Source organism: Silene latifolia, chromosome Y (genome assembly GCF_048544455.1).
Source record: "Silene latifolia isolate original U9 population chromosome Y, ASM4854445v1, whole genome shotgun sequence".
In the NCBI taxonomy this organism is placed as follows: domain Eukaryota; kingdom Viridiplantae; phylum Streptophyta; class Magnoliopsida; order Caryophyllales; family Caryophyllaceae; genus Silene; species Silene latifolia.
Genome location: NC_133538.1, coordinates 294,861,613 through 294,933,701, shown reverse-complemented (window position 1 = coordinate 294,933,701; position 72,089 = coordinate 294,861,613). Strand labels below are relative to the sequence as shown.

The 72,089-nt window shown below is 38.3% G+C and overlaps 2 long non-coding RNA genes across 2 annotated transcripts; both read right to left on the bottom strand.

Moving 5' to 3' along the window:
* Positions 1-30,974: 30,974 nt before the first annotated feature.
* LOC141633623 (uncharacterized) lies at positions 30,975-31,647 on the bottom strand. Its single transcript, XR_012538409.1, has 2 exons — positions 31,587-31,647; positions 30,975-31,163 (listed from the first exon to the last, which is right to left on the bottom strand). It is a non-coding gene; the product is annotated as an uncharacterized LOC141633623 (long non-coding RNA).
* A 15,861-nt stretch (positions 31,648-47,508) lies between these two features.
* Positions 47,509-49,206, bottom strand: LOC141626476 (uncharacterized). Its single transcript, XR_012536060.1, has 3 exons — positions 49,067-49,206; positions 48,351-48,412; positions 47,509-47,689 (listed from the first exon to the last, which is right to left on the bottom strand). It is a non-coding gene; the product is annotated as an uncharacterized LOC141626476 (long non-coding RNA).
* Positions 49,207-72,089: the final 22,883 nt, after the last annotated feature.

Genomic DNA, 72,089 nt, shown 5'->3' with positions numbered 1-72,089 from the left:
CCTCTCGCTAAAAATAAACAATTGAGACATAGCGTTACCAAAAGTAGAAACCATGAAAACCTATTTCGCGAGGGAGTGCACTCGGCTATCCCGGGGTACAAACCTTGTTACGTAGAGGAAGTGGGTGATAAATGTCTATCCACCGAATTCGTGTTGATGAGGGTTTCATCGGCCATCCCGTGCCCAAGTTAATGTGAATTTGGATCATGGACACATTTATTCGATATTTGGATTGACCTCAACGGAAGTATTCGTGACCGTAGTCGCATGTGTTCCGGGCTATAGATAAACATTAGAGTAATTTTATCGACCAAGAGTTCTCAAAGTAGAATCGATTAAACGTTAATCCACCGAGTTATATTAATTAGGGTTTCATCGGCTATCCCGTGCCTAAGTTGATATGAATTTGGGTCTTGGAATCATTTATAATAGTTGGGTAGAGGTCACTATATAAATGCTCATATCTTGTTAATCTATTTACAAGTATGATTCAAAAAGACAAATGTTAATATTTCCTTTTCCTCCATACTTGTAGTGCATTACAATGAATCCATCAAACGCTACCGCACCGATAACTATTGAGTCATACCACAATGTTTTTGACGACATTTGCTCCAACAATGATTTCGACACTACTAGAGAACTTCATTTTGGAATAGGATCGGATGGAAACCTTAACTTCATCACTTCTACTAGACCACCTACTACTACTAGATCTCGTGTGAGCCGGTCTCGGGAAGACCGCCTCATAAAATCTATAGGATCTTTGTCTCTGGAAGATAAAGATGCCAAAACTAGTGGGAGCTCAAGCAATCAAGTTCTTGCTTCAAAGGGCAAAAAGTTCAAGAATAAGGGAAAGAAAGTGAGAAACTTCAATCAAGTTGATGATGAGTGCCATTATTGTTATGGCATGGGACATTGGCTTAGGAATTTCCCGTATATTTGCGAAATATAAGGGAAGGAATCATCGTTCCAAAAGGTAAAATTCCTAAGGAAATTTATGTTATTGATATAAATTATACTTCCACTACGACATGGGTACTGGATACCGGTTGTGGTTTTCACCTTTGTAATCATTTACAGGGTTTAAGAGACGTGAAGAGGCCTAGCAAAGGAGATGTGGATCTACGCCTTCGAAATGGAGCTCGAGTAGCGGCCGAATCCAAAGGAACTTATGTATTAGCTTTGCCTAATGGATTTGAGTTGTATTTACATAATTGTTTTTATGTGCCTACACTCTCTAAAAACATTATTTCTATCGCTATGCTAGACATGGATAGATTTTTTTTTGTCATTAAGAACAATCGTTGTACTATTTGAAGGAATGATTTGGTTATAGGCCAAGCTTCTTCCATCAATGGCATTTACATTTTAGAGACCTCAAATCCGACTAATGATATCTATAACATTCAATCAAAGAAACTCAAATCAAGTGACCCAAGTGAAGCGTTCATTTGGCATTGTCGATTAGGTCAGATAAACGAGAATCGCATCAAAAGATTAATATCAACTAATGTGATTACACCATTTGATTTTCAATCATATGGAATATGCGAATATTGCCTTCTTGGCAAAATGACTCGTAGTCCTTTTAGTGGTAAAGGGACACGAGCTAGTGAACTATTGGGACTCATACATACCGATGTATGTGGACCAATGAGTATCACCGCTCGTGGAAATTATGACTACTTCATAACCTTCACCGACGACTTGAGTAGACATGGGTATGTCTATTTAATGAAACATAAGAGTGAAGCGTTTGATAAATTCAAGGAATTTCAAAACAAAGTAGAGAACCAATTGGACAAAAAGATAAAAGCACTACGTTCTGATCGTGGTGGAGAATATCTTAGCCTTGAATTCGATTCACACTTGAAAGGTTGTGGTATTATATCACAACTTTCTCCACCTGAAACACCACAACTCAATGGTGTTGCCGAAAGGAGAAATCGAACCCTACTCGATATGGTTCGATCCATGATGAGTCAAACCGAGTTACCAAACTCGTTTTGGGGATTTGCAATCCAAACTTCAATTATATCTTTGAATAATAGTCCCACTAAGGCCACCGGTAATACTCCAATTGAGATGTGGAAAGGAAGAGTTCCTAATCTATCCTACATGAAAATTTGGGGATGTGATGCTTACGTCAAAACAAAGAATGACAACAAGCTTGCCCCAAGATCCGAAAAATGCATCTTTGTAGGTTACCCCTCGAATACTCGAGGATACTACTTCTACAAACCTCAAGATAACAAAGTGTTTGTGTCTTGCGAGGCTGTCTTCTTAGAAAGAGACTTTATTTCTAAAAGACAGAGTGGGAGAAATATTGAACTTGATGAAGTTCAAGAGCCACAAACCGAGGTAGAGACGCAAGAAGATGTTCCTTCGTCGACTAACGCGATTGTCCCTCCTCCACTAAGAAGAACGAGTCGAGTTATTCGCCATCCTGATCGATATGTGGGACTTATCGAAGAAGATGGAACACTCGATGTGTTTCTTTTAGAAAGTGACGAGCCCGCTACCTACAAGGCAGCAATCTCTAGTCCTAATTCCTCCTTATGGCTTGAAGCCATGATGTCCAAAATGGATTCTATGCACGAAAACCAAGTTTGGGACTTGGTAGATTTGCCTAAAGGGGCAAGACCTCTTCAATGCAAATGGATCTTCAAAGTCAAGAATGGCATAGAAGGACATGATGATGTCTACAAAGCTAGGCTAGTGGCAAAAGGATTTACTCAAGTCCAAGGTCTCCATTATGATGAGACCTTCGCCCCCGTAGCCATGCTAAGATCCATACAGATATGGTTGGCGATTGCCGCATTTCATGATTATGAAATATGGTAAATGGATGTCAAAACCGCTTTTCTAAATGGGCATTTAGAAGAGGAGGTGTACATGATACAACCCGAAGGTTTTGTTGATTTTAAGAATCCTAACAAAGTGTGCAAGCTTAAGAGATCCATTTATGGTCTTAAGCAAGCATCTAGAAGTAGGAATCATCGATTCAATCATGTTATAAAGGAGAATGGTTTCACACAAAGTGTTGAGGAACCATGTTTATACATGAAATTTAGTGGGAGCAATGTTGTGTTCCTAATCTTGTATGTCGATGACATACTACTCATTGGAAATGATATTCCAATGTTGTCTTCTGTTAAGAAGTGGTTAGGTAACCACTTCCAAATGAAGGATTTAGGAGAGGCACAACGCATATTAGGTATCCGGATCCATAGAGATAGATCCAAGAGGATATTGGCACTAAGTCAAGAATCTCATGTTGATAATATTCTTCGACAGTTCAGCATGGACAAATCAAAAAGGGGTTTGGTACCTATGGTAACTGGGACAATACTGAGCAAGACTCAATCTCCCTCTGAACCCCATGATGTTGAACGCATGAAGATGATCCCTTATGCTTCCGCTGTTGGATCAATCATGTACGCCATGATATGCACACGTCCTGATGTCTCATATGCCTTGAGCATGACGAGTAGATATCAAGGAAATCCAGGTGAGAGTCATTGGCTAGCCGTCAAGAACATCCTTAAGTACTTGAGAAGAACTAAGGATTGTATATTAGTTTTTGGAGGAGACACCGAACTTCGTGTTAATGGTTACACGGACTCAAGTTTCCAAACGGATAGAGATGACATGAAATCACAAGCTGGTTTCGTTTTCATGCTCAATGGTGGTGCCGTTAGCTGGAGAAGCTTCAAGGAAGTCAGAATCATGATTCAACAACGGAGGTGAGTACATTGCAAAGATCGAAGCGCCAAGGAAGCCGTGTGGATCAGGCAATTCATGGAAGGTCTAAGAGTAGTACCTACCGCCAATGATCCCATCACTCTCTATTGTGATAATAGTGGGACGATCTTCCAAGCTAAGGAGCCAAAGTCTAGTAATAGATCTAGACATGTACTTAGAAAATATCATGTAATAAGAGATTTCATTGAAAGAAAGGAAATTGCGATTTGTAAGGTTGGGACGGATGACAACATAGCCGATCCGCTCACCAAGTCTTTATCGCAGGCCAAGCATGATGGACATGTTACATCCATGGGACTTAAACATGTACCAAGTTTATGTTAGATTTTGAAATGAAATAAAAGTGTTATTTTTGTTTATGTTCATAATCGAATTTGTCTTTTATCTTTTCTTTATACCTTGTTACATCCAAACAGGTTGTAGAGACAATTGAACCCCGTTAAAGTGAACGCGGATTAGCATTGTATTCGCTCATAGTTACTTACATGAGGTGACGTCTCGAAGTGACTAGAGTGTGATGCGATTGATGGCAAGTTCAAGTGCCATAGAGTCATGTGAGATGACTAGTCGATCACATAGGCAGACTGTTAGGAACAGTTTGTTGGGCCTTATGACCGCTTATAGAGTTCTGGCAAATTTATATAGCCTGGTCGTGGCGAGAGCTAGTATAGTATTCTAATGAGTCGATTCTTTTGACTAAAGACTGTTCACCTAAGATGGCACAGTTTCAGATTAACTTTGATTTGTGTTACTACGACCTTTGTAAATGGGGTCGAATGGGCATATTTTGGGTTATGATGGCTGTGGCTAGTCGAAGGGAGTGAGTGCGATAGGAATTGTCCACCCCTAGTCAGGGTTATAACAATATCTCAGGGCCACTCGAGGAGTAATGAACTGGAAATGCGTGGCCACGCTCGGAAGATATATATGGTAGATGAATCCGGTCAATTAGTTATTCTCCAGATCGAGGAAACCACTCTTGATATGATCACTTGCAAATACGACCTGAAAGACACCTTGCATTGAGTGGGAGATAGTAATAGGACAAGAGAATTGGTGACGCACACTTGTCGAGGACAAGTGGGAGATTGTTAGAATATGTGTCCTCCGACAATAATGTGATCACAACTGTTGATCATGATGATCACATGTTTAAGTCTCATTTTAAAGAATACAATTGGGAAGTAATATTTTACTGTCAACTGGTCCACACATATCGGTAATGATTGGCTGACTAGAGTTTGACATTACTGTCGTGCGACGGTGGTGATCAGTTGATCCTCTTAGGTCATACCTAAAGGATAATACTCTTAATTGATCATTTAATTGATCGTATGACGATACGGGTTAATTAAATTACTTAAAATTGACAGATGATTTTGGAAGTAATATTTACGTATCTCATTATAATCTGATACGGTCTAAGTGATCGAATTGTTTTATTACTTATATGAAATTATTGTTTAAGGAAACAATTGCATTTGAATAAATAATTAATTATAAATACAAGATGTTGTGATTTATAATTGGTAAAATATTTTGGTACAAGTAATTGTGAATTACTAAGTCAATTTTGTATATGACGTATTTTTATTAATGCGTTGATTTTTAAAACGTTAAAAATACATAACAATTTTATGTGACATATGACATGTGACAAATTGACAAAAATAAAATGGAATCTATTTTATCTATTTGGACCGAAATAATGGGTTAGTATTAGCAATATATTATGTTAATTGAGTTAGTGGAAAACATGATCAAATTAGCCTAATACTAGCCATGCATACCTACACAATCTTGTGAAGACCACCTTGTGCATGCATTGGCCATTCTCTCCCACCCATACCCGGTTTTTCCACCCTCCATGCAAAGAGTTTTTGTCTTATTTTTGCATATAGATTACTCTTGGAAAAACATTATTCATTCATTCATTTTTACATCTAAAATAAGAGTTTTAGTAAGATAAAAATCTTCCTCTATTCTTCCTCCTCTTAACCGAAAATAAGAGAACAAAATAAATATTTTGGGTCAATTATATTTAAAAATTAATATTGTTCTAGTAATAATAATATTCATTTGTTAAGAGTATTTCTTGGGTATTATTCCTTGGGAGGGATTCTATACTTGAATCCTTTGTTCATCCATTTAAGGAGAGCTCAAGAACAAGAGAGTAGGAGAACTCTCTTGTGCCCTTTGATCCGAAAAATCAATGTAAGAATGAAGATTTCTTCCTTATTTTACTTATTGTTTGCATGCATAAGATAACCTTTTAATTTTATGACTAAATTAAAATAAAACATATTTGAATATGTTGAGTAAAGAGATCTAGATTTCTAACATGGGATGAATTTGAGCAAGTCTCAGTCACCCAAGACACCTGAAGGGATCGAACGCATGAGTCGTGTTCCTTATGCATCAGCTATAGGATCAATCATGTATGCTATGATATGCACACGTCCAGACGTGGCATATGCATTGAGTATGACGAGTCGGTACCAAGGTAATCCAGGTGAAACGCACTGGATAGGTGTTAAAAACATGCTTAAGTACCTACGGAGGACTAAGGATTGGGTATTGACTTATGTAGGAGGTACTAAGCTATGTGCAATCGGTTACGCAGATGCTAGCTTCCAAACAGATCGAGATGATTCGAAATCTCAGTTAGGATTCGTCTTCACTCTTAATGGTGCTGCGGTCAGCTGGAAGAGTTCCAAACAGAATGTTGTAGCAGATTCTACTACTGAATCCGAGTACTATGCCGCTTCAGAAGCAACATAGGAAGCTATATGGATGCGTCAATTCTTACAAAGACTAACCATAGTTCCTAGTTCGAATGACCCAATCACTATCTATTGTGACAATAGAGGTGCCATCTTCTAGGCTAAGGAGCCTAAGTCTAGCAACAAGTCTAGACATGTACATCGGAAGGCTCACCTGATCCGTGATTACGTGGAGCAAGAGGAGAGAGTGATTAACAAGATTGCTTCGGATGACAACATCGCGGACCCTCTAACTAAACCATTGAAATATGATAAGCATGAAGGGCACATTATTTCCATGGGAATTAAACGTGTTCCTGAGTTGTACTAGTTGCTAATGAATTCGATACATTTTCTTTTTCCATATGCTATTTATAACTTCATCGTATTATTTCATATTTTGTTTTTCATGTGGATTGTACCACAACATTGAACGCCACAAAGTGAACTAAATTACATTATATTTGTTTTGGTCCATAATCGCCTACATGAGCTGTTAACTCTGGCTATTATATTGTGAAGTTGATTGATGGTGGGTTCAACGAGCCATAAGTCAAACAGTTGGCTGATCGATCACAGATGCGAGTTATAATGATACCTCGTAGGACAAATTGTGACAACGTAATGGAGTCCTAAATGTTTAAAAACATTCGGTGCCAGGTCGTGTGTTCCTAGAGTCGATTCTTTTGACTATCGACTGTCTCTTGAGATTAAGGCAGTTTTTGGGTGACTTTGGTTTCTTTCTCATGGTTGACCGTAACAGGAGGCTAAGCAGATTTTCACTGGGTCATTTCATACTGTGCTTATATCTGCAGGATTTGAGTTGAAGAAAATATCCAACCTTTATCAGGTCTAGTTATTTCTCAGGGCCACTCGAGGAGTTGTAACTGAAATGCATGGCCATGCTCGAATGATGATTCGTTTATCAGTTAAGTTACTCTCTAGTCGGTAAAACCACTCTCTAATCGGTTATCGCACATACACTTGTGAGGACAAGTGGGAGATTGTTGGAGCTAGTGTCCTCCACAATTAGTATGATAACATATATATAAATCTCTTATAGGTTCACAAGGGTATACTTAGTATTTTATCAGTTGATTAACGTTTACTTAATAACGGTTGGCTTGCTAGAAGATTGACGTTATTATCATACTGATGGCGGTAATCAACTGGTCCCTAAAATTCACACCTAAAAGATGTGTTTGAGAGATGTGATTGTATGGAAATATAATCACATTGATGCCTTATATGACTAAAAGGTTAGTCCATGTATTTGATTAAACAGTTAGTCAATGTGATGATGAGACGATTATTTAATACAATTAAATAATATTAGCAGAGGCGGATTAACTGTTAATTCATAAATTGAATATAAACTGTTATATTTAATTAATGTATATAACGTTAGCTTAAACGAATTAAGATGTTAATTCGTAATTAAACGTAACCAATTATATTTAATTAGCGAATTATAAATATGTTATATTTATAGTTAATGTATATATATTATGCGAAATTGTCATAATAAAACGTTGACAGACTGGTATTAATAAATCGACTAGAAACTGTTGTGAATAGACTTATTAATACATGTCGACATAAATTGACAATTGAGAAAATAATACACATTTTATACATTTTGAGAACAACAAAAAATAATAAGATTTTTCTCCTTATTTTTGGTGGTTGTTGAAAACGAAAATAAGAGCAAAAAGAGGAAGAAAATATCTTCCCCTAATTACTCTCCATTTTGACGGTTTAAGAGGGGAAATAGGAGATGATTTTCTCACTTTCTTTTTGACCTAATTCTCTCATCACTCAAAATCAAAAAACCCTAAAAATAATTAATAATTTTAGGGATCTCTTTCTAGCAAGAACAAGGGCATTTCTCAAAGCATTTTGGGTGCAACAATTAGGAGAATATCGATTTCGATATTGTTCTTAGGCCAAATTGCTAAGACCAAAGGTTAATTCAAAATCTCTATTCTTTTGTTTATGCAATTCGTTTATGACTAGTAATTTCATATATCATAATTCGTTATAATCCGAATTTTTCTTGATAAAATATACCGATATTTCCCACAGTCTTATTGTAATTCGATTAAATAAGATACGGTCTAAGTAATCAAATTGTTTTATTACTTAGATAAAATCATTGTTTACGAAACATTTGAAACTGAATGAATAATTTATTATAAATACAAGACGTTGTGATTTATAATTGATAAACCGTTTTGGTACAAGTAATTATGAATTACTAAGTCGATTTTGTACATGACGTATTTTTATTAATACGTTGATTTTTAATATGTTAAAAATACATTACAATTACACATGACTAGTAACATGTGACAATTGACAAATGACAAAAAAAATAAAATGGACCTCCCATTTTATATAAGTGCCGAAAATGGAGGGAGTATTAGGTTTAAATTGTGTTAAGTATTTTTAAGTGGAAAACATGATGATTACAACCTAATATAGCCATGCATACCTAAGATTTCTTGGGTAGAAAAACTTGCTCATGCATTGGACATCCTCCTCCCCTCCAACCGGTTTTTGCATGGTAAAAGCCAAGGGTTTTTACTCTATTTTTCCTAATATACACTACAATTACTAGTGTGAGATATTCATTCTTTTTATCATCTAAGACTTATAGAAATTTTAGAGAGATAATTACTCTATTTATTCCCTTCTTTTGGCCGAATAAACAAGAGAGCAAAATAATATTTTGGGTCAATTTTTAAGCAAGATTAATAATATTACTAGTCATAGTATTGTTAATTTTTAAGAGGTTACCTTGGGTATTCACTTTTGGGAGGGATTCTAATTTGGATCCTTTGTTCATCCATATTGAGGAAGCTCAAGAACTAACAAATAGGAGAATTGTTTGGTGTCCAAAACCGAAATCCATAAGCTTGTATGATGATTTCTTCTCTACTTTTGTTCATGTTTGCATGCATAAGATCTAAGATTTATTTTATGACTAAATAAATTTGAACATATATAAATATGTATATTAAGGAGATTAATGAATTCTAACAAGCAGTATCAAGAGCCGTAGGTTGTTTGCATGCAAATCGGTTTATTGTTTTTCCGAGTTAATCTAATTAACAAACAAAACTTGTAAATTTGTGCTTATTATGATATGTCACGAAATTTATTTGCATGTTAAAGTTTCTAGTCCTAAAATGTATTTGGGATATTTTGGTTTATTTATGGATTTTATTGTTCATTTTATATAATATTGGCATTAAAATGTGATTTTTATGATAAAAATGTCATTTTTGGACGAAAAATAGCTAAACTTCAATTTTTCCAGTGTTTTTTGGATATGTTTTCACATATATTATCTACTGATGGCCTGTAAATTTTCATGATAAAATGAGTTGCTTTGATCGAAATATGGATTTTGTAAGTTAAAATCGTTTTAAATGGGTAAATAGGTTAATATGAGTTATATTTCGAATCTGGTCATGAAAATTCAGTATGTTGTCACATTCAATTTTACAAGATGTGTGTAAAATATTTGGCTACAATTAAGTCTTTATGCATGATTTATGAATTTTTGATGAAAAATCACATAAATAGTGACTATAATTAGTAATAATGCTAAAACATACTTCATGACTAAAGGAAAAACGTCACATGTTGCATTTTATCATATATTTCAGATCTAAAAGTGAAAAGTTGATAAAAATAATTTTTCTCATATTTTTATGGTCATAATTGTTAAAACCGATAAACCGCAACATTGTTTTTCTCGATAAATTTTCGAAATTTTTAACCTAAGTTTTGAACATTATGAGTGTCATGGTAATTTTTCCAGAATGTTCATGAGTTTAAATTTTAAATTTTGAATTTATTTGAAATTTTTATGATTTAATTTGAAGTTTATAGCAATTTTGTAATTTTTGGGTCCATTTATGAACAATATTAAGAAATCTAGGTTAATTATTGTCAAAATGTTGGTGGAGACTAATTTTGAGTCCTAAGATGTTTAGGGTAATTAACTTGTACATAAATATGAATTTATGTATTTATTGTGATTTTAAAAGGTTAAATCACGCAAATCCGTAAAAACCGATTAATATACGATATTGTCTCTTTAAAAGCGATTTAGCATAAAATTTAGCATGTTCATACATATTATAATGCTGAATTTTATTTATGATTGTCATATTTAAATTTTATGTAATTTTTGAATTATATAATTTTACTTAGTATGGCCTTAGTTTTAATTGGTATTACCCGAAATGTATGGGAATATTGATTCGGTTGTAGTTATTGTGATCTCGTATCACCGTTTTGTAATTTAATAGATTTATTTTTATTTTTAATTACAAATGTATAATAGGAAATTATGTAATTTATTATGTAATTTAATTATTCCGGAGTTCCTTGAAGACGGTCCCATTCGAGAAGGCGGTCCATCAAAGAAAGTGTTGCCTTGAAGTGTGTGCCAAGACCGAAGTTCAAGGGACCAAAGGAGTTGGTTTCCGAATTTGTAATAGTTTATTAGATTTACTATTTTAGGAAGGCCATACTAGGATTTTATTTTTATGTTTTGCATTTAATTTATATGTTGCATGCATCGCTAAATCGCCATAACTAAACATGCATTTTAAATCGAGTTTATCGACCGTGTCAATTACAATTATCGTAGTTCACCGCTTTAGTTCACTTAAAACGTGATAGATAATAAATTGACATGACCTCTCGCTAAAATAAACAATTGAGACTTAGCCTTACCAAAAGGTAGAAACCATGAAAACCTATTTCATGAGGGAGTGCACTCCGCCCTACCGAGGTACAAACCTTGTTACGTAGGGGAAGTGGGTGATAAATGTCTATCCACCGAATTTATGTTAATAAAGGGTATTTCGGCACACCGTGCCCTAAGTTAATATGAATTTGGATCATGGACACATTTATTCGAAATTTGGATTGAACTCAACGAAAGTATTCACGACGATTTCCGGATGTGTTTCGGGCTAGAGATAAATATTAATATAATTTTATCGACCAAGAGTTCTAAAAGTAGAATCGATTAAAGAGTTAATCCACCGAGTTATGTTAATAAAGGGTATTTCGGCACACCGTACCCCAAGTTAATATGAATTTGGGTCTTGGAATCATTTATCAAGTTGGGTAGAGGTCACTAGATAAATGCAAATAAAACTTGTTTAAATTAAAAATTCACGAGTGTTATTATTATTGTAAAGCGACAAGTGTTTTATTCCTTCTATTTTGTTTTGTAGACCACTTTTATTTCTCATAACAAATGGCCGCACCAAACACAGACGCCGCACCTCTCACTAATGTTTCATGGCTCCGATCCTTCATGGATCGTTGTAAACTTGAAAAGAATGGGTCAAATTTCTCCGATTGGGAGGCCCAAATCAAATTAGCCGCCCAAGGTACTTCGTTACCTCACCGAGGCCTCTCCACCCGAACCTAATGCTAGGTCGAGTGCCGCTACTAGGGAAGCATATGAGGCTTACCACAAAGAGTCCGCCGCTATGAAAAATGTGTTGATTTTTGCTATGGAGGCGGATCTCCAAAGGAGAGCCTTTAAAATGGGCACCGCTAATGAAATCTATTCCAAACTTGTGACAATGTTTTCACAAACACCGAAGATCGTCCAATATGAGGCGGCCTCGGCATTCTTTGATCTCGATTTAAAGGAAGGCCAAAAGGTTATCCCTCACGTGCTCAAATTGTTGGAGCTAGTCGAGACTTTGAAGATTCAAAAGGTTGAAATCCCCAAAGAGCTCATTGTAGATAGGATTCTACACTCCTCATCCAAAGTCAAAGCATATGTACAATTCCGGGTGAATTTCAATATGCAAGACAAGGACGTGTCTCTTGAAGAGTTGCACAAATTACTTGTGCAAGGCGAAAGAGACATGGGGCTAAATGTTAACCCACCTAAGGATGTGCTTAATATAAGCACTAAGAGCAAGGGGAAGTTCAAGAAGAATGGGAAAAAGGGTAAGAGGCAAGCTCCCATGTCCACCAAGGCTAAGACTTTTGAAGCTAGCACTTCCAAAACCAAGAAGGGTCCTCTTGATAAATGCCATTATTTTAATGGTGTTGGACATTGGAAGAGGAATTGTTCCAAGTATCTTGGTGACATCAAAGCTGGAAAGATCACTCTAGTAGGTAAATGACTATCCTTTCTTTTATGTTTCTAATTCAATAATGGTATTTTGATACAAAGTTGTGATAATGTATCCCCTTTTTATTGTAAATAGGGCCTCCTCCAAGCAAAGACAAGAGAAAAGAGAAGCAAGCTTGAGAAATCATGAAGGAGCTAGGAGTAGCTACCAATGAAGCTTGGCTTTTATTATTGTCTTTATTTCATTATGAATTTTAGAACTATTTTGATTTCCGTGTTCGACATGGAAATGGTTGATCCTTTCTAAACAATGGTTGTATTTTGGATTATGGTGGCTTGGCTTGCAACCCAAGTCACCCCTTTTATCGTATTTGTTTGTTCTAAAATTCGTCTTTATATGCTTGCACATAGAAACATATGATCATCTACTTAAAGTGATCCATTAGACAACTATAATGATGGGATTCATTATATGTCCACAAGCTTAAGGCTTGTGTATGATCAATCATAAAGTGGTGTTGAGTTGATGAACTCTTCTAAAGGGATGTCAATTACCAAGTCCACCCATCAAAATCTAAAAACTATTACTCAAACTATGAGATATTCCTCCTTCTACTTCAAAATCATTATTTGTGTCTCATAAGCTATCTTTAAATATCTAGTGTATTTATTTTAAAGATAGAGTGGGAGAAAAATGAAGACACAAAGAATACAAAGAATAATTTGTATGCTTGAGTAAATGTGATCTACAAAAGGAAGAATGATTTGTATACCAATATAGGGAGTATGCTTGAATAGATGAGATCTATGGTCTTGAGTAGATGAGATCTACATGACAAAAAAGACCAAGTGAAGTAATCAAAAGAACATGTTCTTAAGATAACTACACGAGGAGACCAAAAGAATGTTTTGAAATAAAATGACTAAGGAAAAGTCTCGACAAGAGATTTTGCTAGTTTATGACCTAGATATAAATAGAGTTTCAATATTGATATTTACTTAAGAGCCTAAATGAAACAAAGTTGCATCCTTGAAAATAAATGAGATTTATGATTAAAAGTTGCAAAGAAAGATATGCCGATGTCTACAAGAGCTAAGTTAATTGTTAACCACGCTAGTGTCATTACTTAACCTCATTATGAAAATGAAATGGTTAAATCTCCTTCCGAAAAGGGTATTTTGAGAAGGACGTATATTAAATGGAATTTCGCATTTAAATAATGACATTGCTACGCATCATTATAAAAATGAATGAGTTAGAGATTAAAATCTCTTTCCATAAGTTTAAGATTGAAACCTTTTCAAAATAGGTATTTTGAAAAGATATGTTGGGAACATATATGGTTTTATCTTAATAACTTGGCAAAGCAAAATGTATTTCAATTCTTGAAATGTTTCGATTGAGTAGTTAATTACGAAACATGTGGAATTGAGTGGGAGTTTGAAATTATCATGTGAAGACATGAAATTTAGTGGGAGCTATCATCTTGTAAAATTTATAACTCATTACTCATTGAGAATGACGAGCTAATACTATCTTTCACAAAGAAGTATTTGAGTTTTCAATTCTGGATGAAAATGGACTAAGATGAATCCAATCACATCATGGGATGTTGGATAGGCATTGAGACATGCACATCAAATCAACGAGAAACGTAGGTTATTCTTATCGATGAAAATGGAATTACCATAAGCAGTCATGGTCATTCATTGAACCTGAGAATGGTTGATCACATGATTTAAGATTACTAATGTTTCCGCCATTAGAATAATCATGCACATGTCCAATAATGAATCATATGCTTAAGAGCATGATGAGTCATTGGTAAGCCATAGAAGAATCGTCATGAATTCTCGAGAAGAACTATTGAGCTATTCTATTGTTTGATAGAACACTCGCTTATGTGACAAGAAGTTGCACATATTGAAGTTCGAAAACGCGTAAGAATTTATGAAAATCCTAAGCTATATAAGCTAAAAAGAGAAATAAAAGGTTTGAGAAGATACTTAGTTATAGTAAGAAGTTACTCAAAACTAGTATTTTCAAAATTGATAGGACTTATGAGAAGCGCTAGGCTAATCATCTTGACAATTGTTGCAAGATCCTACAAAACATATACCTAGTACATTATAAGTTGAAAGAACATTTGACTAGTGCAAGTTATGTCGTCCACCATAATTCGTTTGTTATGTGATAAACAACAAGAAAGTTCTCTCAAAGTAAAGAACCTGTACCTAGTTTGGGAAACTAGATATGAACTTGGTAAGATTCATGCCATGTGAGACAAACATGAAAATAGAGGAAAATGCAATTCAAGAGTTTGAACACATGGACACATGGTGTGTTAAACTCATGTTGCAAATGACTAGTGTTTACACACTTACAATATACATCACAAGGTGGTATTATGGTATTAACTACCCGAATGTTATGTCGACATTTGTCGTTTGAGTTACAATTAACTCACCTTATACTTTGTTACATCCAAACGAGTTGTAGAGACAATTGAACCCCGTTAAAGTGAACACGGATTAGCATTGTATTCGCCCATAGTCACTTACATGAGGTGACTTCTCGAAGTGACTAGAGTGTGATGCGATTGATGGCAAGTTCAAGTGCCATGGAGTCATATGAGATGACTAGTCGATCACATAGGCAGACTGTTAGGAACAGTTTGTCGGGCTAATGACCGCTTTTAGAGTTCTGGCAAATTTATATAGCCTGGTCGTGGCGAGAGCTACTATAGTATTCTAATGAGTCGATTCTTTTGACTAAAGACTGTTCGCCTAAGGTGGCATAGTTTCAAATTAACTTTGATTTATGTTACTACGACCTTCGTAAATGGGGTCAAATCGGTATATTTTGGGTTATGATGGATGTGGCTAGTCGAAGGGAACAAGTGCGATAGGAATTTTCCACCCCTTGTCAGGGTTATAACAATATCTCAGGGCCACTCGAGGAGTAATGAACTGGAAATGCGTGGCCACGCTCGGAAGGTATCTATGGTAGATAATTCCAGTCAATCAGTTATTCTCCGGATCGAGGAAACCACTCTTGATATGATCACTTGCACGTACGACCCGAAAGACACCTTGCATTGAGTGGGAGATAGTAATAGGACAAGAGAATTAGTGACGCACACTTGTCGAGGACAAGTGGGAGATTGTTAGAATATGTGTCCTCCGACAATAATGCGATCATAAATGTCGATCATGATGATCACATGTTTAAGTCTCATTTTAAGAATACATGTGGGAAGTAATATTTTACATTCAACTGATCCACAGATATCGGTAATGATTGGCTGACTAGAGTTTGACATTACTGTCGTGCGACGGTAGTGATCAGTTGATCCCCTTAGGTCATACCTAAAGGGTGACACTCTTAATTGATTATTTAATTGATCGTATGTCGATACGGGTTAATTAAATTGCTTAAAATTGAGGGCGATTTTGTGAGTATAATTGACGTGTCTTATTGTAATTCGATTAAATAAGATACGGTCTACGTAATCAAATTGTTTTATTACTTAGATAAAATCATTGTTTACGAAACAATTGAAACTGAATGAATAATTTATTATAAATACAAGACGTGATTTATAATTGATAAACCGTTTTGGTACAAGTAATTATGAATTACTAAGTCGATTTTGTACATGACGCATTTTTATTAATACGTTGATTTTTAATATGTTAAAAATACATTACAATTACACATGACTAGTAACATGTGACAATTGACAAATGACAAAAAAAAAAAAAATGGACCTCCCATTTTATATAAGTGCCGAAAATGGAGGGAGTATTAGGTTTAAATTGTGTTAATTATTTTTAAGTGGAAAACATGATGATTACAACCTAATATAGCCATGCATACCTATGATTTCTTGGGTAGAAAAACTTGCTCATGCATTGGGCATCCTCCTCCCCTCCAACCGGTTTTTGCTTGGTAAAAGCCAAGGGTTTTTACTCTATTTTTCCTAATATACACTATAATTACTAGTGTGAGATATTCATTCTTTTTATCATCTAAAACTTATAGAAATTTTAGAGAGATAATTACTCCATTTCTTCCCTTCTCTTGGCCGAATAAACAAGAGAGCAAAATAATATTTTGGGTCAATTTTTAAGCAAGATTAATAATATTACTAGTTCATAGTATTTTTAATTTTTAAGAGGTTACCTTGGGTATTCACTTTTGGGAGGGATTCTAATTTGGATCCTTTGTTCATCCATATTGAAGAAGCTCAAGAACTAACAAATAGGAGAATTTGTTGGTGCCCAAAACCGAAATCCATAAGCTTGTATGATGATTTCTTCTCTACTTTTGTTCATGTTTGCATGTATAAGATCTAGGATTTATTTTATGACTAAATAAATTTGAACATATATGAATATGTATATTAATGAGATTAATGAATCCTAACAAATTCCTACCAAATATTTTGAAAAACCACTCACACTTTATCTCAAGCAGATGAAGATAAACTTGATATTCAGTTTAAACTTCCAAAGTCATATGTTTGTGTCAATGACACTTGTATTCCTTTAAGTTTTTTACTTGTTAAAAATAAACTTTCAGTCCCAGTCATACTTGGAACACCTTTCATCAAAAAAATTTATCCTTTTCAAAGTGTTGATAAAAATAGCTTAATTGCAACTTATAAGGATAAAACTATTACATTCAATTTTATAATGAAACCTTTTGTTAAGACTATACATAAAATGTATGATCAAATATCTTTAAAAGAAAATCAACTATGCTTTTTAAAACATGAGGTTAATATTTTGACTATAGATGAAAAACTTAATAATCCTAAGTTAAAAGCAAAAATTTCTGAAATCGAAAACGAATTTTATTTAGCTATTTGCAATGATCATCCAAATGCCTTTTGGAGTCAGAAAAAACATATAGTTGACCTTCTTTATGAAGAAAATTTTATAGAAGAAAATATTCCTACCAAGGCAAGACCTTGTCAAATGAATTCAGAATATTTGTCTTTTTGTAAAAAAGAAATAAATTCTCTTATAGAGAAAAAACTTATAGGACCATCCAAATCACCATGGCCTTGTACAGCTTTTTATGTAAATAAAAATACTGAGAAGGAACGAGGAGTTACTAGATTGGTTATTAATTATAAACCTTTAAACAAAGTTTTAAAATGGATTAGGTATCCTATACCTAACAAAAAAAATTTACTTGATCGATTATACGATGCAATCATATTCTCTAAATTTGATTTAAAGTCTGGTTATTGGCAAATTCAAATTAATCCAACATATAGATACAAAACTGCTTTTAATGTTCCATTTGGACAATACGATTGGCATGTTATGCCGTTTGGATTAAAAAACACACCTTCTGAATTTCAGAAAATTATGAATGATATTTTTAATGATTACGGTAATTTTATTATTGTTTATATTGATGATATTTTAGTATTTTCCAAAACCATAGAGGATCATTTTAAACATCTTAACATTTTTAAGAAAATTGTTATTTCAAATGGTTTAGTTATATCCAAAACTAAAATGTCTTTATTTCAAACCAAAATTCGTTTCTTAGGCCATAATATTAAAAAAGGAAAATCATTCTTATAAACAGAAGTATTGAGTTTGGGTCTAAGTTTCCAGATGAAATTACTGATAAAACTCAGCTTCAAAGATTTTTAGGAAGCTTAAATTATATTTCCCTTTATTACACTGATCTAGCAAAAGATACAGCTATCATCTATGATAGATTGAAAAAGAGTCCTAATATGTGGTCTAATGATCATACTAATGTTGTTAAAAAAATTAAGAGTAAAGTTATATCTTTACGATGTCTTATGTTAGCTAATCCTTATTGGGATAAAATTATTGAGACTGATGCTTCAGACATTGGTTATGGAGGAATTCTTAAACAGGTTAATCCTTTGGATAAAAAAGAATATTTGGTCCAATTTTATTCAGGAAAGTGGAATCCAGCACAATCTAATTATGCAACTGTTGCAAAAGAAGTTCTTGCGATAGTAAGATGTGTTTTAAAATTTCAAAATGATTTATATAATCAAAAATTTATAATTAGGACAGATTGCAGTTCCGCGAAATTTATGTTCCAAAAAGATTTTAAACATGATGTTTCCAAATAGATGTTTGCAAGATGGCAAGCGCATTTAGCCCCTTTTGATTTTGAAATCTTTTATAAAAAAGGTTCTGAAAATCATCTTCCAGATTTTTTAACAAGGGAGTATTTATCTGTTTAATGTTTAATCTTTCAGGAATGTATCGTGGCAATGGCCGTGGCACTTATCTCTCTAATAGAGGGAGAGGAAGATATTTACCTAATAAAGGAAGTAATTCAGAATCAGAACCAAGTAATATCTTGATCCAGCATGGAAGTAGGAAGCTTATAGCTAAACCTTTTAGTGATGAAATCACAAAAAAAGAAGAACTCGAAGAGTTCAGACTATGGAAACAAAAGGGACAAGATAAAATCTCCCCTTCCTTTAGGAAGATAATTAAGGAATCAATTGATGAAAAAGAAAAAATGGTTAAAAACCAAGAAGAAAGGATTATACTCCTTCTTAATATGTCTGATAAAAGATGGAAAGATCAACCCTGGCTTCTATATGAGAGATATCTCATAAATAATAATTATACAATGGAGTCATATAAAAACAGAATTTTTTATGAAAACATACTTTCATCGAATGGTTGTGAAATCAATCATTTCACTACTATTGAAGCAGAAATTTATAATTTCTCAAAAATTATAATCAGAAAGGTTATATCCATTGAAGAATGGGGAGTTACCCCTCTCAAAACAAAATCCTTAATTATCAACGAATCTCGTATTGAGTACAATTATTGGGATTATATTCAAGCATTTGTTAAAACTTTTTTATATGAGAATGACAAAAGAAGTCATACTTGGTTCATAAAAATTAGCCAAGAAATTTATAACCAAACTATATCGCCTTGGTTAATAAAATGGTGGCAGTTCTATGGAACATCAGAGGAAATATTACCTCAATTATTTAGAGATCTATATAATGAATGGAAAGAGGTTATACCAAAGGCTCTAGAGAATAATATTCCAGGAATTATCCAAATGCAATTTTTTATTGAATTTTCTATTCCTTGGATTTGGAAATTTAATCCAAAAATGGGTTATACCCAAGAAAAATTATTTTGTTTAAAAAGAGAATCATATTCTCACTTCTAGGATACTATGCTCAGAGAAAATAAAGACACTAACAAACTCAATTGTAGTTCTACTCTTGATCTTATACAATAAAAGATTGATAGTTTTACTATTCTTTATCTTAGTAATGAGGATGGTCATTCAGATGGTGTTCATTCTTAATCCATGGATAATATCCAGGACAAGACAGAGGAAGAAATTGTTCAACATTATTTTGCTTTAGCTCAAAAAGCTTTGGCTCAAAAGGCCAATAATGATGATAACAAATCACAAAAAAGTGATACTTCTATGGCAATATCTATAGCATGAAGCAACAAAAACAAATTTGATATTTTACAAGACGCTCAAAATCCAGAAGAGGACAATATTTTAGCAGATGATATCAACAAAAATACCCTGATTTTTCATGACTTGGCAAATAGTTTCAAAGGTTAATAAGGACCATTGGATGTATTATTATGAGCACTAAGAAAAGGAGCACACATATGAGCACTAAGAAAAGGTGCACACATTTGGAATATTAGGGGAAAGATGCGTAAAATAATGCATGCCTATTTTTGTGTGTTTCAAAAGCACACTTGAGTAAGCCCTTGAATTTTTGTTTTGCTTTAATAAAGCACACAGTAAATCAACTGTTATGTAATTCATCTGTTTCCTGCTCCTTGCCTATAAAAGGATGCGTTTTTTTATTGTTGAAGGCAGGCTTTTTCCTGGCTCTATCTCTATCTCTCACTTATAAATCTTCTCTCTTTATAATAAAAGTTTACTAAGCGTTCCTTTGTTGAATTATGACAAGACTTGACTAAACTACCTATTTGACCATGGTTATGTTATTTTTCTAACTGGTATTATTACTTATCAACGTAATTTATGAGGGTTTAAGTGAGGGTACATATTGTGTTCAGTTTGAACTAACGACTTGTGTAGGTGTACCGCACGGTTTGTTGTATGCCGATAGAAGGCGCTGTCTTTTTTTCAGTCCCCTATAGGTTTAAACAGGTTCAAATTTAACACTTTATGGTAAAATCCTAATCACTAGTAATGTACGTACTCTTGAGTACCACCTTTTCATGTATTACATTGATAAGTCTGTAAAGGCCCGACTTTATTTGGTATCAGAGCCGGACCTTTACAGACATATCAATGTAATACATGAAAAGGTGGTACTCAAGAGTACGTACATTACTAGTTGTCAACAAGTAATATTGGTGACAATCAAGTTGATAAGTTGATTGTAGAATTGTTCATATATATATATATATATATATATATATATATATATATATATATATATATATATATATATATATATATTTTAACCTTTACGGACATATCAATGTAATACATGAAAAGGTGGTACTCAAGAGTACGTACATTACTAGTTGTCAACAAGTAATATTGGTGACATTCAAGTTGATAAGTTGATTGTAGACTTGTTCATATATATATATATATATATATATATATATATATATATATATATATATATATATATATATATATATATATATATCATCATAAAAAAAACAATAACTTAACAATAATCACAATCAAGAATAACTGACAATAAACATCATCACCAATATATAACTATTGTCAACAAGTAATATTTATTTATTTCAATTGGGTCCTTATCACTCCAACCTAAACCCTTCGATGTACGTTTCAAATCACTAGCAAACACGCACTTGTGATTTATTAATGAGGAAAAAAATTGGCAGCAATTCCCTTCTTTTCTCCAAATATAGAATTTTGAAGAAATAATTACTCCACGTATGCATTCAGAGAACATTAAAGGAATTGTCACCAAACTTTTTCCTCATTAACAAATCACAAATACATGTTTACGACCTAAGTGAGTTGAAGCGTACAAGACAATCCCAAAACGGGGACTATTCAAAAATTACTCCAAATGAGTAATTTTTGAACGGGTACTAGGTCAATATATGGACACTAATTTTAACAATACTAAAAACAAAACATACATACAACAATGACTACTATCCTAATAATGTCAATTAACAAAGACTAAGTAATATTAAGACTAATTTTTCATTTTACATAGCTAATATAATTAACATTAAGTCAAATTTTTAAAAACATTAACATTTCACAAAATTTAACAAATTACAACATTTAAACAATGGCTTCTATCCTAAGGCAACATGCATGAACACCAACAACAATTTCAACATCAATTCAACAAAAGCTTCTATCTTAAGGCAATTATCCTAATTAAACAAAAATTAAATCAAAAGAAATAAATAAATTACCTAATTAAGAAACAAATAATTAAAAGGAAGAAGGAGAAATATTGTGGTGCGGCAGTGAGGCGGCAGGCAGACGGTGGGGCGGTGCGACCGCTAAAGCAAAACAAAACAAAAAATTAAAAAACAAAAACAACAAACAAAAACCATGAAGGAAAGGAGAGTAGGAGGTGGAATTACCTGAAACAACCACGATAGGGGTGGTGAGAGCGGCGGCGGCAGTCGGAGGTGGTGGTGAAGGCGGATTTGTGTTAGGGTTTATAAAATAAATTGATTTGGGGGGAAAAATGAGTATAGAGGTGTCGGGGATGTCGCGTTTTTTTATTATGCTTAAAAAACTCCTGACTGAAATACCATCAGAATCCCGTGTTTTCAAATAGTCCTGGCGGAATTTCCGTCAGTATTTTAGAATTACTGACGGATTTTTCGTCAGATGTTTACACTCAATAATTGCCAGAATGGCATCTCTATGTAGGGGTTACTGACGGATTTTCCGTCAGGAATTACAAAATACTGACGAATTTTCCCTCAGAATTTCGTACCACTAACTAAATTTCCGTTAGAAATTCATCAACTATTATGGGGCCAAAGCCATATTTCAATGCGCCATCTATATCTGATGGGTTGTGAGGGATTTTCCGTTAGGAATTAATTCCCGACGGAATATCCGCTAGTAAACCGTCAGTTTCTTTTCTCATCTAACGACTCTATTTTTCCATTAGATTTCCCGTCACTATTGCGAGTTATCTTAGTAGTGGTAGCGCACACTTGTGTCGGTCAAGTGGGAAATTGTTGGAGCATGTGTCCTCCACAATAGTGCGTCTGCTTACTAAATCTCATTATAGGAATATGCTTGGGATATATCTTATTATACTTGTTTTAGCAAGATTTCACACGGAGATAAAGTCTTGCGAGGGGTTTAATTGTAGGTAATATAACTCAAATAATTATGCCTGACTAGTACGATTGATAAGTTAAAGAATCAACAATAAAGTAAAAGACAAATATTTGTATGTGGAAAACCCTGGGAATAAGGGAAAAAACCACGGGCACCAAGCCAGGAGGGAGTAATACTATCTTTTAGTGTATCCTGACAGGGAATGTGTATGTCAGGCTAGAGGTAGAGTATAAATGCTTAATAAATATGCTCAAGGTGATTACAATAATGAAATGAGAGTATGGATGAGTGAATAGCGGATGTCCTTTCTTCTTTCTTCGGCTTGCTATTTATATCTCGTTTGCAACGACTCTCCAACGTTTGTTTTGGACGTTCCTAGGTAATAGGCCTCGTGCCCTATTTACTCGGAGGTAGTTGTTTGACTCTACAATCCGCCTGCCGTTATCTTTGCTCAGTCCACTACTCCATACTCTTCGTATATTTTGTTGAATAAGTCTTCCCTGAAAGTAGGAACCGTTTCTCTAGGTTTTAGTTGTGCTTTAGTTGTTGTCTGACTTGTTCTAGTAGTGCCCAACATTCGGCTGGTAAGTTATTCTTTCAGGTATGGCGTGGATAGATGACCTGACCTGTCTTTCCCTCCTAGCTAGCACCTGCCTGTGTATAGTATGCTTGATATTGAGTTACTTCCGTTCAGGCTAGACTTGGTGTTTCTTTGCCTGACTTTTGTCTGATCAGGCAGGACAATTCTTGGCCCAACAATTGCCCCTTATCTCCTTATTTCCTTTCGTTCTATCTAGGTATGAGGAGATAAAAAATCGGACTAGGCAAAAAATATGAGAATCTTTACCGAAAATGAATTTGAGTCCCTTTCAACTTCCTAAGGGCTAGTGTCCATAAATGAGGTAGGTTCATCAAACCCTAGGAGAGTCATGATTGAACTCATCCACTTGCATTATCTGTTGGATTGTTTTTGTGGCTATAAAATGCTTTGAGCCGTCATTTGATTCCACATTTTCATTCTTCAATTCTTCAAACTTTCTTTCCCTCTTCTCTAATTTCTTTGTGAGACAAATTTACCTGTTTCAATAATCTTCATACTCTAATCAATAAAAATGGCCGGTGGAAGAAGAAGAGCTGTTGGACCGAAGGCTGCTGAGGCTGATCAGCCTCCGGTGGTGGTAGATGTGCAGGAAGTCATCCCTGAGGATGATGTTATGGAAATTTTTGCCCCTGCAGAAATTATGTCTATCACACATAAGGGTGTCACTTTTGGCCCTGTGAAATCATTGTCTGCTTCATTTCCAGAGGCTAACCAACTTAAACCTTCTTTTGAACATTTTTTGAAGGGCAGAAGTCTACTTCCTTCTGATGCTGAGGTCTGGGTCCCTGAGAGTGGTCCAGTCAGGGCTAACTGGTGCAGTCCTGGCTAGTTTTGTATTTTTGAATGGGCGTTAAAGGGAGGTTGCAGGCTTCCCTTTTCTCCGTTTATGGTTGAGGTTATTAGGGCCATCAAGGTTGCTCCTTTTCAACTTATGCCGATGGTTTGGAAGATTGTTCAATCTGTTGAACATCTATGTGCCAAGCACACCTTGGTGATTACTCTTGAGGATTTCAAGAATGTTTATCATTTGAAAAATAATACCACTGGACGCTTCAACTTTCAAGAATGACTCATCTAATAACTAACTTTGATTCAGGCGATGATAAGGGATGGGCCACAGCCTATATGTTCATCAGAGCAGATTATGTTGCCCCTGATCTGGATTATCTTAAATATCCGGCTGTGGAGGGTGGTAAGTTCTTTTTCCTACGTTCAATTCAAATTATGATAGTATGTAAATCAGATTTTAATGAAAACTTACTTGTGTTGTATCATAGTATATAACTGGGCTTGTGATCCTGATGCTGAGGGGTCGGCTGATCGGATTGCAGCTTTTATGGCCTTGGAAGATGAGGAGAGGGCGTGGCCTGCTTGTCTTGGTCAAGAGCCCCTGCCTCGCTTCAGGAAGGCTAAGCTGAGTACTTACAAGGCTACCAAAAGTGTCAAGGCTTCAGGGGCCTCATCATCAGGCAGTAAGTTTTTGTCTTTTCTATGTTGATTTTGATGCCTGAGCATATGTTAGTATTGCTGATATAGAATTTCGTCGTGTAGCTACTAGGGCTTCTGCAAGGGTTGCTAGTTTTGGCTTATCCCTGGTAAAGGCAAGCATTTCCCAGATTATAGGGAAAAATCCCAGAGTAGTGAGGCTACAGGGAGTGATAGTACGCTTCAAATCCAGGTCCCCGCTCATCAGGCTCAATTGGTGCCTACTCTGCAGGTTGTGGTTGATGTTGATAAGCCCAGTCAAGCTGGCAAGAGAAAAAGGTCGGATGATATTTCTGAAGGAGTTGGTGGTGAAGGTGTGACTGAGGCCAGGGAGTTCAAGGCTAGGCTTGCCGATGTTCAATTTTCCAAGGAACAAATCCAAGCTCACTCTTTTCTGGTTGATGATCCTTACTATAAGTATCAAGCTTAGGATATGTCTGCTCATGCAGTAGCTGTTGTGTACCGTTCTAGGGATTATGCTGCTAATCTTGTTACCATGCTGCAGGAGTTATAATTCTTTCTTCCTTAATTTTATTTTGCCTGTGTGTTTCTTGCTCCAGCTTGTCTAATTTGTGATCTTGTTGCAGAATGTAAATGACATGTTAAGGGGTGCCTGTGAGCTGAAATCTTCGAATGCTAAAAAAGGGACTTTGGTCTGGGAGGTGCAATGCCCGAAGAAGGACGCTGAATCTTTGAAGACTGACTTGGAAGTGTTGAAAAGGGAGAATGAGTCTTTGAAGAAGGAGAATGAGGCAGGCAAGGCAAGGTTGGTTGTTGAAACATCCAAATTGGGGTCTGCCCAAAATGTTGTGAAGTCCATCCAGGCTAAACTTGCTACAGTCCAATATGAGTTGAAGGCTGAGAAGCAGGATTTGCAGGATCTCTTGAAGGCAAATGAGGAGTTGGCTGCTAAAAGGGATGTGGTGCAGGGCAGGTATAAGGATGCTGCCTTGTATTTCTTTGGCAAGGGTCGTGTTGATGCCATGAAGGATCCTGTGGAAGTCAGGCCGTATTAGAACCCGGAGCAGGAAATGGCTTACCTCAATGCTACATACCCTGATCTTTGCAAGCTGAATGCTGATGATGAGGTTGATTCTCCTCCGACTAAAGATAAAATTGGTGAGGCTGATGAGGATGAGGATAATGAAGAGGAGGAGGCAGCTGATGAAGGCATAAGTTCTGCCACTGCCTTCAAGGCAGGTTGATGGTTTTACTTAAGATGACTTTTTTTGGCCCATCCAGGGGGGATGTTCCCTGGACAAACTTTGAATTTCGTGCTTGTTGGTATTTCTCTCATCCAGGGGCGGATGTTCTCTGGGCAAACTTTGTTCCTTGCTTTTCTTTTAGTGTAATTTAAGTTGCTTTCTTGTTTCCATTGTGTGCTTGGTCTGATTAGATAGTACCTGTTGAAGTAGTGAAATTTGGTTTATTTGTTAAGATAATGCCTGTCAGGAGGGCTTATGGCCCTCAATCCGTCCAAGGATTTTAGGGCTCTTAACCTGTCTGGAGGGCTTTTTTAGGTAAGAGGGATAGTTGCCTGTCAGGAGAGCTTATTGACCTCAACCTGTCAGGAGGGCTTAAGACAAGTAGTCTGGATTTATCTCACCATTATACCTGTCTTTTTTACTGAGCTCAGTTTTTATGCGTTTTTTAGATGTGGCAAAAATGCCAATGTTTGTGAAGCATTTCTGGGATGCTGTTCAGGTTGGGTGGAGTGGCCCTCAATCCTGAATATTTGTTTAAGCATGTAAAGATAATTATCTAATTAATTGCAGTGGAAGCGTAAAACAAGTTTTCAGGATTTAACATGGTAATTTGAGGCATATGGTGAAAATTGTAATTATGACAGGCAATTGCAACTAGCAGGAAAGCACATAGAAAGAACATAGAAGGAACATGGATCATTTTATTCAGGGGTTTACACATAGAATCATGCCAGGTAAGAGATAAGGTTGATAGTCTTACCTGGTTTAAGCATAAGATAAATGGTTTGAACATGAAAGAGTTTTAAGTGGGAGATGTTCCAGGATATGGGGATCATTTCTCCGTCCAGGGTCTGTAGCCTGTAGGCTCCCTTCCCTACTATTGAATCAATCAGGTAAGGTCCTTCCCATGCAGGAGCAAGTTTGCCAGCATTCTTGTCTTTTGTATTTGGGAAGACTTTACGTAGGACTAAGTCCCCTTCCTTGAATACTCTGATGTTCACATTTTTATTATAGCTTTTGGCTACTGTTTGTTGGTAGGAGGCTATTCTGATCATGATTGCATCTCTCAGCTCCTCAGCTAGGGTCAGGCTGTCTTTCATTAGTGGCTGGTTTTCCTCCACGGTGTTCAGGCTGCACCTGGTAGTTGGTATATGGATTTCTGTCGGGATCACTGCTTCAAAGCCATAGACCAGGGAGTAAGGGGTCTGGACTGTGGATGTTTTAGGTGTAATCCTGTCAGCCCAGAGGACTAGAGGGAGTTCTTCAGCCCATCTGCCTTTTCTTCTATTTAGTTTTTTCTTCATGCAACTGATTACCACTTTGTTGCGGGATTCGGCCTGGCCGTTGGCTTTTGGATAGCCTGGTGTGAAGGTCACCAGATTGATTTTCCATTGTGCACAGTAGGCCATTGTCCTTGATAAGATGATAATTACTCATATTTAAACCCCTTATCTTTATATTTTACATTCGTACATCTGTTTATATGAGCTAATTGTAATAAGTTTCTTAGTTACGGGATTTAATTACTGATATATTATTTTAAAGCTAATTTAGCTAACAAAAGTGTGTTTTGTATCTGCTAGATTACAACAAGAGGATATGGGCCGAGCTATGCAATTGGATCAAACAAACAAAGGAAATACTTTATGAAATTTGCCCGTGGACAAAGACAAATAAAAGACCACAAAATAAGAAGAGAATTTACGGGAAGACGATACGCGGAGCAACCAACTACAATAGAAACTCAATCTCGTACTCGGGTTCTCAAATTTGATCTTTTCCCATATTTTACTCACAAAATCAATCCCAAATACCGAATTTTGTTCAAGTATAAATACCAATGTTCTCCGTCAGAATAAAAGGAATCCGAATACCAATATATTTCATAGAAATTGAGCGAAATAGAGTGACGATTTAAGACATATTGGGTCATGAGAGCAGTAGGAGATCGTACTCGGGCGGAGTCTAAGCACACGGTCGAGTAAGGGCGAATTTGAGGCGGTTCCTGAGGTGCAACATCCGAAGTTCCGACTACAAATTCCGGGCAGTGATTAAGTTCTCTCTACCTCTCTAGTATTCATTTTATGATTTATTTTCGTTGATTAAATTTAGTATTGAAACCGTTGGTTGTTTATTGTTAATCTTTCAGTTATTTGTATCCCAATTTTTACTCGTTTTAATCGTAAGTTGCAATCTTCAGTTTATAATTTGTTGTACTAGGGTGATGATGTGATAAAACGGGTACTGTTGCTGCGCTGGGAGCCATGATCGACATTTAGACAGTGCTACTTTAGGGCTAAAACATTCAAAAAGAGTCGTACAATCATAAGAGCACTTATGTTCCGATTCTAAGCTGCTACTATGGCTGACGTTGAAGAGCTGTTTAAAAAAAAAAGGTTGTAGCATCTTGCTGAGAATGCTTCATTTGAATCCGCTAAGTGCTTTTTCCTTCTTATTTTTACTATATGCCAAATATTTTTAATCTCGTTGTCTATGCTGACATCGAGGACGATGTCGAGTTTAAGTGTGGGGGAGAGGCAAGGTCTAAAAACTGGGTTTACTTTAAAAAATTGTTGGAGTTGTGGTTTTTGTGGGCTGAAATTGGAGTCTGGCGGGTTGCCATGTATATTTTTGCTGCACTTTCAGGTTGCTTAATTTTTGGATATGTCCGTTTTTAGGGGAGTTGCTGTCAAATTTTTTTCGGAAATTGGTATTTGGCAAGTAAAAAAGACCTTATTTTTATTGGGCTAACTAGACTAGAGAGTCGACGACAAGCTCTAATCTAACATCTTTTCAAAAATACTAACTTAAAACTAATTTCACTAATATTAGTAGTAATATAAAATGCTTTGAAGTCGTGTATACATGAGTTTTTCCTCCATTTTGAACTTGGATTGATTAATTAAGTGACATACATATTTTAAGTCTCCTTTAAATTAGAATCGTAAAGCACTTTCTTTGGCTACCTTTATTACACTTTTCGTTGACTCTAGAGTGTGGGAGCGTAAGCCGGTCTTATTAACCAATTTACTTTCATAGGTGACTCCCTCTTTAATTTCTTGACCTCAATTCTATCCGGTGCCCGAGTAATTAGACCCTTAGGGGAACCCCAATCAATGTATTGGGAGAATGCCTAATGACTTGTCCGGATGTGCGGGATCCATTGGTCGAATGCTCGCTACAAGGGGCCCTAGATATATCCACGAGTACAGAAGGTGGTGATAGTGGAAAAAAGGAAAAAAAGTCAAAACAGAGAAAAAAAAAACCTGAAAAATATGAAAAAAATTGAAAAGAAAATGAATGAAGGAAAAAGACGTGAATGATGTGGTGGTGGATGTGTGTTTTGGTGGTAAATTTATTGAGGTATGACGGATACACTTGAATGCTCGGAAGAACGATCCTCGTACAATGTACAGAAAGTAAATCCCCTTTCTCTAAGACCTTAAGTTGTTAAGCCCTCCTCTTCGAGTCAATACACTTGCACATGCGCACGAAGGTAGTTGGACTGAGTGTATTGCTAATGCATTTATTTATAATTGTAATTTAGAAGCGGTTTAAAATACTTATGTTGGCTAATTAGTTGGTTGTATAGTTTTAAGTGGAGGGAAAATTTGGTATATGTTACTTTCTAATCTAACTACAAATATTTTCCGTTGACTCACTAACTCAAATAAAATGATTTCTAAAAATGTTTTAGTTTGTCGTCGATAAACTTGTTTGGTTAAGTCTAAAATCTTTGAGGTTGATAATGTTTTTATAGCTCATGTTTTGTCATTGCCGAGGGCGACAATAACTTAAGTGTGGGGGAATTTGATAAGACGATAATTACTCATATTTAAACCCCTTATCTTTATATTTTACATTCGTATATCTGTTTATATGAGCTAATTATAATAAGTTTGTTAGTTACGGGATTTAATTACTGATATATTATTTTAAAGCTAATATAGCTAACGAAAGTGTGTTTTGTATATGCTAGATTACAACAAGAGGATATGGGCCGAGCTATGCAATTGGATCAAACAAACAAAGGAAATACTTTATGGAATTTTCCCCTGGACAAAGACAAATAAAAGACCACAAAATAAGAAGAGAAGCTACGGGAAGACGATACGCGGAGCAACCAACTACAATGGAAACTCAATCTCTTACTCGGGTTCTCAAATTTGATCTTTTCCCATATTTTACTCACAAAATCAATCCCATATACCGATTTTTGTTCAAGTATAAATACCAATGTTCTCCGTCAGAATAAAAGGAAGCCGAATACCTAGATAATTCATAGAAATTGAGCGAAATAGAGTGACGATTTGAGACCTATTGGGTCGTGAGAGCAGTAGGAGATCGTACTCGGGCGGAGTCTTAGCACACGGTCGAGTAAGGGTGAATTTGAGGCGGTTCCTGAGGTGCGACATCCGAAGTTCCGACTACAAATTCCGGGCAGCGATTAAGTTCTCTCTACCTCTCTAGTATTTAATTTATGGTTTATTTTCGTTGATTAAATTTGGTATTGAAACCGTTGGTTATTTATTGTTAATCTTTCAGTTATTTGTATCCCAATTTTTACTCATTTTAATCGTAAGTGTAACACCCCCATTTATTTAAGGGCCTGAACTAGGACTCCTCAGATAAATGATGGTGTTACCATCTCGGAAACCCGAGGCAGTAGATAACAAAGGAAAGAAACACAGTACTTTATTATAATGTTTATAGTGACATTACAACTGAAATTAAAATAAGTCTCCAAATACGACCAAAAGATGAGTCTGATAAAACTACTAAAAAGACTAAGGTGGGCTAGGCACTAAGTCAGTCATCCAAGCTCTCTTCCCGGCCAGCTCCCATCAGTCTCTGAATACCTGTCAATCTGCTCCCCAATAATTGGATCATCACAGGCGTACACGAATACACGGGGTCAGCCACGAAGCTGAGTAGGTAATACAATAAACAGTAACACAACACACATACTCCTCCATCACCAACACCGCCATCACAACTCACAACCCGGACAACCCAGCCATACCGATCCCCGGTAGACTATAAATATCGACCGTAGCCGATCTGCCAGCTCGCAGCTGAGGACACCAGGGCAAGTCTGCGCAGAACCCGCTGGGCCTTATCACAATGTCATCATCACCACCTCCACCAACTCCAATGTAATAATATAATAAAACAGTTCAACAATAGTACTTAACGAAATGAAATCAGGCAATCATATTACAACATGTAAATCACCGATTTAGTCAATCCAGTCACATAGTACGATATCAAGTCCAGTGTATTCCCCTACCTCAAATAGCGGTAAAAGCTAACTGCAGATCAGAAGTACTCCACCCGAAACTCGCCACCTAGACATATACATAACATAATTAATTCAATTAACTATTCCCGTTCCCATACTCAAGAGCTACTATAAGTAGAAACTTTCCCAATTTAGAAGTTAATAAAAATATAAGTTACCCAAAATAGAAAGTTTCCTAAAATGGGAAGTTTCCCAAGTAGCAATTACCAAAAATAGCAAGTTACTAAAAATAGTAACTTTCCCGAAATAAAATCCCGACTCAAAAGCTTATAGACATTATTCCGTCACCGCTACTTAAAATTAACTTAATAATCAAACTAATAATGTAAATATTATAAGTATACACATTCCCGACTCATTAAAATAAAACCCGTAACAAAATTAATTCAAAAACAACGCACAACCCGACTCACGCGCACCCCCCTTTTCAACCCGTCACAACACGCCCCTCAACCACCAATCCTCACCGCCGACCACCAGGCCGACACTGTGTCTGGCCTGCCACCTCCCACCACCACCAACGTGGTCGACCCACGCCGGCGGTCGAGCCACCACCACCAAAACCCCCGCTGCGTTCCGGCCGCCACAAATGACACCAACCCCTTTCCCAACTCGCCTACCACCACGACACTCCCCGCCACCTTACCAACCACCACCATTGACACCACCGTCGCCGCACGGCGACTCTGACACACGTGGCACCACCGATTCGACCTCCCCCGAGTCCACGGTGGTGCCACCCCTTTTCCCTATGTCTGAAACACAAACAAAAACCCCCAACCAACCCCGACACCTAAACACCACCACTGCAAACACCACCAGCAACGACCACCACTCTAACCACCACCACCCAACTCGACTCCACACCAACAACACATCCCATAACCCCACGACAGCCACAACAGACCCTAAAAGACGCATAACACAATTCAAAACAGCGGGACAGAAATGAAAACGGAAAATCTTACCTATGACGGCCGTCGACCTGTGCTTTTCCGGCCAGTACAACCACCCTCTACCCCTAGCAAAGGCTCCCCTAGACTCACGGCAGTCCCTATTCCCTCCACACTCACCGGCGTGCGTTCGTTGGCTGCGGTTGTTGCTTGAGGCGTGAAAGAAAAGGGTTGATGATGGTGAGGTGTAGAAAATGACGGTATGAAGGGGTTGGGTTTTTAATGTTAGATTAGGGTTTCATTTTAGGGTTTTGGTAGGGTAAAAAGGTAAATGGGTAAGTGGTAGTAAGTGGGTAAATGGGCTATGACAGCTTGACCCAAAATGCCACTCAGCTATAAACCCGACTCATCTTACGATATGATACGATATGAATTAATCAATTATTTTTACGCTACCATTAAATAATAAAACTTGCCCAAACGATAATAAAATACGGGTATTACAGGTCTTCCCCCTTAAAAAGAACTTCGTCCCGAAGTTCGCTCCCATATCAAGCATGACATACGAAAATATAAAAGACATCTCGTATAACTAACACGGTCAAATACACAACTAGACTACATAAACACGAAATGTTACATTCTACCCTCCTAAAAAGAAAGTTACGTCCCGTAACTTACCTCAAGTGAACAGATGTGGATAACTCTCTCTCATCACGGCCTCGGTTTCCCGGGTAGCCTCCTCGGCTTTATGATTAGTCCACAACACTTTCACTAAAGCGCCTCTCCGTGCCTGGTCTTTCTAACCTTCCTGTCCAAGATCTCCTTAGGCGTCTCGATGTAAGTCAACTGCTCGTCCACCTCGACCACATCATGGCTCAAAATATGCGAAGGGTCACTCAAATATCTCCGCAACTGAGAAACATGGAAGACATTATGTACCCTGGCTAAAGCTGGTGGTAGAGCTAGCCGATATGCCACTTCTCCAACTCTATCCAGGATCTCATATGGCCCAATAAACTTCTGGCTCAACTTTCCCCGCTTCCCAAATCTCATCACTCCCTTCATCGGAGACACTCTAAGAAGTACTTTCTCCCCCACCTGGAAAGAAATGTCGCTTCTCCTAGCGTCGATAGCTCTTCTGCCGGTCTGGGCAGCCCGCATCTTCTCGTCGTCGAATGATCTCGCACTGTTCAACCATCTCCCGAATCATCTCTCGGTCCCAAAACTACCGCATCAGCTCGATCATCCCAACACACAGGACTCCTACACTTCCTGCCATACAGAGCCTCAAATGGAGCCATCCCAATACTAGCGTGGTAACTGTTGTTGTATGAAAACTCAATCAACCCCAGTCTATCCTCCCAAGACCCGCCAAACTCCAAAACACAAGCACTCAACATGTCCTCGAGTGTCTGAATAGTCCTCTCCGTCTGCCCATCGGTAGCTGGATGAAAAGCGGTGCTCATCTTTAACTGAGTACCCATTAGTGACTGCAACTCCTGCCAGAATTTGGATAGAAACCTGGAGTCTCTATCGGAAATGATGTCCTTGGGTACACCATGCAGCTTCACCACATACTGAACATAAGCCTTGGCCAACTCAGCTTTACTCCAAGTATCTTTCATGGGGATAAAGTGAGCCGACTTGGTTAGCCTATCCACGATCACCCAAATCATATTGTTACCTTTCTGAGTTCGAGGCAACCCAACAATGAAATCCATAGAAATGCTTTCCCACTTCCACTCTGGCACATCTAGTGGTTGAACCTTCCCTTGCGGTCTCTTATGTTCACCCTTCACTCTCTGGCATGTCAAGCATCGAGCTACGAACTCAGCAACCTCCCTCTTCATATTCGGCCACCAAAAGGTCTTCTTGAGGTCCTTGTATAACTTATCTCCCCCAGGATGAACCGAGTATGGCGTGGCATGTGCCTCAGTAAGAATCTTCCTCTTCAGCTCATCATTATCCGGAACACACCACCGTCCCCCAAACCTCAGACTACCATCAGCGTGGATAACAAACCTGGAATCAACCCCAGATTCTGCCTGTTCTACTGTGCTGCGCCACTTCTGAATTCTAGCATCGGCTTTCTGTAGCTCTCTGATCTCCTCATATAACTCCGGCTCAACGGTCAAGTCCCCAAGAGTCTCTCCTTGCCGGATCACGTGGATTCCCATCCCCCGCAGCTCATTATGCATCCTCACTCTAGATCTAGCACTGCTCAAAGCATGGATGGATTTCCTGCTCAAGGCATCGGCTACGACATTCGCTTTCCCCTCATGATAAAGTATCTCCATGTCATAGTCGCCAATCAATTCGATCCATCTCCGCTGTCTCATGTTCAACTCCTTCTGTGTGTAAATGTACTTTAAGCTCTTGTGGTCGGAAAACACTTTGAAGGTAGCCCCATAAAGATAGTGTCGCCATAGTTTGAGCGCAAACACCACAGCCCCCAACTCTAGATCATGAGTAGGGTAATTCTCCTCATAGGTCTTCAACTGTCGAGAAGCGTAAGCGATTACCTTCCCGTTTTGCATCAATACGCACCCCAGACCCTTCTTGGAAGCATCAGTATACACCTCGAAGTTATCATTCCCATCTGGTAGTGCAAGGATAGGAGCTGTAGTGAGTCGTTCCTTGAGGGTTAGAAACGCCTCCTCACAACTCTCATCCCAAACAAACCTGTTCTCCTTCCGCATTAAGGACGTCAATGGCTTGGCGATCTTTGAGAAGTCCTTGACAAACCTTCGGTAATAACCTGCTAGCCCCAAGAAGCTTCGGATCTCACCCACATTCTTAGGACTCTGCCATCTCGTCACTGCCTCAATCTTGCTAGGATCAACCGACACCCCTTCCTTGGAAATCACATGGCCCAGAAAAGCAACTTTCTTCAACCAGAACTCGCACTTGCTCAGCTTGGCATATAACTGGTTCTCCTCCAAGGTTTTCAAGACTAACCTCAAATGTTCCTCATGTTCCTTCTCATTCTTGGAGTATACTAGGATATCATCGATGAACACAACCACGAACTTGTCCAGGTAAGGACTGAACACTCGATTCATCAAGTCCATAAACACTGCTGGCGCATTAGTCAACCCGAATGGCATGACCACGAACTCATAGTGCCCATATCTTGTTCTGAAAGCGGTCTTAGGTATATCCTCGTTCTTAATTCTCAATGGTGATAACTCGACCTCAAATCGATCTTAGAGAAAACTCCGGCTCCACTCAATTGATCGAACAAATCATCGATCCTTGGCAAAGGATAACGGTTCTTGATGGTCACATTGTTCAACTCACGGTAATCCACGCAAAGTCTCAAGCTTCCATCTTTCTTCTTGACAAACAACACTGGTGCTCCCCAAGGTGAAACACTAGGCCGTATGTAACCTTTCTCTGCTAGCTCATCCAACTGCTTCTTCAATTCCTCCATCTCTTTCGGCCCCATACGATAAGGTGGTTTAGAAATCGGTCCTGTTCCTGGCTTCAGATCAATGGAAAAGTCCACTTCTCTTTTCGGGGCTAACCCCGGAATGTCCTCCGTAAATACATTCTCGAACTCCCTCACCACTGGAATCTCAGACACCTTAGGGGTCTCCGACTCACTATCCCACATCTGGCACAAGATTAACTGGTCTCCTTTCCTCGGACTCGACTTCAGGTATTAACGAGATATGAATTTGACTCTTGGCTTGACCACATACCCCTTATAAGACACCCTAGCTCCCTTAGGTCCCCTCAAAGAGATTTTCTTCGATGGCGATCGATAAAAGCTTTGTACTTCCCTAACCAGTCCATCCCCGAATCACCTCAAAACCCCCCAAGGAAACTCTATAAGGTCACAAAGAAACACAACCTCTCTCGATCCGAATTGGTACCCCAGTGTAGACTCTATCACAAGATACCGACTCCCCCGAAGGTACCACTACCGAATCAACAATTCTATCATATGACTTAAGGTTTAAGACTCGGCATGTTCCGCAGATATAAAAAGAATGTGTAGCTCCTAATCAAACAACACAAAGGTGGGTTTAGAGTTAACAGAAATGTACCATCACCACATGAGAGTCATTCTTAGTCGCCTCCTTCCCCATGGCGAAGAGCTTGCCACCGGACTTAGCCCCACTCGACTTGAAGAAGTCCGCTCCGATTGTTTGTTCCCTTCATTTGCGCTTTTGAAAGTTGGTGCTCCCACTCTGTTGGCTCTGCGATTACGGTTCTGGTAGTTGTTGTAGCTTCCTTGGTAGTCAGCACTTAGCTCCACCTCGCACCTCCCCCATAGCCGAGACATAGGTGTGCGATAACCGTTATACCCCGACCCCACCGAACGAGAGCCACCGAACCCGGACATAGGTGCCCCGTATCCACCAGGGCGATTCGCCCCGGATGATCGGCATTCAAACCTCTTGTGTCCTGTCTTTCCACAGCCAAAACAAGTAAGCCCCGCAGAACTACCTCCCCGCCGGTGCCCCCGAAGCCGCCTCCACTCGAGCTCTCATACCCCCGGGGCACCGTTAGTGGAGTACCCACCATATCTGCCCCCGAACTCGCTTCTTTGCCCCAAAGATATCGCTTGGGCCTCCACTTCCTTCTCGGCCTTGCCTTTCTTATCGGCCTTGATCTGTTCGAGAGTCTTTCAAAGAAGACCACCCTCAAGTAAATGTCCTGAATCGTAGTGGGTGGAGCCGCCGTGAGCCTCTTCTTGATGTCCATAGTGAGCCCCGCTCAAACCTCATAGCCACATAGCTTCATTCTCGCCCAAAGTCATCAATGTATGAGGATAATCGCCGAAATTTCCGATGATAAATCTCCACTGTCATATCTTCTGTCATCTTGAAGGTGTCAAACTCCTCCCGTAGTTTGGCTTTTTGGAACTCGAGCATAAACTCATTCTTCAAAAGCTCTTGGAATTCCAACCAAGATACATGTCCCGTCTCAAGATCCCTAGCAACCTCTCGTATCTCCACCTTGTTCCCGGTCCACACCACCTACCGGCTGGGCCCTAAGATAGTGGGCGCTTGATCCACCCGCAGCTCTTCCGGACATGCTAACGGTTCAAACAGGTTGGTGAATTCTCGACACCATTCCCCCAGCAACTGTGGTTCCCCCTCTCCAGTGAATATTGTGGGGTTATGCCTTGCCACAATGGTACTCATCTTTCCCGGGTCCAATCGTTTGGCCTTTAGGGCCTCATTCTCAGCTCGGAGCCTATCCAACTCCGCTTGGATGTCGTTAGCGGTATCCCTTCTTGGAGGCATGTCTATAAAAATCAAGAGAGTTAGTGATGTTCCCTGCAACACTAGAATTACTTAGTCAATTCTACCCTACATATCTAGCTAGCATGGTTCAGGGATCACATAACCGCATATCACTAGACATAACATCCATCTTAAGTTCTTAAGCATCATGTATATAAATATCTCACTTCCTTATTATCATTAACACATGCATACTTATACTAACAGTATATCACCTTGCCTAATTCTCACATCATGGAATAGTTTTTCATGTTCAATATCACACAACTTTCCTACTCTACCCTTTTTCTCTCGTATGATCTCAAGGTACCCGGGTCAAACTGAGAGGGCCAATGGTTCGGTGTGAGGGGGCCCCTTACTCATCCCTTACCTTTAGTGTGCTCCTAACAGCTCTATCCCGGGGTTCATTTTATTTGACTCTTCCTAAATTCATTGGGTTCATTGGTTTAGGCCTGAGGATCGTTCGCTCTGATACCACTTTGTAACACCCCCATTTATTTAAGGGCCTGAACTAGGACTCCTCAGATAAATGATGGTGTTACCATCTCGAAACCCGAGGCAAGATAACAAAGGAAAGAAACACAAGACTTTATTATAATGTTTATAGTGACATTACAACTGAAATTAAAATAAGTCTCCAAATACGACCAAAAGATGAGTCTGATAAAACTACTAAAAAGACTAAGGTGGGCTAGGCACTAAGTCAGTCATCCAAGCTCTCTTCCCGCCAGCTCCCATCGGTCTCGAATACCACAATCTGCTCCCCAATAATTGGATCATCACAGGCGTACACGAATACACGGGGTCAGCCACGAAGCTGAGTAGGTAATACAATAAACAGTAACACAACACACATACTCCTCCATCACCAACACCGCCATCACAACTCACAACCCGGACAACCCAGCCATACCGATCCCCGGACTATAAATATCGACCGTAGCCGATCTGCCACTCGTTGAGGACACCAGGGCAAGTCCTGCAGAACCCGCCTGGGCCTTATCACAATGTCATCATCACCACCTCCACCAACTCCAATGTAATAATATAATAAAACAGTTCAACAATAGTACTTAACGAAATGAAATCAGGCAATCATATTACAACATGTAAATCACCGATTTAGTCAATCCAGTCACATAGTACGATATCAAGTCCAGTGTATTCCCCTACCTCAAATAGCGGTAAAAGCTAACTGCAGATCAGAAGTACTCCACCCGAAACTCGCCACCTAAACATATACATAACATAATTAATTCAATTAACTATTCCCGTTCCCATACTCAAGAGCTACTATAAGTAGAAACTTTCCCAATTTAGAAGTTACTAAAAATATAAGTTACCCAAAATAGAAAGTTTCCTAAAATGGGAAGTTTCCCAAGTAGCAATTACCAAAAATAGCAAGTTACTAAAAATAGTAACTTTCCCGAAATAAAATCCCGACTCAAAAGCTTATAGACATTATTCCGTCACCGCTACTTAAAATTAACTTAATAATCAAACTAATAATGTAAATATTATAAGTATACACATTCCCGACTCATTAAAATAAAACCCGTAACAAAATTAATTCAAAAACAACGCACAACCCGACTCACGCGCACCCCCTTTTTCAACCCGTCACAACACGCCCCTCAACCACCAATCCTCACCGCCGACCACTAGGCCTCGACACTGTCCGGCCTCGGCCACCTCCCACCACCACCAACGTGGTCGACCCACGCCGGCGGTCAGAGCCACCACCACCAAAACCCCCTGCCTGCGTTCCAGCCGCCACAAATGACACCAACAGCCCCCTTTCCCAACTCGCCTACCACCACGACACTCCCCTGCCACCTTACCAACCACCACCATTGACACCACCGTCGCACGGCGACTCTGACACACGTGGCACCACCGATTCGACCTCCCCCGAGTCCACGGTGGTGCCACCCCTTTTCCCTATGTCTGAAACACAAACAAAAACCCCCAACCAACCCCGACACCTAAACACCACCACCGCAAACACCACCAAAGAACGACCACCACTCTAACCACCACCACCCGACTCGACTCCACACCAACAACACATCCCACAACCCCACGACAGCCACAATGGACCCTAAAAGACGCATAACACAATTCAAAACAATGGGACGTAAATGAAAACGGAAAATCTTACCTATGACGGCCGTCGACCCGTGCTTTTCCGGCCAAGACAACCACCCTCGACCCCTAGCAAAGGCTCCCCTAGACTCACGGCGGTCCCCTATTCCCTCCACACTCACCGGCGTGCGTTCGTTGGTCGCGGTTGTTGCTTGAGGCGTGAAAGAAAAGGGTTGATGATGGTGAGGTGTAGAAAATGACGGTATGAAGGGGTTGGGTTTTTAATGTTAGATTAGGGTTTCATTTTAGGGTTTTGGTAGGGTAAAAAGGTAAATGGGTAAGTGGTAGTAAGTGGGTAAATGGGCTATGACAGCTTGACCCAAAATGCCACTCAGCTATAAACCCGACTCATCTTACGATATGATACGATATGAATTAATCAATTATTTTTACGCTACCATTAAATAATAAAACTCGCCCAAACGATAATAAAATACGGGGTATTACAGTAAGTTGCAATCTTCAGTTTATAATTTGTTATCTTATTATGATTGGAATTGTATACTTCTGCTATTTGTGTGATTCTGGCTTAGTTCGATTTACATAATCCGAGTAGCAACTAGTTTAGATTAATCTCTGCGAATTGGGGTTAGTTTAAGTTAGGAGTAGAATTTGGTCAGTTAATCTTTAGGTAGTGACGACACTACATGATTAATTGGATTAATGACGTCTTCTTGGTTAGATAATGCTTCTAATCCGGTCTTTAGTAGGGTTCGACAAACTTACATTGGTTGGTTAGTTTAGAACTGATCTAGGCTTAGTTCAGGCCGGTCTTAATCTAAGAGAAGATAGGGAGTTCTTGTTAACTTGAGTTCCGCAGTTAATCTATAAGTATACTCGAGATTTGACGTAAATAATAACCGGTTGAAAAGCTAAAATTACTAGAAGAATCTGTGTTTTATGGGGTATTTGACTTCGCTTCTGAATATTAGACGTTAGCATTAGTAGTCTCTAATTCCTTTAGTTTAGTCTATAGCACAAATGAAACCCCCTAATCGTACATAATGTTAATAGCCGTAAATATGTAAATAAATGGTATATATGTAAGTTAGTGAATAAAAGTACTCAATAGTTAATTAATTTTCCAATCTCTCTGTGGGATTGACCCTACTTACCCTTTACTATGTTTGTTATTTTTGAGGTTAAGATAGGTTTATAAATTATTAATTTGTATGCGCAAACGACACGTATCAGTCCTTTTTCCAACAAATTGAGTGTCTTTGTCACAAACTATTTCTGAGGGGATTCCATATGTACATATGATGTTTCGCTTGATGAATGATATGACATCCTTCTCCTTGACTTGCCTGTATGAGTCAGCCTCTATCCATTTTTAAAAGTAATCAGTTATGGCTAACATGTAGACTTTTTGTCCTGGTGCTTGGGATAGCTTGCCTACGATGTCAATTCCCCACTTCATGAATGGCCATGGGACTAAAATGGAGTGTAGTAGCTCGGATGGTTGATGAATGAATGGGGAGTGAAGTTGATAGGCTTCACATTTTGAGCTGTAAGCTAGGCAGTCAGTTCTTAACGTTGGCCAAAAGTAACCTGTCCTTAGAACCTTGCTTGTCAGGCTTCTGCCTCCTTTGTGGTTTCCACAGTATCCATCGTGTATATCCTCAATAACTTGTTTGTCCTCATGCGGGTCCAGGCATCGCAGGTAGGGTCCAGCCTGAGACTTTTTAAACAAAGTGTTATTTATAATGGTATAGGTGGAAGCTTTAATTATAAGGGCCATTGCTTCATGCTTGTCTTTGGGTAGATCCCCTGTAAGAACCAATCATAATATGGTTTGGTCCAGGAGTTTGTGTCCTCGATGATGGGACAAGTTTGGTTAGGTTTTGTAATGGTTGGTTCGAGCAGGTGAACAATGGATATCTTATCAAATATAGCAGGGCTTAAATTTAATCCCAGACTGGCTAGGGTATCAGCCTGGGTGTTTAAGTCTCTTGGTATCTGATCAATGTCAAATGAACTAAACTTTTTGCAAAGATTTTTGACATAGTCTAAATAGAGAATCATTTTTGAATCCTTTGCAGCGTAGGTTCCTTTAACTTGATTGGAAATTAAAAGTGAGTCAATTTTTACCTTGAGATTTTGCACGCTAAGATCTACACACCTTGAGTCCAGCTATCAGGGTTTCATATTCAGCTTCAATGTTTGTTGCTTTAAATTCGCAATTGATAGCCTGAGCTATTAAATCCCCTTGTGGTGATTTGAGTACTAGTCATAGGCCAGTACCTCTCATATTGGTTGCTTCATCTACGTGTAAGGTCTATTCTTTGCATGATTTTTGGGTGTCTAGATGGTTGACTTCTTTTATGAGGTCTGGTTCTAGGTTGGGACTGAAATCAGCCACAAAGTCTGGTAAAGCCTGGGATTTAATTGTTGTCCTAGGTTCAAAGGTTATGTCATAAGTACTGAGTTGTACTGACCACTTTGCCATTCTGCCTGAAAGTTCAGGTTTTCTGAGGACAGATTTGATAGGCAGATTGGTCCTGGCAATTATTGGGTGACTCTCAAAGTAAGGTCTAAGTTTTGTAGAAGATACAATTAATGAAAGTACATATTTTTCAAGTAATCCATATCTTGTTTCCGCATCCAGGAGAATTTTACTTACATAGTAGATAGGATGTTGTTAGCCTTGAATTTCCTTGGTCAGGACACACTTACTGCTGTCTCAGTGACTGATAGGTAGACTGTCAAGGGTTCTCCTTTGTTAGGTTTGGCCAGTAGTGGAGGAGTGGCCAGGTAAGTTTTTAACTATTGGAAGGTTGTTTCGTGTTCAGGCATCCATTTGAATGACTCGTTCTTCCTGAGAAGGTCATAAAATGATATGCATCTTTCATATGATCTGGATATGAATCTGTTCAGGGCTGCAACTCTTCCTGTAAATCTCTGGATGTCTTTGACTGACTTAGGAGATTTCAACTCCAGGACGGCTTTTATTTGTTCTGCGTTGGCTTCAATCCCTCTTTTTGTCACCATGTATCCTAAGAATTTTCCTGATGACATTCCAAAGTGGCATTTGGAGGGGTTGAGCTTCATATTAAATTCTTCCAGGATTTTGAAGGCTACTTTCAGGTCCTTCACATGATCTCCAGCCTTCTTTGATTTGACCACCATGTCGTCTATGTAGACCTCCATTGTGTCGCCAATTTGATCTTTGAACTTCATATTAACCAGGCGTTGGTAGGTTGCCCCTATATTTTTCAGGCCAAAGAGCATTGCTGTGTAGCAATATATGCCCCTTTTCGTGATGAATGTAGTATTTTCCTGGCCAGCTGGATGCATTTTGATTTGGTTGAATCCACGTGAGGCATCCATGAACGTTAGCAGTTCATGCCCAGTTGTAGCATCTACCATTGCATCAATGTGAGGGAGTGGGAATGGGTGTTTTGGACAGGCTTTGTTGAGATCTGTGTAGTCTACACAGACTCTCCATTTGCTATTCTTCTTTTGCGCCACGAACACATTGGCCATCCATTCAGGGTACATTACTTCCTTGATCATTCCCATGTCTAGGAGTTTGTCCACCTCTTCATTAATGATTGTATTGCGTTCAGGGGAAAACTTTCTCCTTTTCTGTTGTACAGGCTTAAAGGAAGTGTCAGTATTGAGTTTATGGGTGATAATACTAGCATCTATGCCAGTCATATCAAAGTGTGACCATGCAAAACATGTAGACTTATTCTTAATAAAACTTACTAGTTCTGGTCTGACGTTATCAGGGACATCGGATCCCCCCAGTACATACCTGTCAGGGTACTCAGGGTCTAATACTACTTGCTATGTTTCCATTTAGGTTTCTACCACATAAGTGCTCCTGATGGGGTACTGTAATTGCTAAGCGAGAGACTTACCTGCCTTGGAAGGTTTTAATGATTCAGTGTAACATTCCTGGGCAGATTTTTGTTCACCTTTGATGGTTGCTACTCCCCATTCTATTGGTATTTTGACGCACTGATGATAATTTGAAGGAATGGATATGACATTATGTATCCAAGGTCTGCCTAAGATTGCATTGTATGATGAGAGGAAGTCTAGGACTCCAAATCTTTCATATGATAAGACTCCTTTGACGTAGGTTGGCAGGTAGATCTCTCCTAGAGTGTTCTTGGTTTCACCACTGAATCATACCAAGACATTTGACTTCTTTATGATCTGATTCTCATCGATCTTCATGGATTTTAGGACATCAAGCATTATTAAATTGACTGAGCTGCCACCATCTACTAGGATTCTCAGGATACGTGCAGTGCCAATTTGCATAGTAATGACTAGGCCATCATGATGGATGTCCGAGATTCCTTGCATATTAGTATCATCAAAAGTAATTTGAGTTAAGTTTCTAGGTTTAAAAGGAGATTTCATTTTGGACTCCCTGCCTATTTTCTTTGCAGCTGAGCTAGTCAGGCCACAAATCTCAGATCCTTCATTGATGAATTTGACTTCATAGATTGGTGGTGTTGGGGGCAGATCACGTTGTGGTCTTTCCTAGTCCTTTCTTGATCTGTTATCCTCCCTGTTCTTTGATGGCATTAAATCCTTCAGGCAGTCTTTCTTTAGCAGGTAAGCCATTTGTTTGCGTAGACCCATGCATTCTTCTGTGCTATGTCCTATGTCCATGTGAAATTCACACCATCTTGTTGTGTATTTCCTTGAGTTGGGATTGTCCGTCTTTTTGGGCCACTTGATAATGTCTCCCATGTTGTCAAGCCTTTTGATGAGTCATGCAGTATTAACATAGAAGTTATATTCCTGAATAGGTGGATAAGTATAAGAGTTATCTCATTGCTCATGAGCGTAGTTGACTTCTAATTTGTCAGGCCTAGTGTAGGGAGATGGTCTGGAGCTGCTTCCCCTGTGATTAGAACTATTCTTGTTAAATCTTTCATATCCTGAAACACTGTCAGTGGTTTCAGCCTTAAAGCTTTTATCTTCTTCCAGCCAGATGTAGCCAAGTGCCTTTTCCTGAACGTCTTCAAAAGTTAGGCAAGGTTTCATGGTCAGCTCATCATAGAAATCGCTATCCAGTGGTAGTCCCTGCCTGAAAGCTTCCACGACTGTTCCAACATCACATCTGGGGATTGAGACCTTCTCTTTGTTGAATCTGGTCAGGAATACTCTGATTGTCTTGCCTGGCTTTTGCTTGATTCAGTACAGGTCACTGAATCTCTTTTCGAGCTCCCTGTTACTTGTAAACTGGTGGTTGAACGAGATTATCAGATCTACAAAGGACTTGATGCTTCCATTTAGCAGGTTTATGTACCATTGAAGGGCAGGCCCGGTCAGGATTGGTCCAAAGCCTTTGCATAGACATACTTGTCGTAGCTCAGTGGGTATAGAGGCTGTCAACATTCTCTGTTTGTAGTAGGCTACATGGTTTTGAGGAGATGCAGTTCCATCATAGGTTCTCATTGATGGTACCACAAACTTTTTAGGCAGAACTATTTTAGCTATCTCATCCACGAAGGGAGAGTCATCATAGCTTTCAGGATTGGCTTCCTTAATGCTTGTAGGTATTCTAGGGATCTTCTCGAATTTCTCATGGAGTTTCTGGATCTCCTGGACAATGGCCATGATTATGGCTACATTAGTTTGATCTGGATGGTCTCTTCATTTGGGGTTTCTTCTGAGTCTGAATCAAGATCCCCTACTTTGGCTTTTGTTGGAGTTGGAGTACCAAAGTTGGAGAAATCAATATTCCTGATGATTGAAGAAAATGGTGTTCCAGGCTGAATCTTCAATTTTGAGCCTGAAGCTTTATCTCCTAGCTTTTGCTTCAGGTTGGACTCTGATTCTTTCGGTTCGGACTTGACTTGACTGGGCCGTTTTACGCCGGATTGCTCCATCTCCGAAAGTTGTTGTTTGTTTGGCGGCCATTGTTGTTCTATATTGTCTCCAATCATTTTTTGGAAACGTTTTTGTGTTGTTTGGGAGTAGGTTTTGATTATTTTTGAGCTAGATGCACCACGGTGGGCGCCAATTATTTTAGCAAGATTTAACACGGAGATAAAGTCTTGCCAGGGGTTTAATTGTAAGGTAATCTAACTCAAATAATTATGCCTGACTAGTACGATTGATAACTTAAAGAATGAACAATAAAGTAAAAGACGGAGATTTGTACATGGAAAACCCTGGGAATAAGGGAAATAACCACGGGAACCAAGCCAAGAGGGAGTAATACTATATTTTAATGTATCCTGACATAATGTGTATGTCAGGCTAGAGGTAGAGTATAAATGCTTAATAAATATGCTCAAGGTGATTACAATAATGAAATGAGAGTAAGGATGAGCGAATAGTGGATGTCCTTTCTTCTTTCTTCCGCTTGCTATTTATATCTTGTTTGCAACGGCTCTCTAACGAATGATTTGGACGTTCCTAGACAATAGGCCTCGTGCCCTATTTACCCGGAGGTAGTTGTTTAACTCTATAATCCGCCTACTGTTATCTTTGCTCAGTCAACTGCTCCACACTCTTCGTATATTTTGTTGAATAGGTCTTTCATGAAAGTAGGAACCGTTTCTCTAGGTTTTAGTTGTGCTTTAGTTGTTACCTGACTTGTTCTAGTAGTGCCCAACATTCGGCTGGTGAGTTATTCCTTCAGGTCTAGCCTGGATAGATGGCCTGACTTGTCTTTCCGTCCTGGTTGGCACCTGCCTGGGTATAGTATTCTTGAAACTGAGTTACATTCGTTCAGGCTAGACTTGTTGTTTCTTCGCCTGACTTTTGTCTGATCAGGTAGGACAATTTTTGGCCCAACAATACTCGTCAGCTGATCAACGTATATCGATAACGATCAGCCGACTACGGCGGTGTTCAGCTGATCCCTTTCGTTCACACCTATAGAAAGGATACCCAATGGAAAAACTAATTATCTTGTATATGATACAGTTTAATTAGCCTCTTGAATAATAACTGACTAAAAGTTAGTCAAGTGAGTTTTATGTATAATAATGAGTTTGGAAGTTAGGCCAAGTGGATTTATTAATTATACGATAATTGACTAGTAAATTATTTATCTTATTTTAATATGATTAAGTAAGATAAAATTTAGTAATTAAATGTTAATTGACTAAATTTTTATTAATCGCTTATATTTGATTAGTATTAATACAGTTTAGGTATATATTGTGAGGCGGAGGTAATTAGCTAATTAAAGTTACAAGGAGTTGTAAAATTAGCTAATGGGGTTTTATAAGACTTATTATATATTGATATAATGGTCAAATATCAATGAAAAGTTAAGTGTATATTATTCACTAATTTGTATCATTTAAGTGTTAAATGATCAAATTAATATTTAATTATATATGATAATTAAATATAGGACTTATAAGTATTTGTAGGACAAATGTCAAAAAGTCAAATAAGACCCAAAATTAACCATGTGGACCGGTTAACATATGTGTGTGTGTGACACACATGTGGTTAGACATTTTTGTAACACCCCCGCTTATTTGAGAGGCTTAGGCTAGTCATCTTAGATAAATGACGGTGTTACCATCTCAATTACCTGAGGTAAATAGTACAAAAACTACAAATCAAAGGTACTTTAAAATAAATAACGAATGGTAAAAGTAATCATCCGCATTGGACTTACAATGCTCGCGGCCTAAACCTGCCAATAAAATAAATAATAAACTAGTTTAAATAATTACAAGACGGCAAAATAAGTTTACTAATAAATAAATGTTTAACTAAGTGAAAGACTAAGGTGATGACTCAAATCCAGCTCACACGTCCGTCCCAGCAAACAATCAGCATATATACCTGTATTAATCTGTTCCCATGACAAGAACAGACATTTCAAGACACGCAACAACCAAACGAGTCAACCTCATAATCTAAAATAAAATAAAGGACAACATGTGAGTAATATAAAATAAACAATTAATAAATGTCAAATCACACTACACTGTCTCAATCATTTGTCACAAGTATTCTGTTGCCGAGGCTCTCAGCCAAAGCTCAACCACATCATGTGGACTAGCCACGCCAGGTCCAGGGCTAACTTCTTACATCGTGCCCTGTCTGTCCTATACATAACTTCTTACATCGTGCCCTGTCTGTCCTATACATCCAAGGTCCACAACTCCCCCACATCCCAGTGCCAATATATTAATATGAACCCACAATAAATAATCCAAACCAAAATGCCAAAGAATAATATAAATGCCAAGTATAGGCTACCTCAATGCCAAGTTCCTTTAAACTAAATGTAATATGCCAATTCATGATGAAACAAAATAAAATGGCAACTGATAAAGTAAAAATGCCAATAGAAGCTTGAACAATAACAAACAACCACCAATACGCACCCAAAAGCACACGGCCAAAAGGCCATACCCACTGAACTCAACATCCAACATGTCAATAAACAATAATGCAAAACAAACAAGCACACAATGAACCTGCAAGTAAAAGTTGAGTAGCTAGCCTACCTTTAGCAATTGCAAGCTATGTAATACAAGTATTTAAAAAGCTTCTTCAACAAATCCGTCACCTAAACATATCAATCAATACAATACGATTAGTGACTAGTCCAATTGTATAAGATGTTGTAAAAATTGCTTAATTAAAAACTCTTCTAATTAAATTATAATACGTAAATAATCAACTAAGGCCGTCTTAAATTCTACCCAAAGCCCCGACAAAACTCAGGTGAACCTATTTTGGACAGCCCCAAAACATGTCCTCAAACAGCCCTTACACACGGCTAAAACAGCCCTACACACTGCCTTACACCACCACCATACACCCTCAACACGACCCTCACAAATGTCCCAAACAACAGTAAAATAACGACAATCAGCGGCCTAACAACAAAAGTAGCAGCAACAACCCGAGCTCCCATACGCGGGGCAAGCCTTGTTGACAATTCTCTAAACACACTCCTTATCACCCACACACCCACAAATTAGTGTATAAGAAGGTCTCAAGGCAAGTTATAATATAGTGTAACAATCTAATACAACTCGTCCTAATACAATCTAGGCTAACCAAACCCCAATCCGTGGTCAGTCAACACAAATAGAACCGTCTCAACAACTATGATGAAAAACCCCCAAACTAATTTCTAGGGTTACATATATTGACATACACACTACTCTTATTAAGCTAATAATAAAATTAAAGGGTGTTAGGATGAGTTACTTACGATTTTGGATGAAAATAAGCTAAAAATCGTACCGCAAAACCCCTATTTTCCTTTTGTTGCTTCGTCGTGTTGCTGTTCTTGTCTCCCTGCTTCTTTTTTTCTTTTTGTTTTTTTTTTTTTTTTTATGATTGTGAATGTGTAAGATATGTTTCTAATTTAGAGTATATATATGTTGGGTCATTCGGGATCCTCTTACCAATCGGCCCAAACCGATTTCTAAGCCTTGTTTTTTTTTTCCTAAAACCGTCACTAATAACCCATCTCAATCATTAATGGCGACTCATAATTATATATATGTGTGTATATATATATCGGTTTTTTCCCATGGTACCCTCGAACTTTGTCACATTACACATGGTACCCCTCAAATTAACTTTCTACATATGGTACCCCTGTGTTTACCTTTTTCTTTCCCAAAATACCCTTGGCTGACATTTCGTCATCACTCCGTTACTTTACTCTGACTAATGACCCTTTTTTTGTTATTTAATACTCTAATCATCATCTTCATCTCTCATTCCGCACTCCTCCTTTCACCCACCACCATACCAGCCACCATCATCATCTTCTTAACTGTGGCCACCTGCCCCGTCCTCGTCAACCATCACCACGCCGATGCCACCATGCCGACGTCGCCAAACCAGTCCACAACCCACCACTGCCGCCTCTCTCCTCTTTCCCTCCTCTCTTATTCCGCACTCCTCCTCTTTCACCCACCACCATTCCGTACTCCTCCTCTTTCACCCACCACCGTACCGCCTCTCTCCTCTTTCTCTCCTCTCTTATTCCGCACTCCTTCGACAACACCATGACCACTAAAACCCAGAAAAACACAAAAACCCAACTAACCTAATTCATCATAAATCAACAATTACTCAAATTTGAAGCTGGAAATTTGCAGGGAAATCACGACCCATAAACCCCAATTAACCTAATCTATCATAAGTGAATAAACCCTAGAATATTCATTAAATTTGAAGCTGAAAATTTGCAACACATCATGAAACCAAACCCAGAAAACCCAACAAATTCAGACGGGGGTGGTTGCGGGTTTGGTTAAGGAGAAGACGGAGGTGCGATAAATAGTTCGTTGCCGTCGCCGTTGCCACGTCATTTTCCGTCGACGGAGGTTCGAGGTAGGTGGTTTTCAATTGATCGATTTGGAAATCGATGGTGGGTTTCTTTCTGACAGCGCTAATTCCGCCGTCGTCGGATGATGATGCAAATTGTGGCGGCGGGATCGAGGATTGTTTTGGGTGATTGATTTGCTAAACCATGATGATGGTGGTTCATATGGTGGTGGGTGAAAAAGGAGGTTTTTTTGGGTGATTTTGAAGAAGATGATTATAATGTGGTTTGTGAATTTAGAGTTTAAAGTTAGTTTATTGTATAAAATTAGGATTAGTGTATTGGATATGAGGATTAGTGTATTAAATAACAAAAAAAAAGGCCATTAGTCAAAGTATTAATCTGAGTTATGACTAGATCTGCTAAAGGGTATTTTGGGAAAGAAAAAGGTAAACACATGGGTACCATATGTAGAAACTTAAAATGAGGGGTACCATGTGTAATCTGGCAAAGTTCGAGGGTACCATGGGAAAAAACCGTATATATATATATAGAGGCGGGATCTCGTGAGTTTGGTTCTGAGTTATGAGTTTTGTGTGCTCACAAATATCAGCCATAAGATCAAGCAAAACTAATGGCTGGGATTGAATTACAAAAATAAAACAAAGCAGCAGCAACGACCATGCTGCAAATCCCGAACTCGGGGTAAAAGTCTGAGTTTAATTCCCCCGCATCTTTTCATCACCAGCCACCATTCACACACCAATTTCATTTTATCATGATCACCATCATCAATCAACCATGGCTGCTTCCCCTCAATCCAGTACAACCATCACCATCATCAATTCAACCCGCCATAGCTTCCACATCCGCAAACATCACATTCATCTCCATCAAAACCCGAGTCCGGAGCTGCTCATTCGCCCCACCACCAACTTCAATTCCATCACTGATCTCTGCCACTCACCAGTCCAACACCACCATACATCACCTCCCCTGCTACTTATCACCCCACACGCATCATCAATTTCATTCACCAATTCAGAAATCACATCTCCATCATCCTGTGCACGACAACCTGCAACAACATCACCACAACCACCATCGTCTATCAAGTGGCAGGGACAGGAGACTAAACATCTTTTTGACATTTTCAGCATTTCTGTCTGTATTTACAGTACCTATTTACCACCCTTTTTTGGTTTTATATATGTACAAATTCTCATCCGTCTTAAAAAATTTAAGACGGGTCAAATATACCCATGTAGGAAGAATAAGACAAAATCATGTCGGGGGTGTTGAACATTGTCCACCTTGGTTCGATTTTGCTGCTGTCGAGCACTATGTTTTACGACTTTTACCTAATATTTTTCGAGTGACAACTCTGCGAAACTTTATATGCATAATTGCATAAGTTTCGACAACCCTTGCGACTAATTTGAACTTAATCAAATTAAAAGGTGTACCCAAAAGGCCAAAACTCGATGTGTGAACAAAATCTAGAGCATAAGAGACTAATGCCATAAACCTGCGAGAAAGGAGTGAGCAATGAAGATGGGTTCGGGTTTCGGTTCGCAAAAATCGAAATTGAAGATGGAGATGGTGACTGACGAAATGAAGGGGGGTGATGCCGTGATGGAGGAGCTGCTGTTTGGATGAGATTGGTGGTGTTGGCGCCTTGCAACAACTCGAGTTTCGACATTCCAAACTGTAAGCTGGAAACCCTGGTGATCAACATTCATCCTGGCTAAACCGTTAGGATTAAACTGTCGGTCAGATAGAGCTACTAAGGCCAGTTTGAGTTTGGAAGCGGGTTTTATCTCAAACCTAAAGCCGGTGTTGGTTGATGATGCGTTCTTGTTGGAAGATTCAGGTTTGTCAGTTGGTGTTTCTTGAGAAATGGAGGTTGAATTCTTTTTCCCATCCATGGTTACAGAATGGAGAGAAAACAGATGTTTGTTAAAGGGTTCTTGAGAAAGATGATTATTGTTTGGCAATGCGATATTTCCTGATTTTTAAACGTATTTTTCCAGTTTTGAAGTCATTTGTAGCATTTTGCATTTGGTAAGGAAAAAAGGTAAACGAATAAATCAAATAAATATTGCATCATAGAAATTCTGAAACCAATCAGGTACATGCAAATATTACATGACTCCATATACCATAAGACCATAACCAAGGACAATCCAATGATTTTACCTTTTTAATTTACCACACAAATTAGTCCGATCCACTACTACTAATATAATAAGTGACACCGGAATAACATCACAATAACACCAGAATAATAGCACAATAACACGTGGTAAAAAAATCAAAGTAGTAAAAAAAATCAAAGTGACACCGGAATAACATCATAATAACACCAAAATAACAGCACAATAACACGTGGTAAAATATAGTAAAAAATCAAAATAATAAAAAAATCAAAGTGACACCGGAATAACAGCACAATAACAACAAAATAATACTAGAATAACAGCACAATAACAAGTGGTAAAAAAAAAGAGAGAAAAAATCAAAATAGTAAAAAAAATCAAAGTGGCACCGAAATAACATCACAATAACACCAGAATAACAGCACAATAACATGCGGTAAAAAAAAAAGAGTAAAAAAATGAAAGTAGTAAAAAATCAAAAAGACGCCGAAATAACATCACAATAACAGCAGAATAACAGTAGAATAACAGCACAATAACACGTGGTTAAAAAAGAAAAAAAATCAAAGCCGCAAAAAAAATCAAAGTAACAACATAATAACAGTAGAATAACATCACAATAACAGAGGGGATAACAATAACAGCACAATAACAGCTGCTAAAAAAAATCAAAGTCGTAAAAAAAAAAATCAAAGTAACAGCAGAATAACATCACAATAACAGCGGAATAACAATAACAACACAATAACATGTGGTAAAAAAAAAAATCAAAGTCGTAAAAAAAAAATCAACGTAAAAAAAAGCACAATAACAGCATAATAACACGAGGTAAAAAAAAAATAAGAGTAAAAAAAATTTCAAGTAAAAAAAAATCCGGTACAAAAAGAAAAAGAAAAAAAGGTAACATAATGAGTAAATTAAAGAAAAACATAAGAGAAAACAAAAATCAAAGTGATAAAAAAAGCATAATAACATGAGGTAAAAAAAAAAGAGAGAAAAAATTAAAGTAAAAAAAAAAAAGTAACATTAGAAAAAAGAGAAAATAAGTAAATGACAATGGTTTTATATGACATGTAAGATTTGATCTTGGCCACTCATCTCTAATATAATCTAGTGGCTGAGATTCCCCCAACTCACAACTCACCATAAGAACCAAAATCACCAAATCCAATCTCTCTCTCTCTCTCTCTCTCTCTCTCTCTCTATATATATATATATATATATATATATATATATATATATATATATATATATATATATATATATATATAATATATATATATAAAGTCGGGGTCAGGTGCGAACTAAAGTACGGTGCGAACTGTACGAACTACCCTAGATACACAAGTTATTACTACTAGATACACATGGTATTACTACTAGATACATGTGTATCTAGTAGTTATACGAAGTGTATCTTTAGTTATACGAAGTGTATCTAGGGTGATATTGTGTGTATTCGCTGCTACCACCATCACCACTGCCCCACCACCACCATCACCACTTCCACCATAACTACCACTACCGCAACCCAACCCAGGAATCACCACCATGACACTAACACTGCCCTAACGACCACGTCGACCAGCACATCAGCGCCACACCCACGACTACCAAACTAACGCCACTCCCAAAACCGATATAACCTCAACCCTCACCTACAAACCTGTCAAACGCCACGCCGGCCTCTTGTCGTTTCTGTCGTCCATTTTCACACCACAGACATATTCTCGTCGACCTCCTACTTTATGCACCAAACGTCCACACCTGTCTCACTTCCTTTCACGAGCACATCTCGATCCCTGACCCACGCCAAGAGAATGAGCGGAGATTGTCGAGTGATGGTGGCCAGAAGGTGGGTGAAAGGATGGTGATGGTCGCGCTCAAATGGTGGTGACGTGCATCTGAGTCATCTAAGGCGGCGTCGAAGCAGTGATAACAGTAGATGTTGGAGAGATGGTCTCAATGGCGCAGGTTGGCGGCGTCGGTATATTCATCGTCGTCGGACGCATCGCCGGGCGTTTAGTTCGTCGGAGGATAGGCAGCCGTCAAGTGTTGTTGGGTGGGTAGTTGGAGATGAGAGAGACAAGTTGGAATTGTTAGGGTTTTGGGTGGATTTGGGCTTGTTTTTATGTATTGAGCTGAGTCAGATCTTATGGGCTATAATTAGTTCGTAAGTTCGCACCGAACTTATAGTTCGTATGAGATCCTATTATATATATATATATATATATATATATATATATATATATATATATATATATATATATATATATATATATATATATATAGAATTGGGATCCTATGAGAACCACCAACATAATGAGAACCGTGAGAACTCCACCTTATGAATTTTTTTTTAAAAAAATAATGACTTATTTGGATTCGGAATGTAGTTTTATGGCTAGATAACACATTTCTTGGTCTAAAAAACATAAACTAGTGATAAAAATCGAGACGAGATGCATTTTATTAATTTCTATGCACCTACTACTCATTTTCATGTATCTGACAATTTTCACGCACCTAGAACTCATTTTCATGCACCTAGAACCTGTTGTTTTCATGCACCTATTAATCATTTTCATGCATATAACAATTTTCATGCACCTAGTATTTGTTTTCGTGCATCTATAACCGTTTTAGTATGCCTAATTGTATTTTTGTACATTAAGTGTATATTTTGTTAATAAAATCAATAAATTTTGTTTAGCTATACTAAAAATGTGTTTGAATAAACTGAACTAAGGGTAAATGATTCATCAAAACTTTCGGAACAAGATTTGATGATGATTTAATAAGGGTTCTCACGGTTCTCATTATGTTAGTGGTTCTCACCGGATCCCGACCCTATATATATATATATATATATATATATATATATATATATATATATATATATATATATATATATATATATATATATATATATATATAGGTCGGGGTCAAGTGTGAACTAAAGTACGGTCCGAACTGTACGAACTACCCTAGATACACAAGTTATTACTACTAGATACACATGGTATTGCTACTAGATACATGTGTATCTAGTAGTTATACGAAGTGTATCTATTAGCTATACGAAGTGTATCTAGGGTGATATTTTGTGTATCCGCTGCTACCACCATCACCACTGCCCCACCACCACCATCACCACTTCCACCATAACTACAACTACCACAACCCAACCCAGGAATCACCACCACCACACTAACACTGCCCTAACGACCACGTCGACCACCACATCAGCGCCACACCCACGACTACCAGACTAACGCCACTCCCAAAACCGATATAACCTTAACCCTCACCTACCAACCTGTCAAACACCACGCCAGCCTCTTGCCGTTTCTGTCGTCCATTTTTGCACCACAGATATATTCTCGTTCACCTCCTACTTTATGCACCAAACGTCCACACCTGTCTCACTTCCTTTCACGGGCACATCACGATCCCTGACCCACGCCAAGAGAATGAGCGGAGATTGTCGAGTGATGGTGGCCAGAAGGTGGGTGAAAGGATGGTGGTGGTCGCGCTCAAATGGTGGTGACGTGCATCTGAGTCATTGAAGGCGTCGTCGAAGCACTGACAACAGTGGATGTCGGGGAGATGGTCTCAAGGGTGCAGGTTGGCGGCGTCGGTATATTCATCGTCGTCTGAGGCATCGCCGGGCGTTTGGTTCGTCGGAGGATAGGCAGCCGTCAAGTGTTGTTGGGTGAGTAGTTGGAGATGAGAGAGACAAGTTGGAATTGTTAGGGTTTTGGGTGGATTTGGGCTTGTTTTTATATATTGGGTTGAGTCAGATCTGAAGGGCTATAATTAGTTCGTAAGTTCAGACCGAACTTATAGTTAAATACGAGATCCTATTTCTATATATATATATATATATATATATATATATATATATATATATATATATATATATATATATATATATATATATATATATATATATATATATATATATATATATATATATATATATATATATATATATATATATATATATATATATATATATATATATATATATATGCGGGATCTCGTGAGTTTGGTTCTTATGGTGAGTTTGTGCTTTAAAATCTAGACCATTAGATGAAGTAAGATCAGTCGCTGACATTAATTGACTTAATAATTAAAAGCCCGATAAATACTTCACAAAAACTTCGGAGAGACGGTCTCTCAATAATGTTATTGAGAGACCTCTTACATGATGGGGTGAGAGACCCACTGAATTTCTTTTTTTCTATTATGTCTCCCACTAAATTAGTGGGAGACGGTCCCTCATGGGATCTACTGTAAATACTTTCGCTACTCTCTCCATTAATGAAAAAGGCCCAAATTTAAATCAAATGCATCAGTCGTACGTCATCATCTTTCTCCTCAAGAAGGTGCATCGTAATCACCGTCGGAGCTCCGACACCTCCCATGTCGGTGTGCTACCCAACATTACCGCCAACATCAGTTCCTTCCCTTTCAATCTTATTCCAATGCTCCTTTCTCCATCAGCACCGTCGTCGAACCATACCTTCATCACTGGTGGATTCGTCCGATAATGACGTTTTCTGAATCAAATTCATTCGAGTAGGTCTTTTGTGGTAATATTTTTTGAAATTTGCTTTATGAATTTGTTGTTCTGTGACTTGAATATCAGTTTTATAAGGAATCTGTTCGTTTAGCGGCCCGAAGCGGCGGTTGAAGCGACTGAGGGATATTCCGGCATGGTTAGGGATTCAAAACGGTGGTGGAGATGATTTTTTTGCCGGCGATAAGGTTTCCTTAATTGTCATATGGTGGATTATTGTTACGAATTGATCAATACATGTTATTTTTTGACAGATTTTGATCTGAAAAAGAAAGGTCATTTGGCAGCTAACTCTTGAGGCTAATGTTTGTCGTATGACAATTGACATGAGTTTTGTAAAATTTCCTCGGACACAATCCCGGTACCCTTTTGCTTAACTGATCCTTTGAATTTTTGTATTATGAGTCACTGTCATCTTATATGATTTTGTTATGTAACCTACTGATCTTACTTACTTCGATTTTGCGAACGAGAAGTTTGCTTTGATTGACAGACCTGTCGAGTTTGGCAACATGCTCAGTTTATGCTTAAACCCGGCAACAAACCGATTAAGACGAGATGAATGAAATTATTAACATATTAAATAATGGGATTATTATTGTTACGTACTTTGTAGTCTTATAGGTAGCTTATACGGTTTCAAGTTGCTGTAGTTTGGGAGAGAATAGTTTTAGAGCATCCACAATGGTATGCTAGTTGCTACTAGCTTACCATTGCCACATAAGATTTTCAAGCTACAATATTTTTAAGCTAGAAACTACTACAATGGTAAGCTACTAGTGTTGTGGCTTAGATGGGCCCATATGCACAACAACATTTATGAAAATGCAATTGTACTTAATGCCTATTTCCACGTGTATTAGTTTAGTTGGTAGGTTTTTTTTTGTAGGACCATTTGAGCTACTAGCTCCATGGAGCTAGTTGCTCAATTTAAGCTAGTTCAATAGGAGTGCTCCAATGGTTAAGCAAGTAGCTTGAAATTTTTTTAATTTGAAAGCTAGTCCTTTTGGGTAACCATTGGAGATGCTCTTAGTGGAGGCAGTGGACTGTAAACTGTCAAGTGCTCCTACTTTTTTACTGCCTTTTCCTTGCTCACATTTTTCGGTAATTATTTATTTTGACACTTTGACTACACACTATAGGGCACTTGTCTCTCTTATTTCTATCCATTCGATTCTAATTAATAATAGTACAATAATATCAGACTACAACAATAACATAAGAATAACACTATAATAACAGTACAATAACACCAGAATAACAATACAATAACACCAGAATAACACAACAATAACAGCAGAATAATACTCCAGTAAAAAAATCAAAGTAGTAAAAAAAAACAAAGTGACACGGGAATAACATCACAATAACACCAGAATAACAATACCACCAGAATAACAATACCACCATAATAACAGTAGAATAACACGTGGTAAAAAAAAGAGAAAAAAAAATCAATGTAGTAAAAAAAAATCAAAGTGACACCGAAATAACATCACAATAACACCAGAATAACAATAACACCAGAATAACAGCATAATAACATGTGGTAAAAAAAGAGTAAAAAAATCAAAGTAGTAAGAAAAATCAAAGTGACACCGGAATAACATCACAATAACACCGGAATAACAATAACAGCAGAATAACACGTGGTAAAAAAAAAAGAAAAAAAAAATCAAAGTCGTAAAAAAAATCAAAGTAAAAAAAAAGCACAATAAAAGCATAATAACACGAGGTAAAAAAAAAGAGAGAAAAAAAATTAAAGTAAAAAAAAAATCTGGTACAAAAAGAAAAAGAAAAAAAGGTAACATAATGAGAAAATTAGAGAAAAATATAAGAGAAAAAAAAAAATCAAAGTCGTAAAAACAAAGTACAATAACAGCATAATAACACGAGGTAAAAAAAGGAGATAAAAAAAAATTAAAGTAAAAAAAAAAGAGTAACACTAGAAAAAAAAAAGAAAATAAATAAATGACAGTGGTTTTATATGACAAATAAGATTACATCTTGGTCATTCATCTCTAATATAATCTAGTGGCTGAGATTTCAAAGCACAACCTCACCATAAGAAACAAAACTTACAAGAACATATATATATATATATATATATATATATATATATATATATATATATATATATATATATATATATATATATATATATATATATGAGTCGGGATCCTAAAGAACTCCTAAATATTTGAGGATTGAGGATTAGTGAATACAATATCACAAGTTCTTCAATACAATATCACGAAAATTTGATCTTTGCAAAAAAAAAAAAAATTAAAAAAAAAACTATAATTTTTTTTTTTTTGCACAGGTGTTTTTTTTTTTTTTGATATTTTATCGAATAAGCTCTGATATTTTATTGAACAACCTGTGATATTGTAACAAATCCTCAATCCTAAAAAAGATAGTGTATCCTCACATGATCCCATTCCTATATATATATATGTATATATATATATATATATATGTATATATATATATGTATATATATATATATATATATATATATATATATTTAAACTTTATAAAATTACTGATATTATAAATTTTCACTACAAAGTGTCTTCATTTCTTTATTATTTTGAGATGCCTTTATATGACCATCAAGTGGTCATTTTGGTCGGACTCACTTGGAGCTTAATTTTCGGTTACTTGTCGTTAGGAACAGTTAGACCAAAACAATATTTATAACTTCAGAAACAACTCTACTATTAGTAAAGAGGCAAGTAAAGGTCGGATCCCAAGGGACGGGTATTGATGTAGGATTTTCGATTGCAAGTAGCGGTGTCTAGAGGTGTCACGATTTAGGTTTGAGATGAGAAGATCACTAAACTAAATAGCAAAACATGGTGAATAAATGAAGATGATTAACAATAATTAAAGAGGGATTAAGAGAATTATACCTACTAATGATTCCAAAATAAAGCAAAGAATCATAGAAGTATTTGAAGAATGATTGGAAGGTTGTCAATGTCCTAATAATAACCCAAATAATCATCAATTACCCAAACTAAAAGATGAACAAAAGAGAAATTAAGGAAATGAGATTTGTATTAATATTTGATTAGAAGTTGGTTAGAAGATTAGGAAGAGATTAGAATGACATAAACTACACTAAAGATTGATAAGAAGAACATGATCAATCTAATTAGACTAATGGGGTACTTATAGTGAGGATTAGGTACACTAATTAGGGTTTACTAAGGGCTTAAATGACGATTAAGTCCTTGAGGAATCGCTCTTCTCAGAAAAGATGCAAGTCTCCTTTTTGCTAGTCTTCCGAAAATATGCGCATCTTTAATGGAGGGGACAAGAGGACGTATGGGCCTGTAAGAAAATCCGAGCGTCCAAGGGGTCGGGACGGGCGAATTCTGGGGTGGCTGGACGAGCGTCTTGATGGCTGGACGAGCGGATTAGGGCGTGGTTGGATGGGCGTCCGTATGGCAAAGACGTTCGGATCTTTGGAGTCCTGGACGGTCGTCTTGCTATGCTGGACGAGCGGATCTCGTCAATGCTTTTATTTTCTTCTTTTCTTCCTCTCTTCTTCCAATAATCCTCCGGGATTTAGTCGGGGATGCAAGGATTTCTTCATCATTGCCCATCTACTATAATATGTACAAAGGCCTTCTAGTCTTGTCTTCTCTTTGATGCTTGGTCATCATATTCGATCAATTTAGCTCTATTTTGCCATGAAAATGCAAGGTTTGCACTCCTCTCCTACCAAGGAAACAAAACCTTAAAGAATATGCAAAAAAAAGGACTAAAGATAGTAAATGACCAAAATATGCACCAAAAAGCTTAGGAACGAGGCTAATTCGGGGACTAAATATGCTCAAATAATGGTCAAATAAAATATCCCCAAACCAAACCTTTGCTCGTCCCGAGTAAAGAGGTGACAAAACTAGGACCCTTATTTAAACTATCCTACTAATATAGCCGACATGAGACAATTAGCGGGTCTCACTCCGCCCCTTCAACTCACAACAAGACAACCATGAGGTAGGACGCCTTCTTGCAAGGCAAGGTGGGTCTTGCCAAAATGGCGACACATCCAAACATTAAAGCACACAAAATCAAGTAATGGATGCATCTACAAAAGAATAGCCACTTTTCTCATCTAAGTGGCGAAAATTATCTACAAGGGAAGCAATTCAAGGGTACACACTCCTTCATAGATGCAATTTCTTCAAACTACTAAGCCTAGAAGGATACCAATAAATCACCTCCAAGTTGTGTCAAGCTAGGGTACCTTTGTCTTTAATCGTTAAATGCTTTTGTCAAGAATAGACTCCCTATGGCGTTAGAAACACTGAAGGATCGTGGAATTCCCCATCTTGCCTAGACAAGAAGAAGGGTCGTCCCCTCTCTACCATGCACAAAAGTGGATACTATGGATAAAGGGATCGATAGTATTTGAGTTTCATTTGGGAATTTGCTTTGTTGTTGTTTTTCCCCCCAATTTCTTGTGGCATATAACATTTGAGAACACTTTCTTTTTGCCATTTCTTTTGATGTTTTTAGCATTTCAATACTTGACAACTTTTAACTTTTGCATTTTCTTTTGAACATTTTCAGAGTCACCCCAATTAGTAACGAGGGTGCCTTATATTTGAAGAATAGGAGTTTTCATTTTTGTTACTCCTCTTTTCTTTTGATGCATTTTGCAAACTTTTTCTTTTGCTTTTCTTTTCATTTCTTGAACTCAAATTTTTGAACAATTTCTTTTTTGTGCCCATTCCCTTTGATGACAAAAATATGGTAGAACATGGATGAATGATGGTTGCATGGTTTGAAGGGTCACCTTGGAATAAACGGTAGCCAAGGAGTTATCACACCACAAGGTACTCTTGATTAGGCCTTAATCCATGGGTCAAAGGATACTAGCATGACACATCCTAGGGTGTTTTACAAGTATTCTAACAAGCAAAGTCTTAAGAAAAAAAAGCATTGATGCGTGTATTTTATATAAGGTTTTTACCTCATTTTTACACGCATTTCTGTATTATTTACGTGGCATCTAGCTACAAATACCCCCGAATATTCTACTTTTGTTCGTTTTATGTAAATTGCAGGAATAAGCCAAAGAGGAGATAAATCGAGCCTAAACTCGTCCCATTAGCATGCATTTATGGAGAACAAGGAGCCGGAGATTGGAATCTATCACTTTGAAGACGCGTGAGCTAGTTTCGGAAGGTGTTTAGTGCCTAAACGTACCAAGATAGCTCGATCGACTACTTTTCTAGTCGATCGAAAGCTTTATATGCTGAAGGTTACTCGATCGAGCAGTCCCAGTTGTGGACAAGGCCCTCGGGAACTGCGTCCGCGGGATCCACACCCGGCATAATCGACTCGAGGTTCTTTCGAATCGAATTAAGACATATTAGAGTCGCCACCAAGTTTTTTGGGAACTTGGAACCGTTCAAGTCAACTTTACACCTTTCATCGAAAAGCATAAAGCCAATCGACTACGAGTGATTAAAGATAAAGACTTGTACCCTATATCACTCGATTTGAATGACTCTCGTAATCCAATGGTATTTAGACGGATCCACAAACCATAGATCTTGAGTAAGGGGTGAGGGTACGTGTTGGGAAGCCCATAAGGACACCCAACCCCGCCCGTCAATAACGGCCTCTACTAAGTCAAGTGTCGGATTTCAAACAAGGTCATAGCTACTACGATGTATGATGTGCAAACGTTGTTTTAACCCTATCATGTGACAACAATTTCTATGTCGTTTTAGATGCAACTAAACTATCTTTGTCAAAGTTGTAATTTAGCATGTGGGTTGATTGATCTAACAACATTCAAACGAAACAAACAAGGCTTGATGGGGAATGGGGAGCCGTTGGGATCTACCCTATTACAACCCAGGCATTTCATGCCGACACAACGAGAAATAAATTACAACTCGATCTAAATACAAATGCTACATACAAAACAATACACGACAACACACACGGCCGTTTGGCCTAGAAAACCGTGCACATGAGGGGTGGCCCACGGCTCACATGACCCACGGCCTTGGGTCACTCCTCGTAATGCGTGCTCGCGCTTAATCTCATCGAATTAGACATAGGGCTACGCACCAAAGCATGCATTAGCATAAACCGGGCCATGTTGCTTTAAACAACATGCGGTTTACTACGCTCCTACAAGCATTGGGGAACAACCGTCTAACCAAACAAGACTAAGGTTTTTAGAAATTATTTGACTCGATAAAAGAAAACAAACTTGAAAGATTACAACTCGATAAACAAACTATAAATTACAAGCTACAAAACAACAAAGAACAAATGGTAAAAAGAAAAGAAAAACGAAACGAGAAAGACGGGAGACACGACCCAACCACGGCCCAAACCAACGGCCCTAAACCAATGGCCAAGATAAGGTCAACCTAGTTCCTAAGTTAAGTTCATTGGTTAGATCGAATGTTTGCGAAAAGGGATAGGAAACAAGTTAGAAAACGAGTTAGAAACAAAGTTGATTGATTGTCGCGCAAAGGTGTATTCTACACGGCCTAAAGGGTCCAATTAGGTCAGATATCATAAGATTAACGCTTACTCGTCGAGTGTTAATAGGAAGGTGCTAATCACGCACTCCTATGCTAGCGAGAAATCAAGTGATAAGAAAGATGCGTTCAATTATTTACAGAATTGTTAGTTGATTTTAAAAGCTATGTCGATGCACCCTAATGTGTCTAATTAGGTTATTAAATTAATTTAATGTCATCTAAATACGTCATAGGTTAACAATCAGAGGTTAAACTAACATAAAACGGGTCCTAGGGTATGTCGATTTGGCCGAAACAATAAGGGGGTCGAAAGCGACGAAAGTTAGACAACTCGTTTTATTTATGCCCTACCTTGAACACGAGGATATGTAAATGAGACGGGGGTGTACGACCGACAGAAGTAGCGGTTTATTTTCCCATCTCAAGTCAACGTGGGTGTTCATGGTGGTACTTTAACTCATACTCGGACTAACTAGTTTCATAATTAATTTAAAACAATCGATAAACAAACGAAAAAACAAACAAAAAAGACAATAAAAAAGGCATAAAAAAAACGAAATAAAAAGAGAAAAGAGAAGGGGATTTGATGCACCCTCAACCTACATGTATCGTTGACACCGTCTTGGGTCGTAATCGATGGTAGATTTTATCTCGAGAGGCCGTCGTCGACGAAGAACAAAGCAAACACGGGTTTTGGAAAGTTTCTGGACAGCGATTTTAAAACAGTGATATCTCCCTCGTTTCACGACGAAAATTCGATTCGAAAGATGTTTTGGAAACTAGAAAGAGAGGAGAACAAGGATCTTAAAGCAACCCCTGCTCGATTTGGGTTATTGGGCACGAAAAACGAGCACAAACAGAACTGGACAGACAAGAGTAAACCGCGAAAACAGAGTGTTATTTCACTCTGTTTTTCGAGGGATTTCGTGTACTCTCAAGGGCAATTTGGCTCGTAATTCTTTGTCTAATGTGTATATGGATGTTATGTGGTTAATTAGGAACAATAAACTCGAGTTTTTATGGAGTTTTGATGGAGGAACGAAAGGGTTTTCGAAGAGGACACACAAACAGTTTCAGTTTGTGTGTCGGTTTTGTTTAGGGTTTTTGAAGGATGTTTAGGGTTTGTTTCTGAGGTTTAAAGCTTATGGGTGATGGTAGGATGTATGTAGAACTTAGAGGAATGAATGTATGGTGAAGGAGTGGTATTTATAGGGAGTTAAAGTAGGTTAAAAGAGAGGAGGAGGCAGTCGGGCTCAATCCCGTATGGCTGCTGTCCATCGGTTTTTGTGAGGGTTTGAGGGGGGTTTTCTTGGTGATTAAGCTAGGATAATATGGGTAGGATACTAGGGTATGGGTTAGGGTTAATGGGTACGGGTCTTGGTAGTGTTTGGAGCGGGTTTGGGCTCGGGAATTGGCTCGCAAAAACAGGGGGCTCGGTTTATGCGTGGGCTGCTTGTGAGGGGTTTGGGACGAGAATTTGGGCTGCTTGTGAGGGGGTTCGAACATGGGTTGATGAGTATTGGTCTAGGTGGGTTAATGTACTCGAGATTCGTGCCAATTCGCAAAGGAAACGGGCTTAAAAACCGAGCTAAAATCGAGCTCAAAACACACGGTTAAAAACGAGTTCTTCGCTTTTAAAATCGATTTTTCAAATCAATTAATAAATTAAAATAAATGACTTTTCAAATCAAATATCCTCATAAAATGATTTTTCAAATCAATTATTTATTTTATTTTCAATAAAATAAACTTGGGAAAATAAATTCAAAATAAAGCTTTAATTTAAATATCATTTAAACTAAATAAAAAAATGAATTCACTTAAAAAACACATTAATTTTAAATATCATTTAAAATAACAAAATGAACTTACTAAAAATATTAATTTAAATATCATTTAAATTAACAGAAAGAATTCACTAAAAACATTAATTTAAATATCATTTAAATTAATAAAATACTTCGTCGACGGCGCCCATTCCACCTCGTAAAACGAGCTCCAAATAATGACAGTGACAACTAAAGAATACATGTGTCCTATCATCATCGGGTGTTTGTCGGGTTCTCTATAAATTCCAATATCGACGGATACGGGTATCTACAGAGCCCCCACTTTGACCGAGGCTTGGACAAGGCGAAAGTCAAAGTATACCCCAGTCCCTTTCGACCGAGGATTCTTCGGTCGTTTATAGTCCATTAGACTTGCGTATATAAGCTCGCCAGCCATAAGAAGAGATCATACCCAAACTTCGTTGGGGATTGGCTCTTGCTTCATTGTGTCAAATTATCGTCGTTGGTCATCGACCCATAAATTGCATAAATGGTGGATTGAGCCTTATCCTTAGGCGCCTACGTATCCGTTTCTGACGGAATCAAACCCGCGTCGTAGTTCGGCATCTGCTGACACATGCCCAAAGTTTATCATCTGCTGGCGTATGTCCAAAATTCATCATCTTCTGACATTTGCCCAAAATTTATCATCTGCTGGCGCTTGTCCGAATGGGACGGGACTTTCCAAGGAGGTTACCGCCGCTTTCATCATTTGCTTTCAGCTACGGAATTCTTCCATTTCATACTCTTGTATTGAATTGAATTCTTGGTGGATGTCATCCTTTACATCTTGATAATGGTCTCTGAAGCCAACGGCTTCGTAGTCTCCTGATTTGTGATGGCTCTAAAGTCGAAGACTTTAGAGCCCCCAGTTGAAGCATATCCTGCTATATTTGAAACATAGAAAATGTACTAGCAATAATCATCACATAAGCACATTTGGATCATCGATCCTGAAATTGGATTATTTGAAATACTGGGTCATCGACCCGAGAATTGAGTTTGAAAATTTTGAATAATTGGGCCATCGACCCGAAGTTTGAATTTGACATCACTTGGAATGTTGGGTCATCGACCCGAAATTTGAGTTTGAAAGACTGGGTCATCGACCCGAAATTTGAACATGTTGAAAATTTTGAATAATTGGGCTATCGACCCAAATTTTGAATTTGAAATGAATCACTTGGATGTTGGGTCGTCGACCCAAAATTTGAATTTGAAACGAATCATTTGGATGTTGGGTCGTCGACCCAAAATTTGATTTTGAGCTTTGAGATTTGAACCATCTGTCCATAGTTCGCAAAAGAAGTTTTTTGAAATTTTGAAATTTTGAAATTTTCGTCATTTTGAAATTTTTGAAATCGAACCTTGATGGGTGAGCATGAAATACGACTCAGACACTTTGTATGACCCGTAAATAACGTGGGCGTAGCCCGCTACCGTAAAACAAAAAAGGAAAATAAAACCGTAAGTGTGCACGAGTTTTAATTCAAATATTGACTTGCTGGGGGTAGAAAAGTAAATTGGCCAATCCGGCCCACCAAAATGGCAAATGGGAATCACAAGGTCGTCGACTTGGGATGGAGATATCGTATGGCATGGGCGTGCTCCCGAGGGCACATGGGAATCAAGATCACTTGACATTGACAAGGTGGATTAAACTCACGGAGCAACAACGTTGGCTTCGCCCAGACACTAAACACAGACTGATTTGATGAAAGCACTTAGACATCACACATCACTCTTGTTGGGAACATTCTGTCACTCCTCTCCTCGCCTCCTTTCTTTTCAGCGAGTTTCATCATTTCTTGCCACCGCCTTCTTTCTTTTCAGCGGGCTTTTACTATTTTTCTTCCACGCCTTCTTTCTTTTCAGCGGGTTTTTACTATTTTACGTTCCCAACGCAAACCTACGTCTATATGACTCGGCATCTTTGCCTAAACCGTTAGATAAAGCTCATTCCGAGACTTGACACTACTTATCTGAACCTATATCCTTATCCTAGCCTACATCGAGTACTAAGACCGACTCAAACAAAGGTGGCTTCATTTGGACTTGGTTAAGACCCGTAAGAAACCGACAAGATGACAACTTGGTTGAGGAGTGGATTGAATCCCTTATTCTGAAGGACTGCCTACGTATTCGCGTGGAGCGAAATCAAATCCGACGTAGTTCGATCATGGTGCATAAACATGGCATTTTGATTGTGTGTACACACTCGAAGGTTTCACCTAAGGTATCACGTCATATCCCATTCTAGCCTGTAAAGTACCGTTAAATCCCGTGTTTGGGGTTAGGTGTAAAAGGCTTGGATCTTTTGGGATGTGGAGCTCGGTAATAACAAGTTGGAATGGTTAACCATCATTCTGAAGGTTTGTTTTGGGTGCTAAGGCCAAGGGCTATGGGCTGCATGTGGTTGGAAAGGTGTCTCGGTTTTGACGAAATCCGAGTGCAAATGGGTTGGAAAACAATGTGGGTTCAAATCTCCATATCCGGACCCTAAAGGTCGGGTTATAACACAAAGACAAGCGGAATGATTCTCAAAATTCCCGACTATCCCTCAGAATCGTCTCGGGAAGGACTTAGAGGGTAAAGAGGTTACTACTTAAGCTTTTGGGCTTCACCCATCAACCTCAACTATGGGTACTTGACTTGAATTAAAGCTTCTCAGAATTTCGACATTCAACCAAAAAGCATTCCGCAATAACTTCAACATCTTTTTTCCTCTTTTTCTTTTTATTTCATCTTTTTTCATTTTTCTTTTTTTTTTCATTTTTTTTTCATTTTCTCTTTTTCTCATTTTTTCATTCTTTTTCATCTTTTTTTTTTTCTCGCTTTGAAAATGATCTTCTATTCATTCTCTTAGTCATAAATGGATACACCTTGAAAACTGGGCTTCGCCAACTAATTTGGGTAAGAACTAACAATTCCTTGTTAGAACGGGTCGATATCTTCTCTCTTCGAGATGGGATGATTTTGTTGGGGAAAAGGCTTGCCTTCCATCATCGATAGGGGAAACAAGGAGCTAGTCCGGGTTCGTCATAGAATCATCTAAAAGCTTGTCATAAGCATTGGTTTTGATGGAGGTTTTCTACCGCCAGACATGGAATAGGTAAAGGAATCAAACACAGGATCCTAGTGTACCTTACATTTTGAAACGGGACATATTTCTACCCCAGGGATGCCTTTGAGTGTGTTGTGCATTTTATCATGCTTTCAGAATGATTGAGGATTGAAAACAAGGCAAATTTGGAAAAGAACTGCAACTTTTATTGGAATGAGAAATGCTTAACAGACTCGAAGGAACGACTCCTAGGACACACCCTAGGTCATCGTAGAAAAAAACGACTCAAATTCAAGAAAAGAAAGTCCTAGACTCGACTCGACTAAGAAAAGAAAACAGATCCCGACTCATAATTTTTCAAATCTGGTCTTGAGCTTTCCCTTGTTCAGCTGTCAGCTTAGATGCTCGGTTCTGATTCTTTATCCCTTTGATGGTCTGCCTCCATCCTGAGGTAATCCTCTGAGGATCTACGCCAGTGATGAAAGTTGGTGAATAGAATTGTCTTTTATTAACTTCGTTAACGAGAGGAGTACATTCTAGAGCAAGAATCCCGACTTGAATTTCATTCTTCGGGTTTGGCAAGAATTCAAAGCAATCCACAAATATCTTCCCGATGAACACCCCTTTCAAGTGACATGGGCGTATAAGATGGGAATAATCGACATTGTCTTCGACAGAAACAAAGTTGGAGTGATCGCCAAATGGATTGGTGATATTATTAGGTTTAACAAATTTGGGATCGGGAGCGTTAGTTCTCAATCATGTCTTGAATTTTGTGCTTCGATCGATAGCACCTTTCAAGATCATGGCCTTTCCCTAGATGAAAGGCACAATAGGCATTTGGTTTATACCATTTACCTTGTTGATCGGGGGGAGGGTCCTGGAGTTGGACCAATAGGCTTCACTTTCCTTGGGCTATGAGCCTTTGGAGAGCATATGTATAAGTGCATCCGATATCGGTGAATGCCCTAGGTGTTTGGCGCTGCGACTTCTTCGATTGCCCTTCTAAGAGATTGATGGCTTCATCAATATGGGTCATTTTTGGGGCCTTGGCCTTAGACGATGAGGCCCCTTGGTACCCTTTCGGCTTTTCGGCCTCTCGCCCTTATGACATCATCTTCTACCTTTATCCCGATTCTTATCAATTCTTTGAAAGAGCCAAAATTCTGTATTTCGAGCATTGCGGTAAATAGGTCGTAAATTCTTCACGAACTTATCTACCATTTCGACTTCATCGGGCTTCTTAGCTAGTTTCACGCTTTCAAATGCGCCATCTTGCGAGGAATTCAGTAAAGCCCTCTTTTTCCTTCCGTGTCATTACTTCCAAAGTCCTTATGTTGGTTTGAATCTCAACATTGTCGGATAGTGCTTACGAACTCCACCGTAATATCTTCGAAAGTGGGGAAGTTCTTAAGGTCAAGATTATAGAACCACGCCTTCGGTGTTCATCCGAGAGATTGGGCAAAAATTTCGAGAGCATGTCGGCGGTACTCCCTTTAACGCTAAGTACCCTTTATAGGCCTTAACATGGTGGACTGGATCTTCGGTGCCCTTGAACTTTGGGATGTCAGTGAGTACCATGTTCGTGGGCAACTTATCCTGAACTGGGGCATAGGCCCTAGCATTCTCATAGTGAATGTTCTCCCCACAGGAGAGTTTCAAACGGTCTTCGATGAACTTGAACCGTTTTCCGGATCGATCGGTGGTGGAGGGGAATCTTCACCCGGCTTAGATTCGATTGCATCCATTCGGGTCATCATGAGGTTCACGGCCTCGATAAACATTAACAACATCTTCCATTGCTTGACGTCGGGTTTTTGGCGGCCTTTCTACAAGAAAACCCCGTACTGAGTCAATATTTAAAGTAAGAGCCCCTGCACACTTAAGGACACGACCCCAACTTGACTCAAACAAAGACTCGACTTGAGATTGACTAACCAAAGGTTCGACTCACGGTTGAATTTAGACCTCGATTCATTTTAGACTCGACAAAACGACATGACTCAAACTGTCATAACTCGATTCTAAACTGGACTTGGTGTGACTAAACCCGTGATTGGGCTAACATAGCCCATGGGTTCATATGAAACGTCCTAAAGGGCCTAGCTTGGACATTTTTTGTGGACCATCCTAGACCAAAAGGTCGACCAACATGACCCAAGGCCCAAGAGGTGAGCTTGGGTGACCCAACAAGGTCGTGTTCTAGACTCTTAGAACGAAACACACCCGGCCTAACACGGCCATGACCCGGACACGACTTGACGCATTTCATGCTTGGTTGAGGTTCGAGAAACATTTTGGATTGATTTTGAAAAATGAAGGATTGATTTGAAAATGAGATTTGAAATGGGCAGACATCTTGCAGATGGCTATAAAAGCTCATTTTGGGCCGAAATTTCTAGTCCTATTTGGGCGGCGTTCGCGTTTTTAAAACCATGCTATTTTGAAAGTAAGTTGTTCAAAAGTTCGGTTTTGAAAAGGACATGGGAATTTTCGAAAAAAAGACTTGGGAAAACAAATTGCACATTGTCATTCTCATGTTATAAGGATGTATGCTCCTAGACATCTCTAAGTCTCGGCAAGTCTTCTACGAGAAGGTCTATGCCCTCCATCCTTTTGCGGTCTTATAGAGCAAGGTGTCTTAAGGTAAAGTACCTAGAAGATCGTCCCCACCATCAAGAACCACGCGAGGCGAAGTGGAAGCGAGCAATGTGCAGCTTCTGGCATAGTGGGACGTCGCCCCCACGCATCACGAAGAAACGCTGGGACGGCCCGGGCAAGTCCTTAAGGGTTTATGCATGAATCGTAGCACTATGAGTAATGTTTTACTTTCCAACACTTTCTTTTCAAGTTTCACCTCGGAGGAAAAGACCCTAGAAACACAGTGTAACTAGTCCTCTTTTCCCCAGCGGAGTCGCCAAACTGTGGACAAGGCCCTCGGGAACTGCGTCCGCGGGATCCACACCCGGCATAATCGACTCGAGGTTCTTTCGAATCGAATTAAGACATATTAGAGTCGCCACCAAGTTTTTTGGGAACTTGGAACCGTTCAAGTCAACTTTACACCTTTCATCGAAAAGCATAAAGCCAATCGACTACGAGTGATTAAAGATAAAGACTTGTACCCTATATCACTCGATTTGAATGACTCTCGTAATCCAATGGTATTTAGACGGATCCACAAACCATAGATCTTGAGTAAGGGGTGAGGGTACGTGTTGGGAAGCCCATAAGGACACCCAACCCCGCCCGTCAATAACGGCCTCTACTAAGTCAAGTGTCGGATTTCAAACAAGGTCATAGCTACTACGATGTATGATGTGCAAACGTTGTTTTAACCCTATCATGTGACAACAATTTCTATGTCGTTTTAGATGCAACTAAACTATCTTTGTCAAAGTTGTAATTTAGCATGTGGGTTGATTGATCTAACAACATTCAAACGAAACAAACAAGGCTTGATGGGGAATGGGGGAGCCGTTGGGATCTACCCTATTACAACCCAGGCATTTCATGCCGACACAACGAGAAATAAATTACAACTCGATCTAAATACAAATGCTACATACAAAACAATACACGACAACACACACGGCCGTTTGGCCTAGAAAACCGTGCACATGAGGGGTGGCCCACGGCTCACATGACCCACGGCCTTGGGTCACTCCTCGTAATGCGTGCTCGCGCTTAATCTCATCGAATTAGACATAGGGCTACGCACCAAAGCATGCATTAGCATAAACCGGGCCATGTTGCTTTAAACAACATGCGGTTTACTACGCTCCTACAAG